This window comes from Seriola lalandi, unplaced genomic scaffold, assembly GCF_002814215.2.
Source record: "Seriola lalandi dorsalis isolate HSWRI2012SDOR001 ecotype SW California unplaced genomic scaffold, Sedor1 jcf7180002054425, whole genome shotgun sequence".
Classification (NCBI taxonomy): Eukaryota; Metazoa; Chordata; class Actinopteri; order Carangiformes; family Carangidae; genus Seriola; species Seriola lalandi.
In genome coordinates this window covers 2566262-2638350 of record NW_019524978.1, presented here as the reverse complement: position 1 = coordinate 2638350, position 72089 = coordinate 2566262, and the positions used below count along the sequence as shown (strand labels likewise).

Below are 72089 nucleotides of genomic sequence, written 5' to 3'. Positions count from 1 at the left end.
AAATGTAGTCAAATCAATGCCATAAAATCTAAATTGGAGTGTTTCACATTATCTTGAGGACTTAAAGATGGGAAGTACAAGTTGAAAAACACACAGGCCTCATATGGGAAGGTGAAGGAGGAAATCATGGCAAGGCATGCATTTTTCTTTTTTTTTTTTTACAGAGAGGGGGGATGGGTGGCTTTTTAGATTGTCCCTCCTCCCTCTGTCTTTTTTTCTCTTCCCTCTCATCTTTGTTCAAGGGCTGCCTGGCTGAAACAAGCCGCCCAGCACGCTGAACTAAAGTTGTGATACATGAGTCAAAAGTCAGTAAGACATTGTCCCTGACTGGGAGTTGGTGTGTTTACTGAAGATATTGTATACTATTACTGTTTGGTGGTGGAAGTGGTAGTGGTGGTGGTGTGTGTGTGTGTGTGTGTGTGAGAAAATGAAAGAGTAATTGTTTGTCTGTGTGTGTGTGTGTGTGTGTGTGTGTGTGTGTGTGTGTGTGTGTGTGTGTGTGCATGCGTGCGCGTGTTTTTGTGCACGTGTATGTGTGCATGGCAATGAGTGGGTGGGGTGTCAGGGGAGTGCAGTGGACATGAATGAATGAATGAACACACTTATTTCACCTATACACACATTTTGAATATCCACGCATTTGAATCAAACCTTTATCGCTGTTAAACAATACTTCACCATTTTTACTGTTTCTCCTCCTTTCTATGAAGAACACTGAATAAAAAACATTTATGACTTCATCATCATCACCCCCCCCCCCCCCCCCCCCCTTCGTCACCATATACTGCAAGTGGCTCTGCATGTATCGCCTGGTCTAATGATCACTGATGACGCACAAACACAATTTCCAGCTCCATCTATATGCTGTGGGCAGGCAGGGACACACAAAGCTCCTCACTGAAAGGTCCTCTCTCTCTCTCTCTCCTCTCTCTCTCTCTCTCTGTCTCTCTCTCTCTCTCTCTCTCTCTGTCTCGCTCACAAAGCCTGCATGCCTCTCATTTGTAAATCACTTAAAAGCATGACAAATGTGCATTGGAAGTTTTAGAGCGTCCCTCTTGAAAGCGTTTGCAAGTCTCTCATTCACTCCCCTTTCTCTGATACACAACCGCATTGTACTAACTAGGCATATAGCTTGGCTATAGACGCACGGTTATTGACGCTTAATTGCTATCAGCCTGAATATGTAGCAGAAATATTTACTGTAATGAAAAAGCAGTTTGTGGTGCACATTAAGCTTATCTTTTATCTTTTCTTTTTTTTGCTTTTAAGAGAATAATGAGATATGTTTAAAACAATACGCAGGTCGGTGTGATTGGGCTGATTACATTCGGGGTTTTTAGTGGCTGAACAGAAAGCAGTTGTGTAGTTGTGAAATGATTTGAGAGCAGAAAGAATGTTAGACTGAAATCCAAAACAAAGGAGTCTTGTCCACAACACTAATCCCACAGGAACGTTTCTGCCATAGACTGGGAATTACTGTGTATTTCAATCATGTGATGGGCCATCAAGCACAAGGGTTACAGCATTTTCTTGAGTGTTTGGGTTTGAATGTAGTTTAAGCTGATGGACAATGGATAGGAATTTCTATCTCCAAAAACAGTATTTTACGATGTAGGCTCTGAATGAAACATACTGTCTTTCAGCATGTTCACAGGTCGTCTCATGCAAACAAAAATGAGGGGAAAGGAAAATAGTATATTTAGCGCATTGTTTCCGAAAGACTGAAACCTGATCCACCAGTGAGAAGATTCTAAAAGGGTCACAAAGGGGTCACTAATAAAACATTTTCTTACATTAAGAGCAGTATTTCTAACTAAAGTCTGTCCTGTGGTTTTTCAAAAGCATACTCAAAATGAAATTTTCAATTTTTAATTGTAAGTCTGTAGTGAAAAAAAAAAAATCAAGGCAATCTCTAAATAACGAAGGTGCACTTAAAAGAACACAATACAAATATCAAACTCAAACTTTCGCCAAGTCCTCTAGCTGTTATGCATGCCAGGCTTTTTTTTTTTTTTTTTTTTAAAAGGTTTTTAACAGTCCCACACTTTTATCCATACTAAATAGCTCTCTGTCTGCTAGGTTTTTTAGAGAAGGTTATTTATTTAAAGTTGGTTTCTTTTAGCGGTAATCAGAAAATCTTTGATAGATTTGAATTGGGTTTCCGCTCACATATCTTGCAGGAGCCTGTTTGAATCGACACACTTTCTGTTTTATTGGATCACCTTGAGAAGTTGGTGGACATTAGGGATACTGCCATAGACTGCTTCAAATCTTATTTAGTAAACAGAACTGTTTTGGTTGTGGTGTGGCTGACCTGTGGTGTTCCCCAAGCCTCCATCCTTGCCCCCCTTCCTGCATGCTGCCACTGGGATATATCATTCATACACAAAATAATCAATAGATGATACTCAAATGCATTGACCAGTGAGGAAACCAACTTTCATAATACAATCTAGTCTGTCTGAAATAAAATGCTGGATGTCCCAAAACCTTCTCCGGCTAAAGAAAAAAAGAATCTGAAATCATTATTTATGGTCCTCCAAAGTCCAAACAGACTTTACAAAAACACAGTGGCCCCCCTGTCTACAAATGTAAAACCTGCACAAGAGACCTGGATGTAATATTTAACAGCGACCTGTCGTTTGAAAAACAAGTTATTCTTATATATAGTTGTGGTTTTATGAGAAGCATCTCAAAGATCAGGTCTTTTCTCTCTCAACCTGTTGTTGAACCATGCTTTCATATCATCTAGTTTTTTAAAATTCTAATTCAATGTATTACAGGGTAGAGCCAAAAAACGATCACACACTGTCTGCATGTACAAAACGCAGCTGTTTGGCTTTTAACTAATACTTGAGGACAAGATCATATCACCCACCCACGTCTTCATTGATTTTATGGATTACCTTTAAAGCACTTCTTGGTTTAGCCCCCAGTTATATTGCTGAGTTACTGCTCTTCTACAAGCCTCAGATCCTCGGGCTCTTCTGGCTGTTCCTAAGTAAGTCCCAGCCCAAGTGTGTTCAACAATTAGCAAGAAAAATATCAAGACAAATATTTGATTGCGATTGAATGCCAGCACTGACTTTTAGTTTCTTCATTACCTATCAAAACAAAATTTCAATTGTTACACTTACAGAAGGACATTAAATATCAACAATTCTAAGCTGTCAGATCAACATTTTTACTCCCTTACCCAGTGGTGGAAAGTACATTTAGTCAAGTACTGCAGTTATTTACAGTTTTGAGGTACTTTATTATTATTTTTTTTTTCATTTTTGCTGCTGTATACTTCAACCCAATGCATTTATCTGGAAGATGTGGTTACAAGTAACTTTACAAATTAAAAATTTACATAAAAAAACATATAATAAACATTAAGGTTTAATGATTAAACCAGTGATTTCCTGGTTTTCCATTTTTGGCTTGTGGCCCTTTGCATAAAAGAAGTGTCTAGTTGGGCTCTTGTCAAGTTTAAGTTGTTAACAGTTCCACCTAAAATAGCTTTTACCAACAAACTTGATTGTCTGAGGCCCAAAGAGTGAAGAAAAGTATCTAATGCTTCATAAAAACCCCCCCAAAAAACAAAGATTAGAGAAATGTCTGAAAAAATAAAACAAATCTGTGCAGCAGAATTTGTTTATATTGGGACCCTTTGGAGGGGCCTGACCCCAAGGTCTGGAGGGAGATAAACCAGCTCTGCCTCGAGCAGCTTCAATAGTACTTCCATACTGATGCAGCAGTGTTAGCACTCTAATAATATATCAGTTGTGTGACTGATATATTATTAGAGTGCTAACACTTTTACTGCAGAGCCAGTAGTAAGACTTTTCATACCTCAAGTACATTTTGCTGATAATACTATGTACTTTTACTCAAGTAGGATTTTGAATACAGGACTATGGAGACGAGGAGTATTTTTGCATTAATGTATTGGTACTTTTTATTTTGCATTAAGGACGTGAGTACTTCTTCCACTACTAAACAAACTAATTATGCTTGCTTATGGTGCATGTCTTGTAGGAAGAGAGATCTTGCATTGACAGTGCTTTTGTGCCTTTTACCAAATTTAATTATACGATTAAAAGTATGTAACCATCCACTTTCAGAACAATGCGAGCTGTCAACAATGACTAAATGTATGATTGTCTGTCTACAGATTAGACAGTTATTACAGAGACAGACGCAAAGATTAGATTTTGTCTTTCATCACATACAATGCGCTGACTGAAAAGGACAAAGCCCTAAAAAGCTGGACTTCCTCTTTAAGGTTTGTCATAGGAGTACATTTTGTCTACTATGGCATCAAAACACACAGAGCTGTGTGTTCAAGCCCTCAGTGTGTCTCTACAGTCGACTGTCAGAGGTCTTTAGAGTTGCTGCTCTCACAGGAAGTTATGGTTGACTGTCAGAAGTGCTGTTGTAAATACTTTCTGAGCTATTGTCTCTGTCACACTGAAAAGGTTCCCATGGTTTTTAGTGTTTGACACTGCAGAGAATAAAAGCTAAGAGGGAATTAATTAAAAATCTTACATTATGATTTATGTCTGCTATATGTTTCTAGTCTATTGTTTAAATATTTCTTCACTATCTCACCTATGACCATACTGACACAGTGAATATGGCTTTGAGTTCTAAATCGTGTGAAGAATAATAAAAACACTGGTTACCTGACAAACTGGCTGCCTGGCAATTGTTGCCAACCTAACATAGAAACCCTGACAAAACACAGTGCCTATAGAGGAATCATCTTGTAGTGACATTTACTACTGTATGGAATTCCCCAAGCACGCTCGTCGCTTATGAAGTGTGCTTTTTATTCTCATGAGCCATAAGACACAGTAAGGAAGTGTGTGCTCCTGCTTTCACTTCACCTTTTTAGCGTTCTCTCCGTCTTAATGAGACATTTAAACACCTAACGTTAATGGTTTGCGTTTAAAAAAAAAAAAAAAAAGTCACATTCTCCTTGAGATGAGCTTGCAAACCGAGACTGTGAGAGAATTCCGTCAGATCTATACACTGTTTGAAGAGGCGCGGTAGCTCCTGCGCCACACACCTGACAATTTAAACTGACATAGCTATCACATCTTCATGATTCACCCATAAATATGCTGTAATGAAAAATTAATGAGGTATTCTTTGTCAAAGAATAAATTATTTATCTCTGCTCAAGGTTTCAACACCTCCATTAAGCGTCTGGTCACTCCCTGCAGGACTGTGTAGGACCGTTATCTCCTCCACTTCACCGTAACACACACACACACACACACACACACACACACACACACACAGCGAAACGGATTTCACAACACATCAAAGTTTTTCAGCTTCCGTCATCAGCCTGCTTTGGAGTCTTTGTCCCCTCAAACGCGCTCACATAATACCACATATGCACACCTCTACACCCACCACCAACACCACCACCACCCTTGTGTCTTTGTATGAGACCCCTGCCTCGTCCCTATTGTCATGTTAATTACCTGTTTGCTCTGTTTTGCTGGAGCCCACCATCCATCAAAGCGTCTCCGAGCTTTTCATCTCGCACAGTGCATCTCTACCTGTAATTAGGTTTGGGCGAGGGAGAAGATGGATTTTGTTAGCACCATGCAGGGGGAAAAAGAAGACATTAGGAAGTCTCCATGGCTGTTCTGGGACCAGCCTTTAATGGTGTCTAATTGATCTGAGCTGTCATGGGGCCACGGCTTCATGTGGAAGCAAGCTGATTATCCTTATGTGTCATCCTCGGTGCATAAGCATTAGCTCAGCGCTCTGGCTTTTACAGTCTGATAAGGTGGGTGCATGCATGTGTGTGCATACAGGTGTGCACGCGTGTGAATGTATTATGTGTAGGCAAATATAACCACAAATTTTATAGCACTCTGGATGTGTGACTAAGAGGTGGGGGGATGGGAGTCTGTGCTTATGTCTAAATGTGCATTGCATTCGGGCAGTCACAGATGAGTATGCACTGTATCGCTGTGTGTACAAAGAATGTGCGTGGAGGGGGGTATTAGGGGAGGGTGTATGCGTGTTTGTATTTATAGTGACTGAGGAGAGGAGAGGCTGTGCCGCGGTCAGAATAATTTAACATCCAGATGTGCGGAAGCTGGGGGGGGAAATCGATACAGACGATGGCTCTCAAGCAGGTGATGAGCATAATGTCATAATGCAGCAAGGATGGAGAGGGATTAATATTTAACAGTAATCTGGACTGAACAGATGGGCAGTGATAAAAATGCTGAGGAGTGTGAGGATGAGGTCACAGTGAGTGGTAACATAGTAATCAAAAACAGTCATCAAAATAAGTTGAAACAATAATTAATTGGGGATGATAATAAGCTCTTCTGGTAACACAGCTCTCTCATTAATATCAATAAAATACTTATTGGCTACCAATAAAACAAAAGGTTAGGGAATAAGGGGTACGTAGAAATAAATTACACTGTAAGTATTTTTTAAAGTACTGAGTACTTACTTGGTACAGTTGTACCATATATTTTTACAAAACCGATTTTAGGGTATCGCAATGTGCAAAGGTTTTTAAACTTGGTTGAATTATTACCAATATAGTTTTAATGATTGGAATGTATTTACTTTAATGGGTTTTGTATGTGGAGTGCCTGTAAAGTAGTTTATAGTTTGGTAGGTTATGTTTATGTTTTTAAAATAATGAATAAATACTAGGCAATAAAATAAAGTGTTCTGTTGTTCACCTCCTTTTCACTGTAATAACTGTTACATGGTACATTAAAGCTTATCAGAAGGTTGTATTCTTTGTTTTCTTTTTTTAATTACGTTTAAATGTCACGTGTAGTTTGGCTCCTTTTCATGACCTAGCTGCTGTGAAAAGACATAAAGGCTAAGTATGAAAGGACCCTGTTTGTACCTAATTATTCTGTATTTAATGGCAGACTGAAAAAATTACTCACTGCGTCATTTACTTGTAGGTACCCCTCTCTTTAACCCCTCGTTTCCTGAGCTTGAAGTATTTCCTCAGTAACCTGTGTGTACAAAATATTTACTCTGTAACTTCTGGTCTGTAATCTAAGGCATGACCCATCTTTGCATCTTAAATTTGTTAGTGAAAAGTATTAGACTACATTAACGATCAGATTACATAACTATCTTGGAACAACCCTGATTACAGTACAAGCACTTCATCAGAAGACTCTCATGTATTAAAATTGTCCCTCCCTGACACTATATGAACACAAATCTATGAATAGAAGGAGCGAATGTAAAAACTATTTTCTGTACGTGTTCACTTCCTCGTATTATGTACTGTAGGGACGTCCATGGTGCTCTGCTGACCTTCAGCATGAAATGAAGAGTGTCTGATGCCTCTGGTGTGTTTGGAGGGGCTTTCTCTTTTCCGAAGATGGACAGCCATGCATTATTGATTACAAAACACTCCTGCAATGCTATTTCATCTTTCAAGCACAGCTGACTGTGAGTTGGGCTTTATTTTAGAGCAGCTCAGGTTTAGTTTGTATTAATGTGTGCACCTTTTTCCATTGGCTGTGTGGTTTTGTTTGTATAATGCTTTCTCCCCACACCAACCACCACCCTCCTCCTTCCCCTCTCCCCCTCTAACACCCCAGTGGGAGGCTAAATGGTAGATATGCAGAAACAACTCCCTTATCTCAACATCCCTCTGCACAGTACACTGACAGAGAATTGCACAAGACAAAAGACAAAGGTAGGCACAGACAAACCAATGTGGTGCAATGGGAGGGTGAAATGAAATCTAGTGGCTATCACACCGACTCAGTCACATCTAACAGCATTTATTTTACTTTCGCTTGAGGTCTGTGTGTGTGAAAAAATAAGTAGTTATAACAGCACACGCTCTGAGACACTTTGTGTACATATGAAGATCTAACACTAACGCTGAGAATGCCTGCATAATTCACATTTTGTCTTACTGCCTACATTTCATTTGCGGGTCTCATAACACACCTAATGTTTACTGATTTCTCTGACACTCTAAGCCTCGACTAGTGTTATTTTGAAAAAGGTGCATGCCCATAACAACATCTCATTGTAATTCTAATTGTGTGTTTCAATCACTGAGAGTGAAATTTTCCGTTTGCTGAATTCATAATAATATTCTATCTTAAGGGTTCATTGTGCTTTATATTATGTTTGACTTTTCAAAGTAAAACATAAAAATTCATTGCATGTTCAGGAAGCTTTTTCACTAAAGCAGAGAGCCAGCAGTCCAGAGAGTGTTGCTGAGCATGGCCTTACCTCCCTGGTCCCCCGTTGAGGATGGTCACAGGGGAGGACGCCCATGGCGACCGTGGCTGTCAGATGCTGTTTCCATGATGCCGAAGAATGATTGGTTTCATGGATCCGGACAGTGCTCTCTGACAGCGCAGGGGGAGACTCTGCCACACCTGGGAGAAGAAGCACTGGCAGGATGTGAAATGTTACTGAACAAGGTCATTCCAAGGGTCATCGTAAGACCTGTCAGCCCCCCCCCCCTACTGCCATCGAGGAATTTACAGCCCGGCCTCATGCTTCATATGGAGAATATTGGGTCTGAATTTCTCCTTTGTTTGAGATGGGAGTCTGACTTAGTCTTTGTCTGCCTCTGTGCGAGGTGGTTTGTGAAGCTGCAGACAACAATGTCCTGGTTTGAAAGGGGGAAACATACAAGTCAAAATCAGCAAAGACCCTTCAGTCAGTGGATGGTTCTGTTCTAACTGTGAATAGTCTGATGTCAATAAATTGCAACCGAAGCTTCTGACTGCTAAAACATCAAGGAATAAATCTTTAATTGCACAGGGGTTTTCACAAGGTTCCTCATCTGCAAAGGGATGCAAACAAGCACCACATTTTCAAGTCTGACTCATGTCTAGTCTAGTCTGAGGAAAAGCTCAGCCGGTATCGTTGATGCCAGTGTTGTTGTTGACGCTTGTTAGCATGAATGACAAGGCTAGAGATAGGAGTCAACAACAGCAGTTCTCTCACTCTCTTTCCCCTCTCAGCATGTTTTTCACAACATGACTTTAGCATGTCTCCTGGAGAGATGGGCTTCCTGACAACCCCACTCCCAGAGCCCATGACAATTTTAATGATTGATCACTCTCCTCTTGACTGCGGTGAGAGGAAAGAGAGCCGACCACAGTGCAAAATAAAAAAATAAAAAAAAAGGAGAGGGAGGAAAGAGGGGCGTGGACAATTCCACAAGGTCAGAGTGATGTCCAGTCTTTTGTTTTCAGTGGTGAGATCAGTGGCCTGCGCAGCCGCGAGGGGACAGGCAGAGTAACTGGCGGCGTGGCAGGAACAGATGTTCTTACACAATGAACATGCACTTGGTTGGTTGCTTATTCGCTAAAAGTCAAGGGGCTGACTTCCCCTTTTTGGAAACAAAGAAAAACACAGCAAAAGAGCCATGGCTTTCCACCTGTAGGCCTATATAGCGGGGGAAAATGTTGCTGAGGCAATCAGGCTCATATGCAGTATGATTTACGCCCTGCTAAAGATACACCCATACAACAGATGGGCATCTATTTATGGGGATAATAATATTTTACAGTTGCACATAATCTTGGTGTGTGTTTGTGTGTATATGGGATGTTTCAAGATTTTTAGAAGGTAAAACACTCTTTTTTTATTCCTCAATGAAAAACATCTAGTTTAGGTGGCACCTTATTTCTTTGTTCAGACAAGGTGACTATTCCTTGTGGTTCTTTTTTGTTTGTTTTTACTCCAAACTACACAGAAATGTTTTTTATTCTGTATCTATACTACTCACCATTGTTAACACTACATACACTTTCCAGGCAGCAAATACAGGGAACATGTACTATGTTTAGCATGTAGAATATGACTCAGTGCTCTGAATGGAGTACTTGAGGTCAATTATCTACTAGCTCATCAAACAGTTGTACCAGAAGTTTAAATTGTAGAATAATGTACAAGGGAAAATTATTTTTCCTGTACAGCTTCTCTGAACACTGATGGTAGCAGGAACAGTAACTTGTGGAACACACAGGTTTCTCACAATTGCATTTCAATTGTGAATGATAATACTACACTCAGCACATGCAGATACTGTAGCTCCTTCTGAAAAGCATAAAACCAAAAGTATACATATGTGGTGTCAAAATAAAATTCCATGACTTCTCCATTCTATTCTTATGTCAGACTTCCTCTGTTTGTACAGTAAATGTTTCTCTAATGAGATAAACATTCACACACATCCCATGACTTTAAACATTGACTTAAATTATGAGATTTATTGTTTTTGGTCACAAAGATAATCTAATCAATTAACCTACACAAATAAATTTAAATCATTCTTGTCATCCATAATAACTTGTTTTTCCTTTATTTTAATAATGAATTCGTAATTGAATTCACCAGTTTGCTGGGAGTCATTAAACTGATTCAGATCCAGAGGAGATCTGAGCGAAACACACATTCTTTGAGGCAGCTGAGATCAGTAGCACACTCCTGAACGGGACCAATCCCATTTCATCAGCAGAGTCAGCTTGTTGGCATCTACAGGATTATTGGCCCATAAATGGCAAAAGCCATTCATAACTCATTGCCTCCCTCTGCTGGAGACAGCAAAGACATTTTACAACGTGCCTCCTACCCTGTTGGAAAATCAATATGATATTGTCTAAGGCGCTCAGTTGTGAGTTCAAAAGTAACATATCACAGTTTACGATATCTTTATATCTGATATTCTTAAGGGACTTAAACTATGTCATGGAGGAGTTTATAGTCGCTTATCATTCACTACTTTATGGTATTTTTATATGGTATTGGTAATATTCCAGTGGTATATCTGCAGGTACTATATGTGTCACTGGCAATCGATACTGAGTTTCATATACTTTGTTGTGTTTTTTCTCCTATAGTACTAGAACTAGGATTTTTCTATTTTGAATTACAATTTAGTGTGTTTGTAACACTCAAAATAAGTGACTTTCTCTTAATAGAATCAATGTAATTATGACCTTAATATTCTTATATTTTCAACTGAAAATCTATAGTTTTGTTGTAACATTTATGACATCCCTGCATAGTTCTTTTTCATTAGGGTAAAAATGACAATGACTCTTTTGTAAACAGCTTGCTTGATGATTGCTATGTTTGGAAAATGCTTGAACTTGTGAATTAAACATTTCCTTTTAAATTCCTTTTTTTCATGTTCACTTTCAAAGTTTAAACAGTTTGTTTACTGTTGTATACATTGCCAAATTAAACTGCTTGGTGGCTGCGGGCCTCTATTAATTATATTTGAACAAAAATTAACTCAGGAATATACACAGTGTAAATTTAGCCTATGGTACTCAGAACAGGTAATGTAGCACCTTTACCTGTTGGGCCTTATCATTTCAGTGTGCAGTGTTCAATGTGTTTTAGTGGTATATATTGCCAAACAATTTGCTGTAAGTAATATTAGCACAAAACCGGCAGACTCATGGGGCGTTCAGGGCCCCTGAGGGTTTACAGTACAGCTAACAGCAAGGCTAAAGGTGCCTTAAAGGTTATTCTCATAAATAACTAAAAACTTAGAGTTGGTGATGGGAAAGTGGTCTGTGACCTTTGGACCCCAATGTATGCACATGTTTCTTACATATTTTCAAAGTAGGGCATTTACATTTGATTCAGCCACATTATTTGAGAACAACAGGAAGAACAAAATGACAGAAATAACCAGGTGTACACCATCAATGTGCACATACTATAAATATGACATTCATTAGTTATTCACAATTATAACTTATCCCACTCCCATTATCAGAAGAGCTACAACTTGTTGTTTTTGTGTGTACCTGTATGCATGTACAATGATACAAACGGTAGATGTCTCCCTACTCCGTGCAGCTGTGTGTCTTCATGGGTACGCCGCTGCCTACAGATGACCGAGAGTCGCCATTTTGAAAAGCAAATCGTTCACAGCACACCCGCCCTGAGTACTGGAACTATGCCGCGGGGCCGGCCTCGCAAACTGAGAGTTAAAAGCAACGACGAAACAGGTAACAAGTACCAAAATGCAACGAATAAAAAATACCGATTATGGGCTATCCAAATAACCTGTTATTGACTGGATAAACATCTCTGTAGCGTATATAATAACACTTCAATGTAGTGTATATAGTCCCCGGATATAGTATTGCGGGTGGGCTTTGCTTTGTGCGGCGAAGGAGTGATTGAGGCGGAATGATATTAATAACATTTCGGTGCCTCTTCTTATTGGCTTCCAGTCTAAATTGGTGTCCGTAAGGGGAAGAACCGCGATGTCGTATAACGTTAGTTGATGTACACTGTTTACACCTTATATTTGTTTGTTTGTAATTCGTCGTTAGCTTGTTGTTGCTAACTAGCTCGCTTTGCTATCGTTAGCTTCGCAGCTAACACGCTATAATATTGTCCATTGTTACTTTGATCTCGTGAAGCGCTGTAGCGAGGCTGTCCAGCTGCTGATGGACCAGTTGTGTATGGCCAGAACAAGTTGTCACTTTCACGAAGTAACATGACCTAAATAAGTGTTGAAATGTGTTATCGGAATGCATCCAGGTTGCTAGCATGTTGATGCAAGCATCGGAATACAATATTTAGCTTAGTATGTTAACCCGTTAGTCGGATAACTTATCTGTAACGTTACCATGTGATTCAGATGATGGGTGAACTAACTTGGCTGTCAACAAAATCAACACAACGTCACATCAAACACAAATTTCACATTGGATTCGTGTCCTATAAATCAAGCACACACTGAGTTGGTCTTGCCTGTAGCCGTGACAGCGAAGATGAGCTTGTGAGCCCAATCTGTTGAATACCCAACAACAGGTTCCCAGCCGAAACGTGAAATAATCTTGTCTTTTCCCGAGACTGTAAATGTACCGTGTACTTTAAGCTAATATAGTGAAATCAAAGTATAGAATAGTTTCTGTCATTGATTTCAACCCCCCTTTGAATTATAAAATCTTTATTTTCCTTCAAAACCTACATCAGACTAGACTAATGTAGACTAATGTATCACTAAGCTCTGATATTTTAGTGGGTATGATTGTCTGAAGTAGGAAGGATATCACATTAATCTAAATGAAAACAATCTAATTTAAAATACTGATTATAGGAGAAATATCTGCAAGCTCAGTTGAGTACTATTATTTTCATTATGAGCTTTGGTTATTAGCTTCCACTGCTATTCTATTCTACTTATTTCTGAAACTCATACTCATTCCTGCACTTCAAGGAACACCGAATTAATGCGGATGCCTGGTGATGCCAGGTCATGTCCATAGTATGCAGCCACTTCAGTATCTAGCACTACTTTGAAATTCTCCAGAGAGCATTGTCATATGATGTACTGTATAAAAAGCACTACTCAGATGCAAACAGTAAAGCCACCGAGCACAGCATCTGTGTAGTTGAAGATGCACTCTATCTTATACTTGAACTATTCCTGTCAGGAGAAAGCCTCTAAAACCAAATTAAGATATTGAAGTGTTCTCTGTTGTGCTTCTCATCAGATGCGGATCCCAGTGAAACTAAAGGGGAAAGTTTCAGTGATGGAGAGCTCAAGGACAAGACGTGCACGATATGCTGTCAGATCTTCACCACTGAGAGTCAGCTGCAGAAGCATCTCCGTGAACATGAGGTCAACGATAAGGCAAGTGCAGCACGGAGGTGACGGTCAGCCATGACAAAAAAGTAAATGTGTAACAGTTTTTAACCTTTAATTATCCAGAAAAAGTAAGCAGAGCATGCTTGGTCTATGGCATCTGCCCATGTATTTTGTATTTTTTACAACATTCAAACATTCAAATTTCTCTTAGTGGGACTGCATCCATTTGTTGTTGGTCAAACAGGTGCCCAGTAGAACCACACTGTTATTATTGGCCTGAAAACAGCTACCCTGGAGCAACTGAGATTTAAGTGCTTTGTATAAGGCCACCTTCAGGGTAGTTTTCATAGTGCTCTGAAATAGTAATTAAACATAAAATGTGATCTGCGAAGCAAAATATTTATTGGGTAATTGCATTTCCACTGCAGTTAACAGCACCAATGAATCACAGCTGTTTGACTTCCAATTGTGATGAAAAGGCTCATATTTGTTGTGCCTATCAATCAGAAAGTTCAGCAAGATGCTGTCATATAAAGCCAGGCACCACGAGGCAGCTGGACAAATGGGAGATGTGATGGAGGTAGGGGTGAAAGCATGCAAGCCTTACAGCAGCAGTAAGACTCATCCGTGAAGTTGTTAACCTGTTATGGATTACCTTCACAAAGTACAACAAAAAACTCAACACTTTGTGGGACTTGAGGAAACTCCTAATTGCACAATTTCACCTGAAGATGATAACTGACTAGGTGTAGTCGGATCCGAAATGGATGGCATATTGATGTCCCAGCTACAGGTTGGATTTGGTGCAAGCTAGCGGCTTATCGTCAAAGCTGGAGGTGTCCTGGATTTTTCAGCCCAGATGATTTTTCACAATCTAGAAATATTAAACTACCAGGTGCCATTGCTTGTTTGGCAGCCCCCAAATGTCTGGAACGTTCTGTAACCAGCACCACGGTGGACATTGTCCTGGATCTTTGTCATGCAGGACATATCTGGAGTCATTTACTCGCCCGTATGCACAATTACATTAGATCCACACAATTTTGTATTGCCACATGCTTTCACTTAACCAGAGTGTTTACTAATATTGAAGATGTAAATGAGCACAGCCTCAATTGAGCTGATTGAATAAACTGCTGCCAAATAAGACCTGATGCTGGGTTGTTCAAGATGTGTCTTGTTGTGCTTGTCAAAAGCAAAGCAGCACAAAAGCGCATGATCTTTGCTTCTGAAGTTTGAATAGTGGAAACTGTCATGGACCTGCAGTGACACAATCTCAAACCTGCTGGAATGGAAAATCAGTATGCAAGAGTTTTAGTAGTTGTTCAAATGTTTAAACTCACTTGATAAGAATATGTGAATGGCTGCTGACTGGATTTACTATGAGTTATTCAAGGGAAAAATGCATACATTTACTGCTGCTGCATTGCATTGTTGTTCTTTTTTTGTGTTTTGTTGCTATAGAGAATTTACAGCAGAACTGAAACTGAAATTTTGCTGAGAAGGGAAGAAGTTGTTTATCCAACCCCACCTCACCACCCCTGGCTGGGGTCTCACACTCTGTGTTGGTCAATAACTGTCTTGAATAGCACTGTCAATATTACTAGATGTTGACTCACAGCCACAGTCTGCTGCAGCGGTCACTTGCCAGTAATAGTAAATCTGATTCAGTGGCTATTTGAATCAATTTCCATTCCCTCCTACCACTTTATGTGCTCCTACATAGGGAAATCCTAAAATAAACATTGCAGTAACTCAGAGACATTAATAGCGCTTGAGTCATCAAATGAGTCAAAGGGTGCTGCTAATTTTTCATTCTTGGAGGCAGATCACGCTTTATAATGTATGATAATTATCATGTGTTGACATACTGCGTGAAGGATGTTACTGCCCATCAAGGCGCTACAGTGTGATGATGTGACTCTCTTGGAGTCGGCAGAGTGACTGGACTGATTTGTGTGGGAACTTATTCCTCTAAGGAGCAACAGATGTTTTTTTATTGGGGAAAATCATGTTTTCTAATTAATAATGCATGTTTTTAAAAGTACACAAGCAGAATAAATGTGCAGTAATTAAAGCTGAGTAATGCAAGTTTTTATCGTTGCTGAGTCTCTCCATTTAGCAGTTGCTTATAGCTCCAGCAACACTCACATCTTTTCAAATCTTTTGCCTTCTCCCCTTTTGAGATCCACGTACACTCACTTGCTGTCTCGCTGCATCTCTCTCTCTCTCTTTACTGAAACTAAGGGGCTTGGTTTTTCACTCCATGCTATTAACAAGAACGTTGAGTAAGGGAAACTCTCTGCTTTGGTCACTTCTCCTGACCGTCTCTTTTGGAATGAAAATATGACATCTCACTTCAGTTGCACCTCTACCAATAGTTGTGGGCCATTTCAATTTCAAGGCCACTGTCTTCACCTACACTGGCACTTTCTCTAGACTGAAGCGCGGTGCCCAAGGGGTCTGCCAGTCTGACTGAGACTCACCGGTGTCAGTGTGTTACTCTCCGCCATCACACGATTCAGAAAAAACTCTGAAATGAAGTCAGTCGGCTCCTCTTATAGAAATGGAATTTAATATTGGAGCTATTTGTGCCTCATTAGAAATATTTTTTTACGTTCTCTGGAGATATTCTGTACTTAAGTACTGCGGTTTTCTGTCTTTTCTGTCACAGCAAATGTAGTTGCTTCAGTCAGTTAAAGTTACAGACTGACTGTAATGCAATACGGACTCCATCTGGTTTGTCTGTCCACACTGTCTCCAGCGGGAGTAAGAGTTAGGACTGTATTGCAGAGAGAGGTGTGAGGTCTATTAGACTTGCATTATTCACTGTTTATTTGAGTTATTTAAGTCGTCTTCTTTTCCTTTGCAGCCCCATCGATGTGACCTGTGCCCACAGACATTTAACGTTGAGTTCAACCTCACCCTCCACAAGTCCACACACACCACCTCTGACTTCACCTGCCCCGTTTGCAATAAGAAGTTCTCCCGCATCGCCAGCCTCAAATCTCATATCATGCTGCACGAGAAGGAGGAGGTTAGTCCCCTCACCTATCAAACATAAAACCGTCATGATTTGCTTTCTGTATGTATAAAAAAAAACAACTTTTTTTTTTGTCTCCTTTCTTTACTTTGTGACAACCCCTGCAGAATCTGATCTGCGCAGAGTGTGGAGATGAGTTTGTTCTCCAGAGCCAGCTCTCTCTGCACTTGGAGGAGCACCGTAAGGAGCTGTCGGGCATCAAGGTCTATACCTGCAAGACCTGCGAAAAGGAGTTCAAGACATCTTCACACCTCAAGGAGCACACAAAGAGTCATGTCAAGATGAGGTCAGACAGGGATTCACACATTACTTTATTACATTTGATCGTGTCAGGTAGAAAACGGCTTGAGTCTAACAGCTATTAAAAGGAAGTATTAGGATCTTGTTCTAGGCAATTTACAATCTAAAGACATTCTTGTGAAAATCTTTTAGGTGGGCTAGTAGCAGATTTCATTACAAATTGTACAGAATGACACTACTGAAATTTTTTGTATAATCCTCCATGATGCAGGCATTATTTCCCTGAACATTTTGATGGAGAAAAATATTCACTAACTGTGGTCAGGGATAAACCTCCATCCCTCAACAATATCTGAGTTTCTAAAAGCGTGTGTTGACCGCCTGTAGACACGCACAGACGGTCTTGGCATTTAGTGGAATGAAATAACTGCACATTTGTACTTTCTTCTTCAACCTTGTGAACTGAATTCACTTTTTTTCACAAGCATCAATATGTAAATGTTCGAATAATCCTATAAAAGGGCAACTGTTCTCAGTGCTGTGTGCAAACCTTCTATAGGCCGTTACCAAGGTCAAAAACTGGACTTGCAACAGCAACAATAACAAGAAAAACTTGGAAGGATGTTATCAGTGCATCTTATTCTGTACATGTGATTGCATCTAAAACTAGCGACCAAAGAATGTCAGTACTGCAGACAAGTGAAGGCATCAGAAAATACCCAATCAACTGAGATGGTCAAACACCATAGATCCATAGTCTACGAATTTGGCATGTGACAGTATATTGTGGTACAATGCTCTGCAATATAAAAACACTACTAAGTGCACTGTGAAACTAAAAAAAATTGGTATAATAAAGTGAATCTAGTTGAAATTCCAGCCGATGTGCCTTCACTTCAGTTCAAATCCATCAGAAAGAGCAGTATAAAAAGCTAAGAGCAGGGGCTCTTGAAAGCAATGATTAGCACCTTATTTGTTTATATGAGACAGTGCACATTAATCGAGGCTAATGTTAACGGCATCAATGTAAACATGGCAGTGTTAGCTCAACAGCAAATTTGCACCTATAGTCCGGATGCATGTAAAAATGATAAAAAACAATTTCTATGTAATAAAGTTACAAAAATAAGAGAAACTGGAGGAAATGTCACACAACACTTTGTCCTATCAATCCTAAACCAACAATACAGTCAGACAGATATAAAACACCACAAGTTAATATATAAAAACATCAGATTATTGATGATTACACATCTGAGAAGAAATTAACTTTTCAGTCACATTTTGTTAAAGATGTCACACCAAAGTGTGAGTCTTTTGTGTTGCACAGTCTCATATTTTCAATCGACTTAAATCTGATTGGTGACTACAAACTGCTGCGCAAACATTATGCAAAGTGACCATGTGCTGTCACAGTTTCAGCTGCACCTTTTTGTTTCATGGTGCAGAAATTACTATAAACATGTAAAGGATTTGTGTATTATTGTGTATTGCTGTGATTTTGATAATTACCTGTGATCCTCTGTCAGTGCGTGTTATATAAAAGCATTTTGACATTTTTTGGTGTTTACTCATTCCTCAGGCCGCTCACCTCTAGCTCCAGAAACTACAAGAAAAACATTGATCGCAGTGGGTTCACAAACAGCTGCCATCACTGCGGAAAAGCATTCAAAAAGCCCAGCCAGCTCGTCAGACACATACGAATACACACAGGTGAGTGAAAAGCACTGAAGCGGGATGATATGTGTAGGTTATGGAGATATACAGTAATGCATATCCACTGAGTCAGGCTCAGAGGAATTACTGTAAAAGCTCCCAAGTGGACGATGCTGGTCTGCAGGTTCTACAAAACTTGAGGGGGATCTTTTCCAAGGTATGGGTGGGATGTGGCATCAGGCTCAACAATAACCTGCCGTCCCAAAGCCGTATGTTGTGGGCGCAGCAGGAGAGTTTGTGGGCGTGTGGGCAGTGCAGGCACAAAAATGAGAGTTGTGAGTTTTCTCTTTTGATTTCATTTTTTTAATGGCTCCTAAATTGGATTCTAGGCAGTATTGCATAACTGAAGACTCACATTTGTTTTTCTAAACTGAACTTTCTCTGATTAAGTTTTCTTCGATACTCTGACTCCAGACATAAGCCCACTGACTCCTGAGTGGTATGCTGTGTTCACACTCCATTTCTCTCCGTTTTAGCTCAATTTATCATTTAGCTGCCATGCAGAGATGTTGTGTGGGTTGAATTTCAATATGCTGCTTAAATTCTAATATTCTTGTGTTTCTCTGCGGTTGTTCAGCCGCCCGAGTTCAGGCAATGTAGCCAGTGGCTTCCACCCACATGTTGTTTACACATCATCCACATGTTAATTTGTTTGCTCTGCTGGTTGGCTGTATGAGTAATGGTGGATGGAGTTGATTCCTCTGTGCTTCGAATCTCAAACAGCCCTTAAGCTGATGAGGTCAAGAGTCACTTTGGGAAACTACAGAAACACACATAGACACAATATGCTCTCTCTCTCTCTCTTGCTTTCTCTCTCTCTCTCTCTCTCTCTCTCTCTCTCTCTCTCTCTCTCTCTCTCTCTCTCTCTCTCTCTCTGACTCACAGAGGAGTTGGTAAGACTGTATTTCAGTTATCTTTATTCAGGCGTAAAACAATAATACCAGAGATGTCCTTCTGTTGGTGCCATTGTGACAAATTTGCATAGTCAAACTGATATTGAAATTAGAGCTATTTTAATATGCATTACTATAAGAACAGACTCAATAGTGGATTTGTTCAGTATTATTAAGTTATTAAGTCCTAAAGATTGACACAACCATGGGGGTGACCGATGGAGGGGGGGTTAGGGGGGGTGTCATGTAGTTTTTTTTCTGGCTAAATTATTAAGTTAATTTAAAAAATGTCAAACTCTGTTGAAACGGTCAAGGAAACAACATAATTTTAGCAAAATTCAAACATTCAAGTAAGTTTTTTAAAGTCAATTCTGCTCAAAAGATGTCACAATCATTTAATGATCCACTGCTGTAACCTGCCTCAAACGCTGCTGTGAATAGTCCGAATTTAACAGGAGAGAGTGATATGTGAGGATATCTTAAAGAGGCTCCCAGCCATCACTATTTTCATTTTATTTTGAAGTTATTCATTTAGATTCTAGAAATTACAATTCCAGCCTCTCGAGAGCTCCTGTTTGACCTGACCTTGCCCTTCTCCTCAGGTGAGAGGCCCTACAAGTGCACACATTGCGGCAAGGCTTTCAACCAGAAGGTGGTGCTGCAGACTCACATGGTGAGACACACTGGAGAGAAACCTCACCTCTGCATGTTCTGCCCCGCTTCCTTCTCCCAGAAGGGGAACCTGCACTCCCACGTTCAGAGAGTTCATTCTGAGGTAAGAGCACAGTACTAGAGGTTCAAATACAGATTTCAATCTTCAAATTCTGTATTGGAAATATCTGTGTGTGATGTGATGCCATCTGTGTAGTTGGGTATCATAGCAATATCATTGGCTTCCAAAAACAAACAGCTGTTTTGTAACAGTGTAAAAAGATTTGTGTTTTGTTATAGTGCACTTTCATTTCACTTTCATGTATTCAGTTTCCGTCACTGAAGGAACGAGAAAGGCATGTGCAACAGATCCATCACTACTTGAATCCTCTGAGAACTGAGAAACAATTAGAAATAAAGTGTTGTGTAGAGTGTTGTGACAACTGAGAGATTATGTTCCGTCTCAGTTCTTTTGATTCCTGCAGCTTTTATTATCTGTGTAAGACAGAGGAAGCAGGAGGAACCTTTGCATATTTCTCACTGAAATCTTATTTATTTATTTATTTATTCGTTAAACAGACGAGCAGATGTTCCCCTGTCAGGTTCTTGAATGGATTGAATATGCTAAATGAATGAGAATTGATTTTGCCATTTATTTTGGGACTTTCTTTAAATACCTGTGAGAAACTTGAGATCAGGGCAACTGATTGCAGCTGTTGCTATCATTGCTACTATAATTGGAGAGAGATTTGTTAATGAGGCCTTTCAAATGACACCAGGTTTTTCTGGTTCAGTTGTTCCCTTCTTTTTTTCCTTGCACATCTCCTGTGTGATATACGGTAACGATACGGTTGTTGAGAAAATCAAAATACAGACAGATACCTTTATTTTAGTGGTTTGGTTTTTTAGTGTATTTACTTAGTAGTGTATTTACTTTACTTTTAGTGTATTAAACCAACTACTCCACCAACTACTTTTTACTCCAGCCAACTTAACTGAAAGCTATAGTTATGATTTACTTTTCACAGACTAAGATTTTACACGTGAAACTGTGAAATTATAATCTTATAAAATACGACTGTTTGGCTTGTGACTCTTTATAATGAATCAGTTCCTTGTAAAACTTGATTGATTTTAGATAATTACTAAAGTATCTTACCAGGCTTTGGTATTCCACGGTCATCTCTTTTTGGTTGTTTTGGTCATTGTGGTCTCTTTTTGTGCACCTCCCTCTCTCACGCACTAAATTGCCAACCCTCCTGCTCCCAGCTTGTTACACCGAATGCAGCAGGACACCGTGCCATATTGTTTGTCTGCTGGAAAAGGAATGGGGTGAAATTGCAGCTCTTTTTTCCTCATTTGGTTTTTCGTCTTTGTAAGCACTTCACAGCAGCCAATTTTATAGAGCCCTCCTCATTTATCCATCCTAATTTAGCCTGGACTTTGGTCTCTAATGGTGCTCTGTCACTGTGGTCACTTCCTCTTAGTCCCAAACCGTGGCTGAAAGGTCTAAAGAATTGTTCACATCAAAGTCCTCCCTAGGTACCCAAATGTTCATGTTGACAGATAATGAATTCTGCTGTGTGTGGATGTCCATTTGTAGCGTTTGTTAACAAAGCCCGTTAAAGGGTGGATTGATAGTGGTGGGAGTGGCGCCTGTTTTCCTAAATAACATTGATAATTGGTTTTCGACACCTGCAAAACTAATGACATTCCCATCAGCCTCAGCTATATTTTGTATTCAGTGCTAATTAGCTAATGTTACATGTGAACATGGTAAATAATGTGCTAGCTAAACATCGGCTTTTTAGCATTGTCAGTGTCCATCACAGGCAACACTGTGCCTAAGCACAGCCCAGGAGAGACGCTACTCCGGCTGTAGAGTCTTCTTAGTTAAGATCTGTGACTTCCCATAACACATTCTTCAGTGGCAAATGTTGTATCCCAGTCAGGCTACTCTATGGATCTGTCCCAGGTGATTTCAGATAATGTAATGAATACACTTAGCTAAAACTAATGCAGTCTAATAGAGATGTCCTGCCATAACTCACTTTAGAGGCTGGATTTTGTGATGCCATTGAACTGCATTGTGTTATACTGGTGTTTTAGGCGTTTCTGTTATTTTGTTCATGCCATTTATATCAGTGAGGAAGGCTAAATAACAGAAACCTCTGTTTTTTTTTGTTTTAGCCAGGTATACCTAATAAACTGGCAACAGAGTATACTTCTAGTGATTGTGTTTTTGTAGCATGAATTGAGGCTACATATAAGATTACATCCTTTTTTTAGAGAAACTATTTTTGTAAGTAGGCACTTTGGAAAAGTGGACCACACACATGCTAAACTGTCACATGTTTCAACGAGAAGGTAGAAATCTAAACTCCACATCCTGTAAAGTTAAAAACTTTAAGAGGTGTAGTATTTATTAAGATCATGTACAGGAAACATTAATAAGGCAGTGTGAATCACAGCAGATATATACATAATGAAACACAGTAATCTTTAACTGTAGACCATAAAAGAGTCAATGTCTCTCATAGGTTATAATCCCCAAATTTGGAATTACTTTATAAATATCTGTACTTATGTAATGAACAAAAATGACTTTCAAGCTGCTGACTTAGTTATACATCTGACAAAGAAAGACAGCAAATTTGTTGCGACCATACAAACACATGTGCACCTCATCGCACCAGTGTGGGAGTTTTTAATGGTCCTTCTTTTAGAATTGACTTGAATCTGAATAAAAAGCCTCACACTGAATTCACTGTGTTGAGCGGCCAGCTTGATTTCATACTTCAGTACATATTTGATTGATGGTTTTCCCTTGTGTTCCAGTACACAGAAAAAGTGTTTGTACATTTACACAAAACGTTACATGGTCATTTTCTTTGAGTGGTTCATTTGGTGAAACGGGCTGCTGAGTTCACTTTTTCTTACACTTTCTCTTTTTCTTTCTTTCTTTTTTTTTTTTTAACAAAATAGGTACGAACGAATTGAAGTATGAATGTATTTTTTTTTCTCGCTTGCCAACATGATTGTGTGTTCCCTGCTAAAAGCCTGTGATGGGGCCAGATGATTGAATTACCTCTGGAAAGCCAAACAGCAGAATAGTTTGAATAATGCATCTAATTTTCGCAAGTGTTCTTCAGCTTTCCTGTTCCAGATAGAGTTTGTCCTTTTGACGTTATGAATAAATCATGGTCAGGCATTATTTGCAATAGATTTTGTGAGCCAATGCATACTAAAGATCAATGGGAGTAAAAATGATCATGGTTAAATCCAATTAAGTGTTTGGTCATGTAGGGTGTAGGCATGTTGAGACACTGTCCGGATATGAACGGCATCTAAAATCTTTGCTCATCACAAATTCGGACAGAAAAAGTTGTTTTTCGATTAATCTGTGATCTGCTGAGGAATATGAGTCTACAAACATAAGTGGAAAGTTGACCTCTTTTTACTTTGTTTGTTTTTTCATTAAAGAATTGTATGTTTATTTATAAACTAACAATTCAGCAATCTCAATTTTATATGAAGCCCTACTCTGGTGAATTTTTGGCATTTGAATGTCATGTGAGTCATAAAGCATGAAGCTTCCTCAAAACACTGCAACTCAGAAAGTGATGTACAGATTTTAAAATTTGAGTCTGTAGTTGTCTGCCCTTTAATTGCTTTATGTATATAGATTGTAAGTAATTCATTAGCAGTTCCAAGAGTGTGGGTTTAGAGAAGCAGCCAGGAGCACCGACACAGAGGCAGAGCGCCGTGCTCCTGTGCACGGGGCCGGCCGCAACAATCCAATATCCAATTTAAAGGTGCATCTCATTTAGAATATTCTCAGTGCTTTATCTTCCCATCAAAGCAAAGTGAAGTTTAGCTCTTTCTGATTCGCTCAGCTGACCTGCAGCTGCGGCATAATACAGTGCGCGCTGTAGGTTCACTTGTGCGTAGGAAAACGGTAGTTCAGCGGTAGAGAAAAATATATATACTTGCAGGTAACACTCTGACTATGCATGACTACCTCACACAACCCCGCGTCAAATAACCCGAACTATCACTTTAAGCAGATCCGTGTCCGACCATTTCTGTAACTTTCTTAAGCCTATAATCTGACAGTCACATCCAGTCGATCCTTCAGCTGTGTGGATGTGAGAAAGAAGCCGGCCAGCTCTTCACACTTCAAACCCTTTCAGTGCTTCAAATTCACTGAACGCTTCAACTGCTTTCATCTGCTTTCACCTTGTACAACTGACACCTTAACTGATTTCAACCGCTCTCAGTTTTCAACACTTGAATTTCTTTAAGTGCTTGAACTTAAGATACAACTCTGATATATCTCTTATGCAAACAATTTACATTTTAAGACATTGTAACCTGTTTTTCTTTGTTCACATGGACTGGCTGCCATAAGCAAACACACTTGAATATTCTAGTTATTATTTAATGCCACGGAACAATAAAAATAATGCATCAACACAACCAAGACTCTGGGCTTGGGTTTTATTTTCTACAGTTTAAAAAAAAAAAATAGTTTATCCCCATCTTACCCTCCATTCTTCCTTAATGTGTGACTACACTAAACTTGCTGCCCTCAATTTCCTGAAAAAATAACAGTATACAATGATAAAACGATTTTAAATATCTCTTATTCCCAAATCTCCCTTGTTACATCAACCATCAAATATGTTTAAACCTCACGCACAGAATCACATCAGAACATGACTTATTAAAATCCTCTTCCTATCTATATTCATGAGTTCCGTCATCTCCCTCTTCTGTCTCCATAGACTGGGTTTCTGTGCTGACCTTTTCGTCATTGTTGCCATGTCTGCTTTCACTCTCCTCACTGCCACTTCATGAAATCTTTCACAGTCCTTTGCTCTCACATCATGATTACCACTACCATGAAAACACACCTCTAGGACCCATGAGAAATTACACTCCTCCTGTGTCCATCCATCTTTTCCCAAATGTTTGTTGTATGTTCACACTCATCCTGAAGCCAGCTGCCGAATAGAGCTCGTCATCATGGCGCTGAGAACACCTTGCTGGAGCTCTTTCTTATCCCCTCATGCTTTCACAAAAACACTCCAGATTCATCCCCTCTAGTGGCTCAGGCCTTCAACCATCTTCACGCTATCTTCACTTCCTGTAAACAGTCCCTGTCCACTGACGCTGATCCTCCTCTTCACCTGCGTTTTCTTCTGCATGGAAAAGCAATCAACTTCCCTCATACTTACACACTCAAGTCCCATTTGTTCTTGTAGATTTGTTTGACTGCTCTCACATTTCTAAAAGGTTTTGGACAATTTTTTTTTTTTAGCGTCATATAAAACTTTTTTGTCCCCCTTCCATTTACTGTCATTCAGTTATGGATATCTTCATGTTTCAGTTTTCAAACTATTTTTCAGCATCTTACTCACGCCTGCACAGTTTGCAGGATCCCTAGGGGGAAGGTTGAAACTCCAAAAATCTGCCAAACCCAATCAAATGTCCCTGTATCTTCTCTGGACATTTGCTTCCCCGAAGCTCCCCTCAGGCAAATTCAACAAACTCCACTGTTTTCCATCCAAACATCAACACCGCCTCATTCCCAATTCATATTCAGTGGTCGTCACAGGACTGACACTTATTACTAAGATTGACAGATATAAATATAAATATTATGTCTTAGGTCTTGAAGTAAATATAACTTATGGCATATATTAGTTCATGCCAATTTGAATTGTTTACATCGTAATAGAAGAAATAAGGAGCCACCAGGTGGGGTAATTCACAAGAGAACAGTTCATTATTCCTACATATATTATTACAGATAATAATAACTGACTCTAGAGGTGTGAGTACTCATTTATACGTGTAAATGAAAGTCCACACCTTTACCAGTACCAGGAAAAAAGCTAATATATCAACGTAACTTTAATTTCTTTATGAAACTGTGAATTTTGATGAAACCGCCTTTATGCCAACACCTCTAACAAGAGCAAAGAGTGAAGTGTATTTCTGGCATCCAGCAGTTACGATTTCCCATTATGTTTTGAGTTCATTTGGTGATCACTGGGTACTAATGATCACCCTACACCCTACAGAACTTTGACAATTTTTCTGACACTTTTTCCGACTACTGAGGACAGACCAAATGCAGTATGTTTATGTCTTTAAGGTAATATATGATAACTTCAACTAATTACTATATGAAGCTTGTTTTAATTGGCAGTATTCAGTGTCTTGTTTGTGTTTGTTTGTTTTTTTTTGTATGTACTCTTATAGACTAAAGGGGTTCCGCTGTTTCCGTGCATGGACTGCAGCTGTGTATTTAAGAAGCTGGGCAGTCTGAACGCCCACATCAGCAAAATGCACATCTCTGTGATTGAGGTCCCATCCAGCACTCCGGTAAGAGAGCACCATGTAGAAAACATGAACAAAGTGTTTGTTACCCTTTCTAACCACGGCATCAACTTTGAACACAATCAAGTAAATTCAGTCTCTTCACTCTGCTGGATAATGAGATATACTAAAATTCTCGCGACACAATTAGTTATGATTTATGTTAGTACTGAAGTCAGCTGCTCTGTTTCCCATCACGGAGAGAGAGATTGAGGTTCTCAAGTAATGTCAGTGGCTAACAGCCGTATTGAAACAATTACTTTGGCAGTTTTCTTTTACTTAGTTTAATACATTTTTCACTCCTGCTTAAAGTCAGACAATTTCACGATCTCATTTTACAGTTGTTTTTTTTCCTTCGTTAAGAAGTAAGTCACTATCACTCAGTTTTGACTGTGAATGAGATTTAGTACTTTTAATTTTCTTTTTTATGGAAACGTGACAGGTACAAACAAGGTAACAAGGGTATATGGTTGTTAAATACTTGATTCCTTGCTTTGGTTGCTTCAAACAAGTCTATTGTCATGATAGTTGGTAGCTTTCATCTCGCAGCCAAGGTATAATTCGTGCTTGTGTTTGTAAAAATTCAAGCTTTTATTTTCCCTGCACGCTGCTTTTTTGTTGCTTAGAGAAAACAGGTTTTCATTTTGCTCTTTACTGGTAGATAACAGTGCTGATTATTTTGTTTTATTGGCATTTCATTATGCTCCATTGCCAAAAACTCAAAAATCTTCAGCTTCATTTCCACTGAAAGAGCAGCACTCTCCTCTGCTGTTTAACAATTTCCCTTCTGCCATAAACCAATCAAGCAGATCTTCTGCCAAATTTGGGCTGGCATGGAGTCTAAAGTGCAGTGTAGAGCCTGCCAGTCTTCTCACTGATGGTCTCCTTTGTCTACAACAATGGTAATAATGTGTCAACATTATTTTGTAATTATTCTGTAATTAATTATAATTTATTATTATTTGCAGTTGAGTGATGTTTAAATGCTGCCTTTCACACACACTCACCAAGCACTTTATAAGGAACACCTGTACATCTTCATATTCATGCAGTTATCCAATTAGCCAATCATTTGGCAGCAGTGCAATGCATAAAATCATGCAGACACAAGTCAGGAGCTTCAGTCAATGTTCACATCAAACATCAGAATGGGGACAAATGTGCTCTCAGTGACTTTGACCATGGCAGGATTGTTGGTGCCAGATGGGCTGGTTTTAGTTTTTCTGAAACTGCTCATCTCCTGGAATTTTCAAACACTACGGTCGGAAAAAGCAAAAACATCCAGAGGGCAGCAGCTCTGTGGACAGAAGCACGTTGTTGATAAGAAAGGTCAGAGGAGAATGGGACGACTGGTTGGAGCTGACAGAAAGGCTACAGTACCTTTGATAAACTCTCTTCAGTATTGTTGTGCATCCCTTTATAGCCACAGTTTACCATCTTCTACTTGCTACTTCCAGCAGGATAATGCACAGATAAAAAAATAATCTCAAACATGACAATGAGTTCAGTGAACTTCAGTGGCCTCCTCAGTCAACAGATCTGAATCCAGTAGAAAACCCGTAGAACAAAAGAGTGGCAGCATGAATGTCGTCCACTAATTAGAACATCGGTGGTTCGATCCCCGTCTCCTCCAGGCCGCTTGTTGAAGTGTCCTTGGGCAAGATCCTGAACCCCATGTTGCCCCTGATAGCTACTCCATCAGTGTATGACTGTGATGTATGAATGTGTGAGTGAATGGGTGAATGTGGCAAGTATTGTAAAGCATTTTGAGTGGTCAGTAAGACTAGAAAAGCGCTATAAAAGTGCAAGTCTATGTAACACATTGTGGAATCCATGCCACAAAAACTCGAGGCTGTTTTGAGAGCAAAGGGAGGAACTACCCAGTATCAGTTTGCTGTTCCTTCTAATGTGCTCGGTGAGTGTATGCACACATAACCAAAAAGGCTCACACTGTATATGTAAACAAAACCACTGACAGTATGTATGTCATTGTCTTTGTTGGCGTGATGCATGATGTATCAATGAGTCAATGATTCAGACATAGGCAGACACTAATTAACGTTTGGTTCGATAATACCCAATGCTTTGCTTATTTTATGCTCCACAGAATTCCTAATAAAAATTAATCAGCTTACAGATTATGGTCTGTCCTGGCCCGTTGTCACATTGGTCCTCGACTTCTTTCTTCCTTCTTTCTCCTTCCATTCCCCCTCTTCTTCTCCCACAGGAGACAGAGACGACAGGTCAGGGTCCGGGGGGTTCAGAGGGCGGCGAGGGGGTGACAGATGTCATCCAGCAACTTCTAGAGCTGTCTGAACAGGTCAGCGGGGAGACAGCCCAGCCCCAACCTCCAGAGCCAGCAATTGTCATGGAAACTGCCATCAACCAGGACATCTTGCAGGTGAGCAAGGGACACACACACACACACAGACACACACACACACACACACACCGCAGACACACTAAATGTATTAGATGATCAGAAGAAAACCCAGAAGTTATGACGATGGACAAAAGCTCTGCATTTGGAAAATTCTCCTCGTCTTTATGTCCTAGCAGTTAGACAGAAGAGCACACAAACCTGAATGCACAGATCATTCACACACAAACATCAGCAAACTGTCAGTCTACAGCTGAAAAAGCCAGGATGGACCCATTTATACAGAAATTTAGATGACGATTGGAGGACTCTCAGTGGGAATGTATTCGGACACAGAGAAAGAAAAAAGAAAAGAAAAAAAAAATGTTGTCCATAATCTCACTAAAATGTCCCCTTAAATGACGTTTGTTTGAACCCAGATCATATGCACTCTAAAGCTGCTCTCTTTTGGTGACTGAATGGCAGGATTTGTCACAGTGGGCGGTCCATCCAGGTGAAAGAACACAGTATATTAATGCCTTTGTACCAGGAATCTTTATGAATGAGTACTGCGGGAGAGTTGAATAGAGCTTCTGCTCCACAACAAAATAGGGTTTGATTATAAAGGAGCTTTTGCTTCAGACCTGGCTGTATTGTCAGTATTTGCCAAGCCATACCTCATATATAATAATACCAATCCATAGCATGATTAGCTTTAATATTTTTTTTTTTTTCTTTCGAATTTATGTGTGGGGATTTGTTTTTATGATATCCGTAAATGCAGTTTATTGTACTTGAAAGCATATTTAAGCTTATGTTGTGGCCTGTGAGCAGATGTCTGTTGTTTCTGCAGCAAGCTCTGGAGAACAGTGGGCTGAGTGTGGTCCAGCCGCAGGGTGATGCCACATCCAGAGACTCACAGAGCCAGACCACCGAGGGCACCGTGGTAGAAAGCAAGAAAGTACAAGGTTCAGACAAACCCATCAGGGAGAAGAAAAGGAGCATTTTCAAGAAACCTATACAAATGCCAGGTAGGAGGTAAATTTTGTGAGTTGAGTTTTCGACTCCTTGTGAATTAGTTTTGAAGTTCAACGGGCTTCGTAATTACTGATTAACTTTACTTTATTCTTTGGAAAAATCCTCACAGAAAACCCGGTTACAGAAAAGATTACTCACTAAATCCATTAATGGATCAACAAAAACATCCAATTACAATCTTCCAATTACAATTCATATAACCATTTAATGAGTTTAGTATATTAACTTAGTAAATTACTGAACATTTGCAGATTGAAAATACATTAAAAAGTTTTGCTTCTCTGCATTCATATGATCATAGAATAATGCCTTTGTTTACCGGCTGCTGTTCAAATTAAATCAGCAAATTTATCATTTTTTAAATGTTATAAAAAAGAATAATCATTTATTTTCAAAGAAGACAAATGAAAACAGCTTTGAGCTGCAGCACCATTCAACTGACACAAGCAACGGACAGGTGCTTCACTTTTGTTTGTTGTTTTTCCTTCCAGGCTCCATTAGGGAAGAGAATGGTGTTCGCTGGCATGGCTGTCCATACTGCTCCAAGGAGTTCAAGAAACCGAGTGACCTTGTTCGCCACATCCGCATTCACACCCACGAGAAGCCTTTCAAGTGCAAACAGTGCTTCAGAGCTTTTGCTGTCAAGAGTACCCTCACTGCACATATGAAAACGCACACGGGTATCAAGGCCTTTGAGTGTCAGTGCTGTCTGAAGTGCTTCTCCACTTCTGGAAGCATGAAGGTACACATGCGACTGCATACAGGTGAGAAGCAGGTCCACTTTATGAAAGGGTTACACTTAAAGCCAAAATGAAATGAACATTTGAACGCACTTTTCACTTTACTGGCTTATTCCTTCTGTCACATCATACAACTGTTATGCCAACGTAATCCCTATTTGCATTAGTTAAATGAGACATACATGAGCCTTCAACATTATGTTTTCATTTTAATTGCAGCCTCTATCAGTTGGTATTTAGCTATATGTTATATGATAAATTATATAGCAGATTACAAAAGCTGGACCTGTGTAAATAAATCGGTGCTGCTTGTGATCATTCTGTATTTGCCTCTTTTTAGAGAACCTACCTTAAAGTATCTTCCCCTGGACATGAAATGTCAGCATTAGTGTGAATAAACAAAACTGTAACAGTTTGATTATCATGTGCATTTGTGCATTAGTTTTTGTCCCTCTAATTACTATGTAATAGCACTGTCTATGTTAGGTGTTTGATAATGTGTTCGCTCTAAGCGAAGGCTTTTGATAAGTATGATGTTAGGCTTTGTGCTTATGCAGTTTCATATCTTTGTCACATTTTCCTGTGCTGTAATCTGGTTCCATAGAAATATATATTGTCTCCTGGTAACTAAAAGGCTTTGTAACCTTTTGTAGCCAAAAATTTAATAAAATTATAAGAGCTAACATTTTTGGTTTATGTGTGAGTTTCATATTATTTGTTTAGATTGGCTTAGGGATAGTAACTCTTAGATTCTTATATATATCATATAATCTTTTGATGTGTGTATCAAAGTACACATTTCAGAATCAGTCTAATTCTCTAAATACTAATTCTCCAAAAGTGCTGTTTTTACCCGCTCTCCCCAGGTGTGCGTCCTTTCCCCTGCCCTCACTGTGACAAGATCTTTCGTACATCAGGCCACAGGAAGACACACATTGCTTCTCACTTCAAAAGCCTGCAGCAGAAGAAACACAAATTTCCACGGAAAACCAACAAAGCCAAAGTGTCAAAGAGTAATCTACCTCTGCCTGATATTCCCCTGCAGGAACCCATCCTCATCACTGACTTTGGTAAGAGCATGTGTGGGCAGGCACATAGGGTAGTGTTGTATCTATTTTTCCTCATAGTAAACATACACACTCTTTCTCTGGTGTTTTTGCATTGCATTGTTCAGTCACTTTCTTGCTTATGTTTCTTCAAGTGTGTTGTGTGTTTCTACACAACTTGAAATGTCTATTCTCACTAGTCCTTATTCACGTGTTCTCATGTTGTTTAACAGGCCTCATCCCATCGCAGAACCCTCGCCTGGCTTTCCAGCAGTACCTGGAGGTGGTGGGCAATGACCGGCCTTATAAGTGCCAGTTCTGTAGTAAGGCCTATAAGAAATCAAGCCATCTGAAACAGCATGTCAGGTAAGACTTCTTTATTATTCATTTCTTTATTCTTAGGGTATATTCATTCTCTACAGAGGGTGTATCCCATTCTAGACTCACCACTCAGTGTTTCATCATGCTCCATTCTCGGGTTGAGTTGTTATTATTGCACACCAGAGATCTGGTGCTGGATTGGAACAAAATGGAGATGGACTTTTGAGGACCAAGTATATTTATTTCTAATTTCTTTTCATTTAACTTGATAAAGGCTGGGAACATCCAACACGTGAATTGTGAGAGACATAATAGTATGTGATGGAGGCTGCTGTCTTTTTAAACATAATAGTAGTACTGAAAAATTTTTTACAAAAAGAAAACAAAATGTGGCAAAGGATGGAGCTAGTTAGTTGTTCCACCAAAGAGGAGGTATTACCAACCACCACCAATTCTGTTTAACAAGTATAAATAATGAATATAAAGTATAACGTATAAATGCCCTTATAAGGTAAACCCTGCTAATCATGGTGATGCCTTTCCTCCACTCTCAGGCCAAAATTCCTACTTAAGGTTTTGCCCAAAAGGAAGAAAGCTTATTGTTTTACCACTTTACAGAAAATTGATTTTTCTCCACAACTGGGAGATTGACGGAGTCTTCAGTAGGGCAGAGCAGCAAATCCCAGAAATCTCCTCAAAATGGTTCTTATAAACTTAGCCTCATGTCAGACAGCTACCGAGAATAGTGTTGAGCTTGGTAAATATACTTTAGCTTTAGACTTAAGCTCATCGACAGCCAGGAGAAGAAGAGGCTGAGAGGGAGAGACAGGAGAGGGTGAAGGGATAGTATATAGTCGTTAGCTGGTGGATAGAGGAGGAGCAACTAGGTCATATTTAAAGAAGACCCCCAATTTCCCATTCATATACTCTTATTCCCATTGAAGTGAATGCGAAAGTGGTCTCAGACTTTTGGACCCTACTGTAGATGAGCAGTACAAGGACTTTGTTAAATTAACTTTAAAACGTCCCTGTCAGCCCTGAAAAAAATACAGCATTAAACAGCATCTATGTATCTCTGTTGAACTGTCTACCATTTGCATTATGACAGCATTTATTTGTTTTCATTCAAATATTGAGAGGTTAACCCGTAAATGATGGCGCCGTTATCTGTGCAGATCCTTTAGATGGTTGGCGCCTCACCATTTGTCTTCGTTGTCGGCAGATTTAGATTAATGGCTTGTATATCAAATAGCAGATCCGGATAAGCGGGAGACGACGAGACGAGACGAAGATCTATATCTGCCACTAGTGATAGTTCCCTGGATTCGCTGATGAAACTGGAACGGCAACACCTAAAAAAAACAAAACACCGGAGCCATAAATTGTTATGACAGCTCACACCAAACCATCCCTCCTCCGCCTTTTCCATTTTTCTGAAGTGATAATGATGTATTCTGTTCATATTGTTTATTTTCAGGAATAAAATGCAGTCAGTTCGATTAAAAACTTCACTAGGCCTTAAAAAAATCATTAAAAAAAACAACAGTTTTATGCCTTTTATCTATCATCCTTTTTCATCCCAGGTCTCATACAGGAGAACGGCCCTACAAGTGTGTGCAGTGCAGTCGAGGTTTTGCCTCCTCTGGAGTGCTCAAAGCTCACATCAGGACACACTCAGGCCTAAAGGCATACAAGTGCCTGATGTGCGACACGACATTCACCACCAGTGGCAGCCTGCGACGCCACATGACCACCCACAGTGATCTACGACCTTACATGTGCCCGTACTGCCAGAAGACCTTCAAGTCATCGCCAAACTGCAGGAAGCACATGAAGACACACAGGTTTGTGCTTTGGCGGTGTGTTTGTTTTAATGTATTTTCTTTAGTGCATTTTTTAGCATTTACATTGGAGTGCCAGATATGCAGTGACAAGGAAGTCGTATACTATCCAGAAACTTCAAGTAAAAATACAGTAACACACTAAAATACAAAAAACACTAATGCATGATTATCATCAGGGCTTAAGTTGAAATGTTGGGCCTTTCTTGTTCTGCCAAACCAGGTATGAACTGGCGCAGCAGCTGCAGCCCCAGTCAACAGAAGATCCACTGGGGGCAGGCGCTGTTGCCCATGATATGCAGGTGGAAATAGAGGGTGACTCCCTCCAGCAGCCACCTGTCACCTCAGCAGAGCAGCAAAGCATGCTGGGACTGGGCCAGACAGAGGTTGTGAATGGAGGTCAACAAGTGACACTGGAGGCGCCCCTGAGCGATCAACCACTGGTACAAGGAGAAGGTAGGAATGGCATTTAAATTATTCATGTTAATGTTCAAAACTACAACTAGAGAACTTAATTTTTTTTTTAAATATCCTGTTATGACACAGTATATACAGTATGTCCGATTTGTAACAGTACAAATTTCAGTACAGTTTGCTTATTATAAAAAAGTAATTTCAGCTAAATGTGGGTAAACGTGCTACTTATGCTGGAGCTCTTCATGGATTACAGTCTAACCTATGATCAATGTGGGATAAGACCCCAGTCACTGAAAACATCCCTGTACTTCAGATACAGAATAGGTTAATTCAATGTAATAATTTTCTGTGAAACTGTTTCTTCTGAAAACTCTGTGTTCTTCATAATGAGCTTTTTGTTATTGGTACAGCAAACTGCCTCAGGATTAAAATGCATGTCTTGTCCTCAGGTTCAACAGTCTTGATCTCAGTTATCTATATTTGATGACATTTTCATGAGTGCATAGACTGAGGTACTGTGCATACGAAGGACGGGACGTGTTATTTTTTTAAAAGAGGAGACAAGTCAATAAGATCTCTTTCTCTCTCTTGACAGACTCATATGTGACTACCCAACATGCTTTGCCTCCGAATATCAGCCAGTTTGAGACACCAGCACTTCCTCAGCCTGCCTTTGACCAGCAAGCTCTAACGCAAGGTACAAAAACATGCATGTGCATAATTAACTAGGCAGGTAACATAAAACAAAAAACATTACAACTCACAAATGAAAAGAAGTAGAAAGTCTGTGTAGACTGTATCCTCTCTTGTTGTGCAAAACATATGTTTTCTTACATACAACGATTTATAGCAACACATTTATAGTTGCACTTATTGCCCTGCAGTGTTTTCTGCTCTAAGCGTTACTTGATTATGCGTTGTGCAATGGTTGGCCCCAAGCAAACACATAATTAACTCCCTTTAGATTAGCTTTAAGAAGAAATCAAACAAACAAAAATATTAGCGATGGAATAAACTTTCTATGTTCAGCTGCACCAGGGAGAGAGCACTTGTCGAGTTGTCGAGTGAAATTGGTGTGAAAAAAGCCAGATTCGGTACTTTTCCCACAACAAACTGAACATTTAATTTGGTCATATTACATGTGCTATCTGAGAGAGTGTCCTGGAGCTGTGTGTCTCCATTCTCCCCTCTCTGCTGTGTAACTCTTGAGCCAGTGTGCTGATGCTCTCAAACATATGGTTGCCTTTTTACTCCCAGCAACTCACTCACCATGTTTTCGACCGTGCAAAACTGAATGTTGTTGCCAGCCTGGATGCAGTGTTATCAGAACAGTGGACTTTGAGCATCTTCTTCAGGCAGTATAGCAAACTGACAGCAAACATCTGTGAGGCAAATCTCCCTCTTCCAACCCCTCAAGAGACACCGTATCGTTTTTATCTTACCAGAACAGACCTGGAGTTTCATTACTTTAGGGACGAGGCCATATGGCCTTGAGTGTCATCATATTTTCAAGGGTACAGACCCTCGGGAAAGAAGACTCCTCAGCATCTAATCATATTTAACCCCCAGTGTACTTCTATCATGGCTAAAGCATTATTATGTAGTTGTCCTAAAGTTTATGATTTTGATCCTTGGGGGCTTCTACGGGAAAGTCTGTTTTGTCTTGTTATTTGTAACATACTTTCCTCACAGCATCATCTCAGTTATCTCAGTCTCATTTAGTAAATTGCTGCAGCTCCAAGTTCACAGGTGCATGTGTCATGCTTTGTTTGAGGTTCACACATTGGGTCTACAGCAAATCTAGTGCCACAGAATGAATGAATATTGAGCGCCCACACTGCCCGACATTAAAAACCTTAAAATTAACAGAAAGAAGCTTTGGGCTGTTTTCCTTTTCAGCTTCAAACTGAAATGTGATTGTGAAATATGAAGAATTATGATTCTGTTCCTTTCCTCCAAAACTGTCTCTAATGAATCAAGCATCAACGCAATTATAAAAAAAAAAACAGCCTTTTTACTTATTTTGTGATCCTGTTCCTATCATTGGTGTTGATGCCATTCCCCCAACAGAAAACAGTGTAAAGCAAAATGCTGGACACAAAACTCTTAAAGAATACATTTAAAAGCTTCTTACTGCTGGGTTTTATATATATTTGCTGAGAAAAAAAACACCTGGACTGTGCCTAAAACACATTAACATTTTCTGACCACTTCCATTATCATATATCAGTTTATTAAAAACAGGTTAACATTTTTGCGTGCAGTTGAAATACACAACAAGAAAATAACTCTCTTTTCCTGTACTGGTGAAGGAGCAGATGAAAATAATAATTATCCAGATACTCATTCCAATTACTGTAAGCAACTGTTAAATGCAGCCCCAGCGTTAGCTTCTTTCACAGTCACACCAGCAAATGACTTACTAATACATTTGCTGGCCATAGACACACGCAGTGTTATGGTGCAGTAACACTAAAGCAGCAGTCAGTTGCTCTCTAACATTCCTACTTTGGTGTTTTTTTAGACAGTTTTCACACAAAAAAAACAGCAAAAACAGATTCAAGACTGTTGATCAAGCAATATATTTCTGCTGCAGAACATAATCCTAGTGCTTGTCAACAGTTTCGATGAATGATTTTGCTCAAAGTTCAATTATTTAAAATCAAGAGACGTCATCCTCCCTGCTCCCAGCGGGCCAAGTTCTGCCTGTTATTTTGCCGTGTTGTGTTGAAGCTGGATAATCAGTTTCCAATTATTATTTTTGCTGAGACAAGGATTTGTGTTTTATTTACTCATCAACTGCATTTGTGCTGAGTTGTGGATCGACTTTAGCTGTTGCGTACGATAATCATCTTCCTTATCTGCTGAGTGTTTATTCAGTTGAAAAGTAAATTTATATTTTGATTTTTAAAAAATTCTGTAATGACCAATGCTCATACTTTTAAATCTGATCAGTGACTCTGACTCATGAGTCTGATTTTTCTTATTCTATTGTTGCTTCCCTCCAGGCTTCACCATCACCGAGTCGAGCTACAATCAGTCCCAGTTCTCCACCGTCCAGCAGCTGCAGGATTCCAGCACCCTGGAGTCTCAGGCTTTGTCCTCCAGCTATCACCCACCCAATCTGCTCCATGTTCCCAGTGCTGAAGTGGTGAGTGACTGCTTAGTCCTTTCACCTCTCAGATTCTGATTTAATCTATTCACAGAATCATTCTTTGGGAAGGATATTTAAGAGGGATTTCAGTCCAGTCGATTGTTCATTTCAGAGACAATAATTGGATCAAATTTAAGAGTAATTGGCTACATAGATTTACATAATGATGTCATAAGAATTGATCCTCTTGAAATTACAATGAAGGTCCAAAGCAGTGGAATATTCTGCATATAGAATGAATTTGATAATTGATGCAAAGAATTGCATAATTAATGTATGACAGTGGGTAGCTTGGGGGGGTGGCCTAGCTTAACATAAACACTAGAAGCATTTTAAGATTAAAAAAGGGGACAAACTGTTGTTCTGTAGTCTTGACTTGTAAGCTCATGTAATACCACATATTGTCCTTTGTTGACATATCTGTCTGATTAAGGGTTAAAGGAGTTATTGAGCTTTAGAGGTGCTGGTAGGTGTATTTCTGAACATCTGGAAAGGCGGGCCAGCTGCTCCCCCTCCTTCCACATGTCTCCAGCTTCCTACGTGTTGAACAGACACGGGAGTGGCATCAGTCTTCTCTCAAAATGTCAAACTGTTCATGTAAAGAGTTTACCCGGATCAAACATTAAATAATTGAATTGTACATGTTTTTCTGTCTGTAGTGAGGTGTTGTTGCTTTGTCTTTGTTGATTTAGACGAACGGGCTTCTTCAGCAGAGCAGTCAGAATGAGCTTCAGCTGACTGAGACACAGGATTACCAGGACAGCAGTGAGGACAACACCAAGAGAGCCTACAGGTTTATTTCTGTGTTATTGTGTTTGCACGCATGTGTGTGTGTGTGCGTGTGCGTGCGTGCGTGTGTATATGTCCAGGCCTGCACTTGCTCCTCTTCTCCTTTTTAAATTCCTACCATCTGGAAAAGCACAAGTAGTGGAAATGACAGCTTTAAGTCCTCTGAGTCTGAGCTCTACCATCTGGACACACCTTTATTTCTCAAAGCCAATTTCTGCCTTTCTTCTTGAAAGATACTCTCAAAGCTCTGTCAGAATAGATGGAGGACATTAGTGAACTGTGATCTTTAGATCTCTTCACCAATTTTCAGCGGTTAACTCCAGCATTTTGCTCGGCTCTTCAAGGACATTCAGTGACTTTCCCAAAAACTTCCCCCCGTTGTCTTGGCTGAGCGATTCGAGTCGTACTGAAAAGTGAATCTTTGCCCATTTTGATAGTTTACTCTTTGTTCATTGCCGCCTCAATCCTCACCTCTTATCATGCCTCCTCCTATTGGGATCTTACCATAACCGTACTCCACTATATACGTATGTGTTATTTACCATGCTATGAGCAAAACTGGTTTTCACTTGGCATTCAGGCCAGAGAGTGCAATTTTTGCCCCATCAAACCAGAAATTCTGCTCTCAAAGTACTTTGAGAGCAGTTTGGCAAACTGCAGCTAACTCTGGCTGCTGTCTATATTCATTCCACCTTTTAGGCTTGATTGCACTGCAGCACTCAGGCCTGATGAGCTGTGGTGCTGAGGGGATGGTTTTCTGCCTAACACATTCTCCCATGTCGGGACAGGAACTTCTGTCAGTCTCCTTTTTTTGTCTTTTCTCATGTTCACCTTCTTGACTGATGCCCCCCTTTTTCCAAATTATTGGCATCGACTTATCATGAGAGTTACTTGGTTTTAATTGGTGAGGATAAAGTGCTGTGTCGTAGCAGGTCTAAACTGGTATGGACAGAGGTTTCGTGCCGGTGTTTTCATGTTGTTTTGATGACCTCTTTCTCTCTGCTCTGTTCTCTGAGTAATTTTAATCTTGTTTTTTCAGTTTGCTGGCTTTTAATTTTCCCACTATGCACTGTTTTCATTGTGTTTGTATGATCTATTATATCCCCCCAAAAAATCTTAAAAACAGATTAATGATACACACCATCATAAGCACTCAGCCAGGGGAAGATGAAGGCATTGTTTACAGCTTTCACACTGACTGCCTTTATTACTTCACCTGCCTTTGTTATCAGCATCTTTCATTTCAACCATTTCCCCGGATAATACAAAGCGTTAAGAGACTTGCCCCAGAGATGCGTTCATGTTTGCTCAGGTATCCCAGACCTGATTGTGTCGTAATCACTTCCCCATCTTTATATCAGACCAACCAAGAACCTTTCAGAAAATTGCTCACTTTTGTGAAAGGTAGAAATAGGATGTACAGAGCTGAGATAAGCCACATACCTCTTTTTTTATTGAATCTATTTAAATTATTTCAGGGGATTTGACTCAAATAAAAAAAAACAAAAAAACAAAACATCATCTGTAGTTTGATATTTCCCTTCTAGACTCGGAGCCGTAGAGAGAAACAGCAATTATTGTCACAAGTTTCCATCCCTGACACCAGTTTAATATTAATGCAGGTCTAGTGAGGATAGATGGTAAACATGGGGGTGCTTCTGCCTTGTGGAAACTTTTTCAATGAAAGTTCACTGCGGTAAGAAAAAGAAACACATATATACCAACCCTCAAAAGAAAAGAATAGAGCGCGTTTCTTTGATCAGCCTCAGCTTGTGAGATACAGATGATGGTTTCATGGCAGCAGCTGCATCAGTCAGATGGAGCAGTGCCCGTCCATCTCTGTTTAAAGACCGAGCTGCCATCATGGAAGAAAATACCGCATACCTAGCTATGATATTATTATTACTGTGAGCCAGTTGTGCAGTAAACAGATAAAAATCGATATTTGCCTTTAAAACAGCACCCGTGCAGGTTTTTCATGGTATTGACAGATAGGTTGTGCAACGCAGCTTGGAGAACAGCCACAGGTCTTCAGTGGATTTCGGCATCTATCTCTGTCTCTTCATGTAATCCCAGCCTGGGGGATAGTTTGACATTTTGGGAAATGTGTTTATTTTGCTTAATTGCCAAGAGTTAAATAAGAAGATTGATACCACTCCCAAGTCTGTGTTCTAAATGTGAGGCTACCCACCAGCAGCTGGTTGGCTTAGGACAAAGATTGGGAGCAAGGGGAAACAACTCACAAATTAACATGAGATATCTTGTTTTTTAACCCATACAAAAAATTAGCATAAAAATGACACATTTGTTCTTTTATGAGTGGTTTTATTCCAGTCTCCACATCCACACTGTAACCGCAGGACTCCAGGAAGTTACTGCGACCAGCCAACAAAAAGTGCAGCAAATAAAGCCAAATTGAACCTTTTTTTAAAGTTAAAAGTTGCAGCTATCTTCACCAACTGGCTATGACAAGACCGTGTTTTCAAGATGTTCCACATGGCATAATTAACAATTGCCCACACAGCATCTGCCCATGCAGCAAATAAACAAACAAAACCTTTATTTCACCTGCCAGCTGCTTCTGGGACAATGGACACTTGGCTGTCTGCTAAGGCTCATCATTTCTGCTGAATGGTGCTGAGGAAGTGGCAATAAGTTACTTCATTTGGGTTTTGATGGTGCTTATGATAAGTCCTGTTTGTTGTTGTGCACATTTGTGGAGTCATTTTATGCTCCCTCGAGTTGCGTTGACAAAGAGGCCATCAGATTCTGAAAGAGTTTGAGAGAAAAAGAGGTTTCAGTTTGACGCCTTTTGGTTTAGAAACTGCTGCATAATCCGTAGAGATTCCAGTTTTATTTGAATATTATGAAGGGAACACATACTCTGAGATTTGATAAACACTCAAGTATTCATGCCATGTAAATTTTTTGGGAGCTTGCAATATTCACTTTGTAGACTTCCTCTCTTTCCCATTAAAAACAAATAGTCCTTCATCAGCCCAGTTTGCTGAATTATATACAGTTCTGCATCAAATCAATTCTTTTGGCAATTCTTAGTAGCAAACATCAGCCACTGATTCACCATTTTCCCTCCTCAGGTGCAATTGGTGTAATAAAGGCTTCAAAAAGTCAAGCCATCTGAAGCAGCACGTGCGCTCCCACACTGGTGAGAAACCATATAGATGTCACCTCTGCGGGCGAGCGTTTGTGTCAGCCGGAGTCCTGAAGTCCCACCTCAACACGCATACAGGTGAGCTCGCCTCATAAAGGTGCTGAGAAAATCTCCAAATGTCTTCCTTCCTAAGTTAAATATATTGTCCACATTCAAAGCTTTTAAAGGTCATGAACACATTTAAATATATCATATTCCTTTGTATTTAAATTGGAATATGTGAAGAAATTCCAGCTGGCACATTGTGGGGAAAATAATTGATTACCTTATCTCCCCAAGCCTGGTCCTGCATTTCAATCACACCAAAGTTAAAATTTAAAAGGTTTTCATTAAAACGCGATGAATTGATTCCTAATCAACCTTTCCTGTGAGCTGTGCAATTAAAGATCTAGGAAGCAGTGGAAAAAAGAGAATACCATCAGTCTCTGTGTAGAAAAAAGAAGGTCATTATCAAAATTTAATTTTAACAAAATGTTTAAATGGTTCAACTACAGTTGTTAGAAGTCTTAGTTTTGTATTTTTTAAGTAGTTTCTTTAAGTTTTAAGTTTCTTTTTAAGGGACTGAATTAGCAACATGGCACATTAAAGTTCTCCAGTTTTATAATTTTTTTTTTAATATAACTTCCTGACACTTTCCTCTCTCATCTCTCACTAACAGGAGTGAAGCCCTTTAAGTGTAATGTTTGCGACGCCTCATTCACCACCAATGGCAGCCTGAACCGCCACATGATTATCCACATCAAATCTTTCAAATGCTCCATCTGTGACGAGAGCTTCAGGACCAGCCTGCTGTGTAAAAAGCATATGAAGAAGGAGCATGCTGTGGAGGAACAAAGTAAAGATGCCGAGATACCATTTGACTGTTTTGTTACATGACACTCAGTTATACACTGGCTCATTAAAATTCTATTGCGTCTCTGTAGTTAGAAAGAAATCTGAAAAGTTGGAAAGTATAAACAAAATATCTATGAGTATGAGAATGACACTGGGGACTTATGTGCAGTTGCTCAAAATGGAACAGATGAGTTAAGTTCTCAAGTAATGTGTGTGTGGAAATGATTTCCAACTTTTGAAATGAGCTGTATATTTTTCCTGAAGTTGAAAATGTTTCAGTTTGGATGCATCTTTGCCTCAGTTTGAGCTGACACATAATTTTAGGCAGCCACAAATAATAATAATCGACCCGTATTCTCACAGTTATAGGTCTGGAAAGTCAAGATGTTGACGAAGAGGAGGATGACGAGGACGGCGAGCAAAAGTTGTCTAAGAGGAGGGGCTTGGAAATCATCACTTTCACTGAGGAGCAGGCGGCCGAGCTGGCGAAGGATCCCGGCGAGGAGGCCTCAGTGTCGGAGCGGATCCTCGCCCAGTCGGCGGCTGAGAGGGATCGGATCAGCGAGATCAAAGACAAGGCTGTGGAGCTGGAGACAGAACCTAAGTTTGCAAACTGTTGCAGTTACTGCCCCAAGAGCTTCAAGAAGCCCAGTGACCTTGTCAGGTAATAATATCAATGTCATTTATAGTTATTTAGGAAAATCATGTCAGCTTGCCATGAGACTCTACACATCAAAAAAAAAAACATTTCTAATGATCTCTTTAAGGGAAGTTGTGGTATTTTCTCTCTTAATTGTGTAGACAAATGTGACAGCTGGTTTATGTGTTTTAGTCTCGAGTGCTCCTGCCATTACTTCACTGCCAGAGACAGAGTCAGTCGAAGACAATTATAATGACAGTGAGGGCAGAGATGTTTGGTTGTTCACAGTCAGCAGTCGCCCCCTCTGACAGATGAAGGTACGCTACGTGAATTATTCAGTCTCAAAGCACAAGTGTCAAATGAATTATGACTCAGACTTTTGGAAAAATGTATATTAAAGGACCATTTCTATCTGACATCCACATCGTGGCTGTGTAAATGCAGTGTGGAGTGATATTAGCTCTGGGGTAATAAATTAAAATTCAAAGAGGTCCAGTTAGACAGAATTTCTTCAAGCAATGCGCTCTAATAAGTAATAAGCACATCATAACAGAGCTTTTTAAAACTGTACATCTTAAAATGAAGTACTTCATTTTAGAAAAAATGAAATAACAATCAACTGCTTTAACACATTCCTTTTCTTTTTCTTTTCATCTTATATCCCACTCCCACACGTATTCTCTGTGTACCTGTGTGCATCTCACTCACTGACTTGACTCGCAGTGACTGAGTAGCATCACATGAGGTGATTTACAAGGCATGTAACTGAACTGCTGCTAAACCAGTGCTGTGAGGGTTAGAAAACGCAGCAGCTGATAACTGAGCAGAAAAGATATAAAACTCGGCAACATTTAATCGTCTTTTAGATTATAAGCTTTATTTTAATGACATTTGATGATTACACTGTCAGCATGTTCTATGGGATCTTTTGGATATGGATTTGTTGGCAAAAGCACTTAAGTAAAATCCTTTACATACATTACAGTGTTATAAGTAAGTACATCATTTGATGCGTCCAAACAATGGTAAACACAAATAGTATCCCCCTGGATTAGGCTCTAAGTCCCTCTCAATAAAGTAATAGGAAACAACAGGAGGTTTGTTCATGATATTGTCTTCAAAGGGAAATTCCAATATTTTTCAACCTGGGTCTAAGGCCGCATTCTTACATTAAAAAACATTGCATTAAACAGCATTCATAGGGGTGTGTAGTTTGATATAAGTATGATAAAGGAAGTCCAATTGGACTTTCATGTTTAAAATCTTATTAGAAGCCAAAACAGCACATTAGTTTGTAATGCTTGCAGACAGACATTTTATGACTCTGGAAAATTATCACTGCGGCAACTGTTTCATATTTTGTTGCGACACTCTAGAGATAAACAGCAGAAATACAGTGTCACAAAGAGTCGGTTTGAGCAGAGATGAAGCCATCTTTTCTATTTCTTCTACAAATTTTAAGTTGTTTTTTTTCCCCACATCAGCGTGGCAAGAGCTTTTACAATACTGTATCCATTTTAATAAAACACATTTACTGAAGGCAAATCATGGGTGGTAGGTCGTCAAATTTCCCCATGCAATTATGCAGAAGCAAGTACGTGTCAGACATCATAATTAAACATCAAAACTGTGGAAATGATAGAAGTTAGTAAATAATGCACAGGGTCACATTTTCCTGATTATCTCTTTATGACATTCAGAAAATAGCCTTGAAAGAGTGTGAGAACATCGATGTGAGAACATTGATGTGGGAGAATATTTATCTTAGTGGTAGAAATCAATATATATTTACATCTGTCTAGAAGCTGGTTCATGTTATTGGACCTGTAAAGTTCAAACTGCTTCATTTTTGGACCAGGTTTTGACCTACTGATGAACCATATTATTTAAGTTCTCATATTTTTTGGAAAGCTCATTTACCAACAGCACTGGGAACTAAAGGCATGAAATGGAAGAGTGCTTTTGGATGATAACCAGTAAACACTGGCGAGGTTGTATCTTGTGCTGTCTGTTTCTATTATTTCACTCATCGCTCTTTTAACAACAAATTTAAGTTATGCTGTCTTTTTTTTCTCAAATTTGTCTGCGTCGATCCACCTCAATGTGTAGGCACATCAGGATCCATACAGGAGAAAGACCTTACAAGTGCGAAGAATGTGGGAAGAGTTTTACAGTGAAATCTACCCTGGACTGCCATGTGAAGACACATACGGGTAAGTGTTTCATCACAACAATTCATTGCTTCATGAAGTTAAGAGGATCATGTTTTACTTACTTTTACTTACAGTGAACATTGTGGTATTTAGTCAGTTGTGTTTGAAACAAGTGAAAAGCTGAGAATACTGAGGAATCTGTTCTTTAAATTACTTAAAGGAATAGTTCAACATTTTGGGGAGAGTGATGCCATTCTCAGGCCTGTGTGGTAAATATCAAGCCAGTAGCCAGTTAATGTATTCCACTGGCTACCCAAGGCTGCCTCGAATCAAATTCAAGCTGCTAATGCTTGTCTTCACACTGACCTCTGTGTCTGCGCCCATCTACTTGAACTCAGTCATATAGCCTTATCCTCCTTCTTGGTACTGCCATCCCTGCTCACGAGGCAATCACAGTCCAGACTGTTCTCATCTGTGGTTTCTCCGATGGTGGAACAAGCTACCGAATGCTATCAGAGCAGGAGTGTCCCTCTCTATCTTCAAGAATCTCTTGAAGACTCATCTCTTCAGAGAGCACCTCCTCTCCTTTAACACCTTTAACACCCTAACATGCGTAACTAGCTCTTACTATCCACTTTTGGTGCACTTCTTTGCTTGATCTCCTTGCACTTATTAAATAAATAGATGTAGTACTTAGTACTTACACCAAGGTCACCTACTGCAATGAAGCTTTAGTGGTGTCTCACCTGTAAGTTGCTTTGGATAAAAGCATGTATCAAATGACTTATGTAATGTAGTCCATACCTAGTTTAAAAACGGCACCTTGTGGTTTTTTTGTCAAACCACATGACGCTACAAAGCCTGGCACATAACCACTCTTAGAATCACAATGTGTTGTTTTTAAATTTTATTTTATGTTTAAATATTTAAATAAATGAGATAGAAGATGTTAATCAACAGAGCCCGGCTAGCTGTTTCCCCCATGTTTCCATTGTTTCTGCTAAGCAAAGCTAGCAGGCTCCATCCTTATATAATCTAACTCTCAGCAAGAAAGCAAATAAGGATTTTTCTTTTTTAAATGTTGAACTCTTCCCTTTACAGGAGTTTATCGGTATGTGTTTTAACCGCTAACATGTATATGGCATTATATAACAGTTTTTAGCCCAGCCACATTGAGTCCTTGTGAACTACTTTAGAGGTATTGAAAGTGAAGTTAAATAAAAGCTTCCTCGCCTGATTGCAGACTCTTCAGGGCTGTCCTTGTCATTTCAAAGCTGTTTTATATTTGCAACAACCAGAACAGTTACATCAATTCTTACATAACCAATGAAACACGGAGAAAAGAGAGCTGCTATAGTCTGGAGTTGTGATAGAGCTATAAGTCATATTCAGTTGACTGCACCTGACATTCTTTCTTATTCTTACTTTGCAGGTCAGAAACTGTTCAGCTGTCACATGTGCAACACCTCCTTCTCTACAAAGGGCAGCTTGAAGGTGCACATGCGTCTCCACACAGGCTCCAAGCCCTTCAAATGTCCCTTCTGTGAACTCCGCTTCAGAACATCAGGCCATCGCAAAACACACATCCAGTGCCACTTCCGGCCAAATAGCGACAGCCGCAAGTCCAAGCGGTCTGCCTCATCTGCTGGTCAGACCAGTCAGGGTCAAGACCCAGGGGTGGGGCAGACTGTGGCCTCGGGCCAGGGGCAGCAGCCAGCTGGGTCAGAGGCTCTTCAATCTGTGGGTCTGCTACAAACGCCGAACTCTGACCCCAGCATTTACCTCCCGGCCAACCAAGTCCTGACAGGGCAGTTTGACCAGAATCTGCTGCAACCAGGACTGGTGGGACAGGCCATCCTGCCTGCCTCCATGTCAGGTAGGGATTATACATGGGTTTACACACGTACAAGAAACACACAGAGGAAAAAAATTTTTGTAATTTATCATGCAGAGCAGTAGAAGATGAGACAATTAGCATATTTTGCTTTATATAGAGCAACGTAGCAAGAAGAAACAGTCAGGAGTTTGTTTGTAACAGAGGTTTTATCAACTCGTAGTTACAATGTGACCAAAGCAGTAAAACTGAGGCACAAAATGTTTATTAACCCAAAGAGTCACTGTTGGGTGTTATTCATGACCCACCAACAACACATCAGGCTGATGATTAATTCACTGAAGTTTGTGGGTGTAACTGAAACTCTGGCGGGATCATCACTCCCTGTGCCAGTCAGTCGGTCGGTATTCAATTGCCGACATCAGCGCTGTTGCTCAGGGCAAGATGAATAACATCACAATCCCTGATGAGGCCTATGCCAGGAGAGAGGAAGGTTTTTCATTACCGCAAGACACCCTCTGTGTACTCCCTCTCCTCTGATCACAAAATACCACTTTGATCGTTTTTGAGGATAAATCTGCTTTAATGTTGAACCACATAAGATCTTCCAAACATTCACTTATGATGCCTGTACGCTGCTTAGCTGTGTTTCTTCCTTTCACTCTTCAACAGCTGAGCATTGAAGATTTCCCTGTGTGTGCTGATTAAATCTAAGTTCTTGAATTGTATAAAAAGGAAGAAGGAAATTCAATTTTAAGTTTTAAAATCTAGATTTTCTGGTTCCTCTTTATGACAATGTCATGTTCAGATCAGCTCATTTTCCTCAAGTTTGGGCTCATGAATTCAAATAACTACAGCCTGTAATAAGAAACAAACAGATCAATAAAAATGTAACATGCTTACTAAGGGAGTCACACAGCAGCACTTTGTTCATACTTTCTCTAAAACACTCCAATTCGTTCAAGGTTAATATGTTGACTCAACCCTAACTGCCCTTTGCAGCCATGAAATTACCACAGCGCTGCTGGAGCAGGACAGTTGACTAAAAATGTTTTCCAGTCATGGCTTTCTTCAGGCTTCAGACTCACCACTTACGTACACCTCACTCTCTCTGTTTGTGTATTTTTGAGTAAGGGGCTCAGTTCACTACGAGAAAAAAACTCTCCTTTCATCATCTGGGGAAAAACGGAATACATCGCCAGATTCTCTTTGTTGTTTTCTTTTTTTTTTTTTTGTTGGTTCTTATTCATGAGATGTTCAGTACTTCAGGGATTTTCTTGCTTGAACAGAAAGAAACCATCAGGGTGTAGATCTGGCCTTTCGGCATGAGATATATAATTTTGCATCTGCCTCCAGGGTCTCGTCTGATTTTTTCCTATTTTTAAATCAACAGTTTCAGGCAAAGCCCTTTGTTAATAAAAGCTTATATTTCTTAACCAGCAGTAATCCTCTTATCAAGCTCAGTAGTTTGGATTTCATCAATGCTTTTAAATGTCAGATGATGACGTAAAGATTTTCTGTCGTGAGCACTTAATTGAGCTGAGCACATTTTGATGCATGGAAGTCACTGCTTTCTGTCGCTGTGCTGCCTGGAAGGTTAATTAGTCAAACATTAGCACAAAATGTGAAATATTTAAAAAATATGTCCGTTTGTGTGTGTGTGTGTGTGTATGTGTGTGTGTGTGTGTGTGTGTGTGTTTGTGTGTGTGTATGTCTGTGTTTTGCAGCTGCAGGAGACCTGACTGTGTCTCTCCCAGATGGCCTGACCACATTGGATGGAATCCACCTGCAGTTGACGCCTGCCAACCTGGTTTGCCCCAATGTCCAGATCTCTGGCATCGATACCAGCAACATCAACAACATCACACTACAGGTTACACACACCTCCTACTGAGCCCTGTGTTACTGTCCATGTGTGTTGTCACCTTGATTTTGAATTGTCAGCCTACCTCTTGTCTATAGCTTCAGAATGATTTACGCTTATATACTTGTATATAATATTAATACGGATTATAAAGGACCACAGTAATTTATTGATCAAATATTTGGTTATAATTCTTTAATTTTATGTGGTCCTTTAATTACAAGGCTTCTAAGTCAATACCTGATTAAAAATAATGTTTTAATAATGTAAAGACTAGAGCCTCTTTATCCAATAGCACAACAAGGCTTTACCTCGTCTTTTCCTCTGTTTTATCATTTCATTCAGCAGAAGTCGGCTGAAGCAGTAGACGTTACAATTATTCTTTTGTAACATTTCATCCAAACCATTTCAATCAATTACTTAAACAAATTAGTTTGTGCAGAATGTTTTTTGGGTGTGTCGATGCATGATTAGCTTTTTAAAATCTCAATACAGGGCAGTGCATGTTTTATTTACACAACTATGAATACACAACAGCCCTCTCAACCTTGTCTTTTAACTAGATAGAGAGATAAAAGTTTTACGCTAATGAATTCACTAATGCACAGAAAATATGTACAAATATGAGCATTGAATTTCTATAGCCCCATAAGAGCACTAGAACAAGTATCAGCAGAGCTGCAGTATACAGAAGCCCATGATGAGTTTTCTTCAGTCGGCTGAAAAATAATAATAATAATAATGATAAATAAAAATGTAATTTTTGACATATCTGATCTGCACTTTGAGGTTGAAATCCACAGTTGGGGCAGGAGCTACTATATAACGTAACAATATATGCAGCTGTACTGCTGCACATTGTGTCAAAAAATGATAAATTGTGTTTGGCCACTGAGCTGAGCTTGGTCTCATGCACACCCAGGCACATAGTGAAGGCCGGTGAAGAGACAGACAGGTCCTTCAAAAACTTTATGGATTTTTGACGGTCCACTGGCCCACAGATGCGGCAGGATTTCTCCTACAGCTCCTGATGGCCAGTCTGACTATGACAGACGGGATCCCATTGTCAATGTGTTTGTGTGTGTGAGAGAGAGAGAGAGAGAGAGGACAGAGCAAGGCAAGGAGGGGCTGAGCAAATCAATATTCTGCACACAGCTCCACAATGAAAGTGTATAGTAAAAAAATATAACATCGATAAATGGCGGTCAGTGTCAATAAATCAAATAAATGAATGTATAGGGAACACTGACTAAAATACAGATTGATATAGAGTTCATATTAATGGCGCTCATCTTCAAGATAAATGTGATTTGATGTTCATTTCATCTCATGTCAGGAAATATATTTTCACACATGTAAGTTGTCAGAAGAGAATCAATGGGACTTTCCTGACTGATTCTCCCCACATTTTTCAAAAAGAAACCATCTAGCCTTAAGCTTTTGCTTTTTCCCCGACACATGTCCTGTGTCTCAACTTCAGCCTTCCTCTTTCATCTGAGGTAGAACTCTCTCTTCCAGATTGACCATGCCCTCCTCCAGCAGACCTTGCAGCAGGGCAGCCTCCTCTCTCATCCCCTGAGCGTTGACACTGGCCTGGTGTCCCACTCTGGCAGCCAGCTCATGTCCACCACTGACCCCTCGGTGTCCACCAATGTCGTCATCCACCCACTGACCAGCCTGGCCCTGCAGCCGTCCACCATCACACCTGCGCAGGTCACCATGGCCGGCCTATCTGAGCAGGATGCCGCAGGTATGTTTGCTGGGAGAAATTGAACAAGACACCTTCTGTCGTGAGCGGAATAACCGATGCATGCTATCCTGTTGGGTCCTGCAGGATCTCAGGACCTAAGCCATGTCATGAGCAGCTCTGGGCTGGTAGCCGGAGGCAGCAATGGTCAGGAGATCACGCTGACCATCAACAACTCCAGCCTGACACAAGCCCTAGCCCAGGTACAGGCCCAGGCCTCGGCTGCTGGTTCCAACACTGCAGCAGGAAACCCTCAAGAGATCACCCTCACCATATCAGGTATGGAGCATTTATACACCACAGGTTTATCAAAATAACGTGCAGTTACGTGGTTATATACTGTATAACTTGTAGAAAGAGTAGAAACAGACTATCAATAATAAACAAACAGATGAAATAAAAATTCTCTCAAGGATCAGTAACACATTCATTGATTTCCTCACAGGGCGAACAGGCCTGCAGCGAAAGAAAAAAACAAACCCAATAACAACTCACAGTTTTTTGTTTTTTTTTCATTTTGTAGCTTCTTCAAAATCCAGATTAAGCCTCAGTATTAGATGTTATGAGTGATACACCTTCCTCACAAGCCATTTTTCATGTACATCATCTTGTATCAGCTCAGGATCTAGGCTGTATCCACGGTGTAGATGAAAGTTGAGGCTGCTCGCCATAGATCATTCCTGCCCTGTCAGAGTGTTTCCCCTGGAAATGACTGGGTCTTTCTTTCATTCAGCATGCTGATATATTTATTGTATTGTGATTCAAATCCTTTGTGCTACCTTTGTGCAAAGGCAATAACAAACAATTCTTTTTTATAGCCTTATTTTTTGTTTTTCATATCTTGAAGCTGCACCAAGACCTTTTTTTTCATGAACTAGAGGAAGTGAAAAGAAATTAAGATAGTTTACAGTTCATGAGCCCAAGCAAAATACGTGAAGTCATTTTCAGTCTCTCAGTTTATCCAAATGTATGTATCCTTAAGCACAACTGGGAGATGCTCAGAACAACACCTTTCCTCTACATCTTATCCAAGCTTAATGGAAGTAAAAACAAAAGGAGCTTGAAATTTGAATCAGTGTGAAAACCATTACTTATTTTCTGGACTAAAAATGTCTTTATTTGCCATCCTGTTGCAGGTCAAGATCTGCTCCCCCAGCATAGCAACCCTAATGGTGCCGAGATGAACGGCAGCATGAGGCTGGCATCACCGCTCAGCAGCCACCCCACCAGTGCAACTTTGACCATCACCAATGACCACCTCCTACCTCAGAGCCCCGCCAACACTGGAATGGCAGGTGAGGACTGGAATACAAATGTCTGTTTGTATCTAAATGGGCAGAAGAATATCTTTGTGGAAAGTCAGTGAGTATATTCGAATCATCTTCAGTCCCCGAAGCAACTGTTATGTCTTGCAGAGCTGCTTTTGTTTCAAATATTTTTATTATGAAGCAGCTACTTGCATGGATAACCACAACTGGTGATTCCGTGCTTCTTATGTATAATCAAACAATAAATACGAACATGTAGGAGAAAAAAATAAAAAATAAAAATAAAATAAAATAATAAGATGAAGAAGAAAAAAGAAAAACAAACAAATAAATTAGACAAAACACTTGCAGAGCTGCTTTTGAGATAGACAGTGAAAGGCTGGTTCCTCTGCTCACTCTGTGCAGATCTCATCTTTGATGCGTTTAACTTGGGGTCATTAAGCCACAGCAAGATACATGCTGACAGTAGCACTCCACATGTTGAAAATGAAACAACTTTTTTCTTCATCTTTTATAAAACTTTTTATTACTTTGTTTCGGCTTATTGTATTCTGCTTTTTGGACTCTTTTAGCATGCATTTACATAAAAGCTTCCTGCAGGAGAGGTCAGTCTCACTTTGTTTTTCAAGTTTGCCAGACATCAGTGAGCCTTCACTTTCTTTCACTAACAGTGAAATATTGCACCACTAACTTAAGACCAGGTCTTTGTTGGTCAATCCAAGAATCGCTTTCCGCTGCCTCAGGATAGCAATGCACCAACAATGTGCCTGACCTCACCTCATTTTAAGACCAACACGCCCATGGGCGTTTTTGCTATTTGAACAACGTGGGCGCTAGATGGGAAATGACAACTGAGTTAATCTGAAACAAGCGAAGACACTTACGTTGTGCTTCGTGCCGCTCTGTGCCGGGTGTAACATAGGGCCCTACACAGGATCACTTTGTGACAGTAAGCAAATACATTTCACTCTTGAAATGTGCTTGCTTGTACCTGGAGAGTGCTTCCACACGCAGTTACCCCAGGAGACTATAAAATAATGTATCTAATGTAACTTAATTACCTTCTGCTGGCCTATTTAAAATAAAAAAATAAATAAAAAGATTTATCTCTTTAAGATAAAATTGATGTGAAGTCTCCTGGAAATTCATGGCTACAAATAAACCAATCCCTCTCTTCCAGTCAGCTTTTCTCACAATAACTAACATTAACACAAAAGCCATCTTTGACCTGTCAGCCTCTGTGACCTGCTCCACTCACTGATAACACCACTTAACTCAAGTCCAGCACCTAAAGCCAATAGTATGGCTGCAAAGTGGGAGATGCTCAGCTGGCTGTTGCGCAATTATCACCCTAACAACCCACTTGAGCAGCACTGATTAAATTGCCACCTATTTGATGGAATGAGCATGCATGATAAGTGGGAGGTCTTTGTCTTTGCTGCTGTAACCAGCGTAATCACTCCCAACATGTAGGGAATCAGTCAGCACGTAGGCCGAGTCTGACCTGTTGCTGCTTTAAACTACAAAGAATAGATCACATTAACAGAAGGAGTGAGCTCTCTCTCTGTATAGAAGTGACCAAACACAAAGCCTTTTCTGTTAGGTGGAGAGTAAAGAGTGGAGATCACCAAAACAGGTTCTTCATATACAGAGGATGCATGACAGGTGAATGGGTAGATTCTAGTTCACTCACATTTTTAGCCAGTACAAGAGTGAATGTGAATAATGGGAGTTGCTCAACTTTAGCTCATATTCCTTTAATGGTTGAAGAGGAGCTTTTTCCTTGCCTCTGGCACCAGTGATAGATCCCAGGGTAAAACTAAGGCATTGATGGAGAGGCTAAAACAGTCGCTCTCCATCAGTGCCCTTTTCATGAAATGGTATGCTAAGGTGTGTGCCCCCCACTACAGAGTCATCAAAGTATGGGGGGGGGGGGGGGGGTGAAGGTAAAATAGCTACAAAATAGACTTTCAAGGATGAATAAGGCCCTGGCCCAGCACATCACACAGAAATGCAAAAATGGCTGCATTGCAAAATTGACACCAAAAGATCAGATCAGTGAATCCTTCTCCGGCACTGCAGTCTGGCTGTTCACTGAGCCCCTCCCTGATTGCTGTGAAGCTTTCCATTCTCACAAGCTTTTTACAGTGATAATGAATGTTGGCAGATTTACCAGTCGAGTCATTTTTGAAACAGTTGGTGTTTCACACAGATGTAAACAAAAGCAGTGTTCTGAATTCCAGCCAGTGACCATCTTTCATTTATTTATTTCTGGAATGATTTTTTTTTGCAGATTAATGATAAGCTAGCACGCTAGTTAGCCAGGAATTCTAACCTTTGCAAACTTTAAAGAAGACAAACACAATTTTTCTGTTGCATTTTGGTAAATAATACAACCCTGTCATTTCTAGTGGGCTGAAATACATACTGCACTATGGACAAAGCTGAGCCTTGGAATATTAGTTGTTAGCTGAGGAACACATCTCTATTCTCTTTCTCTTTCATCTTTTAGTGTTATAGAAGACCTTGATTGCAGTGCAGATGTACAGTATACGGTGCACAGTGTGTATCACTAAAATGTTAGATATGTATAAATAAAAAAATAAAAAAAAACAGGTTAGACAGACTACATTGAAAATACAGGCCTCAAAGTGCAGCACCAGTGGAACCAAAGTGAGTCCACCTGAGACAGTGCAACAAAAGTTATTGCACCCATGATTTCCACTTAGGTCTAAATGCATGAACAAGGTTAGAAAATAACCTGTGAACATCACAGTTTTCTCAGTTTTGTCAGTCTGAGTTGTGTCTAATGCAACATGGCTCCACATGGTGAAGATATACCTGGACATATTGTGCGACGGCCCGGCCAGGACCACCACAGTGAATGGAGAGTTCCAACCGTTACACATGGAGGTGGGAGTGTGCATCAGTGCAAAGGGTGTAGGGGTGATGACATTAATAGATGACGCTATGAATGTAAGTTTGTTTACCCAAAGACTGAATGAAGAGATGACTCCCAGTCTCTGGAAGCTCGGCAGGAGAGGAATTTTCTAACATGACAATGATCCCAGACACACTGTAAAAATCACACAAGAGTTTGTGTAAAGAAACAAAGTGTAAACATTGATCGGTTGGAATCTTTGGAGTATTTTAAAGCAGATGATAGAGCAAGAAAACCCCTCCAGCAAAGCGCAGCTGAAAAGAATCATCTGTGAAGAATGACAAAACATCCCTGCACAGATTTGTGTTAGAAATAAAGGTGGACATACAGTTGGTTCTTTAATATGGACCTTTCATTAAAATTTGATAAGTGAAACATTTCTAAATTTGCTTCATCTTGCTTTGACACTTTTTAAAACAAATGAAATTGTATGAATTGGACAGGATTTCTAATTACTAAACATCTTAGAGATACTGTGCAAGGGTACTGTACATGCATCTATCAGGAGGGTGTACATTTGAGTTTGCAAACTCTATAAGTGAATCATTGTCATTTAATAATTGTGCTGACCAATCGGTGATAAGGAAGTGAAGGGAGTGAAGTGAGCAAATATGATTTGTTCTGTCTTCTTGATTGTTCTTTTGACAGCTGCACTTGTCACCTAGAAACTTAATCGAATTTCCAGTCTCATCTCTCTCTCTTCATTACCCGCCTCTCACAGCTCGAGAGGAAACATTCCCATTCCCCTTGCTTCACAGAGACGCAGAGAGCATCTCTGCTGTAGTTGATTAGACTGTCGCTCTGTATGCAAATACAGTTCAACCTGCACTTTGACTGATAAATTGTATGGGACCCATATTGGCCTTGTTATTAAGTTCAAATATTGGCCACTGTTGTTCACTCCTAATATAATGGAAGTCCCTCTCTGACTGAACCATGTGTGTTACTATTTTAGTCAGGGAGCAGTAAGCACTGAAAGGGCCTTTAGCCAGCTGGTCGCAGCAAGTATAAATTTTGTGGTCATTACGACAATCCCTGCACTGCAGCCACTGGTCCAAAGTTTAACTTGCATTGTAGCCTGTAACCAGATTGGCAGTTTCATACATAATATGGGCCAGTGGTCCGTCAAAAAATCCATTAAATTTGTACCGGTCCTATCCGTCTCTTTACTGCTCCTCTCCGTGTGCCTGTCATTCACACGTGTTAAAGGACTGTGCTCACTGACATATGTGATCAAAAAAATTTTTAAGGTTAAATTTACCACTTTTCATATCATCACAAATGTATTACCTAGCCCCATTTCCAGCAAATACACGGTCTGCATTCAAATTCTGCACAGAGCACACGGTCCCCACAGTCTATATACAAGATTGGCCACAGTGGAAATGTAGTCACTCCACACTTGAAGTGGAGTGTGGCAGTAAAAAGTCAAATCAATTTAACCCAGCTCTCTTTCTTCGACTTATCAGTGACCAGCCTGCCACCTAGCACCACCCTGTCACATACTGCTGCGTCCCAGAGCCTAGTGATGTCACCAGGAGGCGTGGCCAGCGATGGCAGTGTCACACTAACCCTTGCTGATGCACAGGGTATGCTGGATGGTGTCACTCTAAACCTCAATGCACAGGTAAAACATTAAAAATCCAGTGATTTAATTAAGAGTGTGTGAAGATCAAACTGAACCTCATGTCGTTTGTCAGCTGCCTTATGAGAGTTTCCTTTGATCCTCAGGGTCAGACATTTCCTGCTGTGCTGAATGACCCTGGTCTGCCGGGGCAGTCAGCCAGCTCAGGCCAGCAGGTCATCCTGGTCAGCCACCATTCCCAGTCTGCAAACGGAGCGTCTGACAATGGATATAATGTGAGTGTGTTTGTCCTGTGTGTTCATATCTAGGGGAGGAGCTGCCAAACAAAGGCGGAAGTAGGTTTTGCGTTGACAAATTGAGCAAATACTTAAGATGGCAACACAATAATTGACAGTGATGGATTATGTGTCTTGAGAAAATAAGTGTCTATCAGTATGAATGGGGGTGAGGGGACGGGGGGATGTAAGAACACATTCATCAACCAAAAACTTTGTATTTGTGTGGCAATATGCACCATGAGTTGTCAAGACTTTAGACTTTAGGTGTACTTTAATGCAAGACCAGACTCATGGAGCTACCATCATGCACCGGAAGCTTAAATAATCTGCGTCTTTTTGTGTTATTCAGATTTCTGACGATGGGCACAAGGGTGGGAAGGATACCCAAACGGAGGGCGACAATCGGAACCAGTGTTACTACTGTAATCAGGTGTGCCAGAACGCCAACACACTGCGACGCCACTGCAGGCAAGCTCACGGCAAGGACCGCTGTCACGTCTGCAGCCTCTGCAACAAGGCTTTCAAGCGAGCCACACACCTGAAGGTAACATCTCATGTAAACACATCAGACTCTCATGTTTAACAGCTTAAATTTAAGCTATTGGTGGCTTATATTTAATGCTGATACCCATTCAACTACTGCTTCCTCTCCCTAAGAACAAAGTGGCTGCTTATTTAAAGATGAATTTAGCATTGTATATGAATGAATACAAATTATGAATGAAACTCTGAGTCTTATGAAAACAATAAGTCAACTCTCACAACACAAATCTCTCTTTTTAGTATTCAGTGCCTCAATTTCATGCTGAAAAATTATAGATTCAAAGAGTCAGTGAGGAAAAGGACACCATTATCAAAGTGTATGAAGCAAAACTATGGGTAATTCATCAAGCGGATTTCAGATGGACCCTCAACAACAAAACAAAACACTTTAACTGAGAAGAGTTTTACAGCCAAATTAAGGAGAGGAGCATGTGTGCTTCTCTTTTCTCGCGATCCTCTTCATGCGGTTGAGACAATCAAGCACATAAATGTCGAGGCTCTCAGATGAGGAGGACGGAGGAGGAGGAGGATATGGCTTTATACACAGGCTCTTTCTCCACCACATGTCATGTTTCTGAGAAAAAGGCCATTGTGCCATTGGCTTTTACATTAGTAAATGTGCCTCGACATGGAGAGCAGTAATTGTCTCTTATAAAAGTAATGACAATGAGATTAGGTAGATGTCACGGTGAGAGTGGCCGAGCTCCATCCTCTCCAGGCCCCCGGGCTTCTCATTAGTCTGCAATGAGAACTCTGATGTTGATTTTCGATTTTTTAAAAAGGCCCAGTGGTGGGAAAGATAAATTGGTAGTGCTGTTATTTTTCATTTTGTTGGTCTGTGGATAATAATTTTGCTATTTAATTATAGCCAGACAGCCAAAACCTTGGCTTTAAAGTTTTGGAACACAGAAAAATAATTAATTGCAGGCCTTTCTGCTCGACAGGCAGTGCTACATAGGTTAGGGAACATTAATAGGCTCTCACAGGGAAAAGCTGAGTATTTTACATCAAATGAGCCTGACAGCCAGATAAATTAAGGACATGGTGCGTCGGCCCTCTGTGATGAATCGCATTGTCTCCAGCTTCAGACTCATTTTTGCAATTACCTGGCCACTTCAAATTATATCTATTTTTCATTGTTTTTATTATCTGCAAGAATATGCACATAAACATAACATGCATTTGTTGAATTTGTTTTAAATTTTTGTTGTATATTTTTGACATATATGAATTTTTTCAAAGGAATAGCTCAACATTTTTTGAAAAGAGAAGAGCTGACACATATTTTATTGTGGCCGTGGTGAGTAAAGCAGAAAGGGAAACCCATTTGAATGTTGTTGTGTTTTTTTAATCAAAGTTTTAATGTTTTCCCTAAACTTACCCAAGGCACTTTTAATAAACACTGGCTCCACAATGACCCCAACACCCTCCAGACTTTATTTCCTTATAAACTTGATGCAGTTACAGAATCTGCATTTTAGCCCTTTTCCCTATCAACAATCTTATTATGGTATTGTTGCCATTCACTTTTTTCTGCACTCATGCTTTGTGCTGCCCAGTATTGAGTGCAGTGCTGCTGCAGGTTAAGTTTTACCATTGTCGTCTTAGTACATTTCACTGATATTTCAGTCCCTACTGAATTTCATATCCCTGACACAATACATGAACCAAGATTGTTTTTGTCAGCATTGAAAAGGCTCTGTTTGTTCACTGTTACACCTTTGATGATTTGAAATACCAGAATGAGTAGTATGCGAGCCAGTGTAGTAGGCTGTGGCTAGATTCCCATTTTGAGAAATTGATGGGAAAGACAGCCACTCATAAAACATTAAAATTTCAAATATTGATCTTTACAAAGTTCAAGTCAATGCCACTTGACTGCTTGAATATAACAATCGATATATTTAAGATTTCAGACCATTCTGTTTTTCCAAGACCATTTTTGTAACCTGTGTTGTTAGATTTTACCATAGTACTAAAGCCAGTATTTCAGTATTAGCTTATCCAGCTGATTATTTTCTCAATTAAGCAAAAATCATGGGAATTTCTCAGTCTAAAATGGCATCTTGAAAATGGCTTGTTTGCAACAATAAGTCTGAAACCTAAAGAAATCAGGATTACTATCATACATGACAAAGATAAGTAAAAGTAAGAGTAAAAGATTTATGAATATAGTCTAAAATGTTTTTTTGTTGAACAACTAATCAGTTTATAGCAGTGAATAGCAGTTTTACCTGTTTGAAATTGATGATGTACAATTTGTAAAGTGACCATTCAGTGGACATAAAAGATATACATATAATATTTTGCCTGTCAAGCATAAGATATTTGATTGTAATAAAATATTCAAGTCAGTCATCAAAAAAACACATATAAATAGTCATTTAGGTTATGTAATGTCAGATCCAAAGGGACAAGCACAAAATTAAAGATTTAAACGAGCATTTTCTCAAAGTGACCCATTTCTATACATTTTCACGTTTTCATTTTTCAACATATCACACCAGCAATAGAACACATCATTAGCAACTTTAGAAACGGAAAAGAAATTAAAGAAACACAAGAGAAAAAGAAAAGACAAAGTGTCAAATTAAAGTTTCTTTATGAATGATCGGGGTGTCCAGACTCTCCAGAGTCGCTCAGTACAAACAATGTCAGTTCCACCAAGGGCAAAATGATGGAAATCTCTAGTCCTAGTCACATTGTAGGAGAGGGATTTTGTGTGCTTAACTGCAATGGTGAAATTTATTTTTTGGATCTGTCACAGGAACATGAACGGGTGCACCAGCCGGGCCCTTCGCCCAGCTCCCAGAAACCGAGAGTCTTCAACTGCTCCTCCTGCGTGAAGGCCTTCGCCAAGCGTAGCCAGCTGGAGAGACACAACCGAACACACACAGGTAAGAGGATTATGGTTTGCTCTGTAAATAAAATGCATAAAATCCACCATTTTATAATTATCTTTCACTACCTATGCAGCCCAGAAGTGTCTATTAAATAAAGTAATTACGAAATAAATAATCATATGAAGACATTCTGACTTTTTAGTTCACAATTTATTTATTATATTTTATATGTTTATACATTTTGACTATTTATTTGATAATGTCTTATTCATTTAATATTGAACACTTTGAATAATACAGGATAACATTTCATAATCTGGTTTCATACATCTGTGAGTGAATGAAGAGAAACGTTTCACCACAATGGAAACATGTAGGTCAGATATGTAGTATGTTTTATCATGGGTGTATCAACATGCTCATGATAAAATGTTGAACTGACAGGTCGCAAAAAAAAAAGAGTTTTGAAATCACTTCAGTGTTGTAAAATTCCTCATTTTACTCAGGGAAATTAAATGCCTTCCAATGCCCTCCCACCCAAAGTAATTATTCAGTCATAAAAACCAAGTTAAATGAGTCCAAATCAACAAAGAGTCCCGACACAGTCCTGAACTAAATGGTGAAAAAAAGAACTGGATGTAAAAGCAGGATCCTTCTCTCAATGTGATATTTAGCAGCTGTCAGCTTTCTCTTACACACTCATTAATTCATGCATTCATATAGACACAGCTACCAAGCAGCTAAATGCCTTGAATGTCTCATCTCTCTGTGAAATCCTAGGCAACCAGACACGCTTATCAGCCCTGTACGTAAAGAAACAATTCTGTTGGCCTGTTTACCATTTGAATAGACTCATTTAAATGCTGCTAAGGAAGATTCTGATTGGACCTTTTTTATTCTGGTTTATCTCACAACCTTGTGGTGTTTGTTTTTCAGTCTTTTCATTCTAACCAACACTGAAAAAGTTGCAAGGACAAAAAACATGTGCACCCCCCCCTTCCATCCTTAGCTTTAGCCTGATGTTTATAGCTGCTTGTTCACTCACATTTACAGCTCTAGATCTGGGGTGGGGGCTTTGTTTTTCACAAAGATCTGTTTTTGAAGTGCAAAGATTTGTGACTTAGGTGAGTTATCCCTGCAGTATGAGCTAAAAAGGGCTTGCTTCTGTTTGCAAGTGTGTCTGCTTTGGCATTTTTATGTCAGAGGATGTTACAGTGACATCCAGTAGCTAAAGTGTCCCTGCTGTGATGTTTGTCTCAGCAGGAAACAGAATTGCCTTATATACAGTATACTGTATGTTACTAATTTAAGAATGTAGCAACTGATTGGATAAAGTATAGAATTAGTGATACTGCAGTTTTGATATTTCTTCATAATAAAAACCAGAACAAAACCTTAGATAATATTGAATACTACAGATGAAACATGTAAGCAAAGGTTTAAAGACCATGTGGGACATTCGGAGTTCTGATAAGCACAATTAGGTGGACTGGCGGACAGTATGCCTTTATAATTTTAGAATAAAGACCAAAGAGAACACGACCTTCGGAGAAAAAAAGCAGCGTTCTATTTCCCACATCAAAGGCCATACATGTAATGTGCGGCTCATGTTTAGACCATCACCTAATAGCAAAATAGATCACAAGACGAGACGTGTAAACAACTTCTTGGGGGAAAGGAAGTTCAGGAACAACAACAATGGAAAGCAAATTAATTATATCAAAGTTCAGTACCATATGTCACAATTATTTTGAAGGTGGTTTCATAATGTGGTAAAATGCTAATTGCAGCAGATGAAAACTAACCGTTGGTCTGTGTATCTTGCAGGCGAGCGCCCCTTCAAATGCAGTCAGTGCGACAAGGCCTTCAACCAGAAGAGCGCTCTGCAGGTCCACATGGTCAAACACACTGGAAAGAAGCCCTTCAAGTGTGAGGTGTGCAGCATCAGGTTTACGCAGAAGAGCAACATGAAACACCACATGAAGAGATCCCATGGCTACGGTGAGCAGCTGACTGGCATCACACTAGTGCACACACACACACACACACACAAACACTTGGATGCACAGGCAGCTGTTTGTGCAGCTGTGCAACAAAAGAAAGTAATCATCTCTGTATTGTCTCTCTGTCAGCTTAGTTCACTTTCACTCAGGAACAGTATTTCCAAGAGTATCGGGGTGGATGAGCATTTTATAATGAAGTCCCCTTTTCCACCTCGTGACGTTTGTGTGTGTCTCCCACAGCCATCACACACGGTTTGCGTAATTCTGTATTTTGGACATAATACACACAACGCTGTCAGCACAGCTTCTTCCTTGATAACAGCAGATACATGTTGTGAATGTGAGGCCATTACTTCTTCCCGACAGCTTTGGTCAAGATTTAAGCTGTGGCTCCCGAGTGCGGCCAACACACACTCACATTGTTATTCATTTCATTCAAACATCCCACCTCAGAGCCTGGCAGGCTCCTATTGAAGATGACCTGAGGAGGAGAACAATGCCAACAGAGCTGTTCCTACTCCACAAAAGCTTCCTCTCAGGTCCCCACGCTGGCTGGGTGTAGATTATTTAAAAAGTCATGTCTGAAAGACTGGCTTCTGTTGTGTCGCTGGGAATAAGGTCCAGACTGAAGACTACACTTTTCACTTTTTCAAGGGTTCCTGTTGCCACTCAAATCCTGCAATACCTGTAGAAAGTAATACTTATGTTTCCAGGTCAGATAATGTTTCACAAATGTGTAAAAATATTGTTAAACCGCTGGAAAAGACACTCAGTTTTTTTATATACGACTTTGATGTGGCTACAAGGTTGCACAGACAGTATCCCAGCTGGGGCAACACACTTAAAAGTTGAACAGTAAATTACTTTTTTGATCAGAGATCAGACATATGGAGAGTACAGACTTCACAGTTAACGCTTCCTGATGTGACAGCATACTAAAGTGGGACTGAACAGACAGCTTGTCTTTGTTGTGGAAGTCAGGCTCCTCACTGATGTTGCCGTGCAAAATCTCTCATCAACATCTTTGAAGCAGTTTGAAGCCTCTGCGGGAGCAAGTGACTGAGGTAACACAAATTAGAATTTGTCTTTATTATAATTTTTTATGTCCTCACAGGTTTTTACCAGTTTTCAGCCACAGTAGCAGCATGGCTCTAGGAATCTAAAATATTTCAGCCACTATTTGCTCGATTGCAATGAAACTTTGTGCAGACATTCATGAGGATGAATCCAACGCACTTTGGTGATTGATCCTCAGACTTATTGGACTTCCATGATATTTGGTACAGAAAGCCATGTCACTTTGGTGATCCTCTGACTTTTCATCTAGTGCCAGCATAAGGTTCACATTGGTGATGAACGGGTTGCAGTTGTATCCACGGGCAGTGCAGTTAAACCGTGGATCATGCGGGCCACAAAAATTAACTTCTTGATAAACAGCATACATAATATATAATGTGTGAGGAAAATATTAATTACATTCTCTAAAATGTGAACATATTTTAAGATTAATTTTGTACAGGCACAAATTAGACTGTTTGGACTGCTGAACTTGTTATGATTTATTATTTATCTTGGCGGTGAGACATTATTATGAGCTTTTAAGTAGTTTGGGTTTTAGAAGTAGCAGTGACATTCAGAATTGAAGTTTGAATTGATTAAAAGTGTCAGTCTGTGTTCAGGCTATTGTGGAAATACCTGTTGCCACCAAATAAAAGGAGAACTTCTACTTTAAATAAATGTTAGTTTATTTAAAGCAGCCTACATCGGTTTAATATGTTACTATGTCATCACGAAATCCCACTGAGAAATAATAGTAATGTGTGATCAGGTTCAGATCTCTAAATCATTAACAATAATTTTGTTTATGTATGCATGTGAGTAACTAGCTCGTATTCTGGGTTTTTAGAGAAATGTGTCGGATGGATTTCCATGAAACATGGTACACACATTCATGTTCCCCGCATAACTATGCTGGTCCCTTAACATTTCTTCTAGCGCCATCATCATCGTCAAAATGTCAATTTGTCCAATACAATGATTTATGCCATGAGCATTTAGCTAATCTCAGCACAACTCGCCTCACAGAGTCATTAGCATCGTTTTAGCATTTTAGTCTTGTTTTTGTATGAATTGTTTAAAAAAGTAATTAGAATCTGTAGATACACACTAGGAATAATATGATAATGACTATTTACCATATCTATATTATTACTATCTACCATTATTTGCTGTATTTGTGATCATTAAAAAAAAAAAAAAGATTACATCCCTGGAATACACAGTCCAAAAGTCTGAGAGCACGTTCCCGTTCACTTGAATGAGAAAGTTGTTTCAGACGTTTGGACCACAATCTCTCACTATTTTCAAAGAAGTATGGTCAACTGTACACTGCCATTTAGCTTTGAACCATAGTTTGGCAAGAATTCCTTGGAAATAACAGGACCTCAGTCATTGTAGGCATGATCACTCAAGGACTAACTATTTCAAGCTCAAATTAATCATTGATATTTCTTTGTCTCCATTTGTGTTGCTGTTCATTTTGTTTGTCCTCATCAAAGAGAAAGATTTCTATTAAAGAAGGATTCAAAGCATCGTGCAACTTAATGAATACGTGTTTGAAGTATTTCAGATACAGCGAGGAAAAATAGAGGGAGATAATTAAATGACTCCCACTGTAAAACTCAATTCAGAGTGTGGCCTGCAGCAATAGAAAAAGCTGAACCTCTCAGCCACTGCCAAAGTGACTTATTATTGTTTTGTGCTCAAGTTATTTTAAGCTGAATGTACTGTGACACATAGCTCATGCCATATTTACAACTCACAATGAGCATCTTCCACATCTGTCAGGTCTCATTATACAGTTTGTGTAATAGACATGGTGGTTTCCGAAGAAAGAGCCAATAGGAAGGATGTGAGATATTAAAATGAGTGTTGGAGGAGTGAGGGAGGGAGGAGTGCTTTTTTGACAGATGGTCTCATTTGCATGACAGCCTCTGGCAAACTGAATACAGAATCAGAGCTGCTGGTTCTGCTCTGTAAATGCGTGTTAACAGGCTTTTCTTCTGGTTTACAAAGCACTGTTTTTACCCATCACAGGGAGTATTTGAGTTCATGACAGTCATTCTTCACTTTTCTCTCTTTCTCCCTCCAGGTCAGATCCAGGAAGTGTCCCTGGGCCAAGAAGAAACGGCACCTCAGGTGGAGGTCACCCCTGAACTCGACCTGGAGGTTGTTCCTGAATCATCCGGAGATTGGCAAAATGTCTTCCCCTGACCACAAACCAGGAGTCCCAGGAGTCAGAAAGCACTGTACAGTGTACTAAGCACTGATTTTTGTTCAACAACTAAACAACAAAGCTTTGCCAAACATATTCCTCCTCTAAAAAGGGTTAGTAAACATTTTCCATATGCTCCACTGTATATTGAGGGCTTTTTCTCTAGTTGCTGTCCCTTTCTGTTTGTCCAAATTAGCAGTGAAGTAAGGGGAGCCTGGTTCCCTCTGATTGGCTTAATGACTTGTATCTGTTTTGCTACTGTCTGATTGTTATCAACATGATAACCTCCGGAGAGGTTTGGCACAATAAACGCAGGCATCCCAGAGGATTCTCCAACCAGGAGACGCAGGTCCCTCTAGCGCTGAACCTGTCGGAAAGAGAGGAAACTGAACTGTGTGAAAAAGCTCCCCAAAAACAAGGTGTCTTGTGTCTCGTGTCTTCATTATTGCTCCGCTCACAGGGACGTACGCGTAGCTGCAAACTACTCTACTGCTGTCATCACTTCAAAAGCAACTGTGGAACAGCACATAACACAGAAATCATTTTTCACTGGTTTATGAGAAATCTGTCTTTTTTTAATTATGTTGTTTTTTTTACTTATTTATACTGTACATATTTCATCTTGAAATGAAACGTCACTTGCAGTTTGTTACATATGTTTTAGCGAGAAAGCAGCGCCACACATGTCTGTAAAGATTGCCAGTGAGCTGTGAGGACACTGTTCTGGGTTTGATGCTGTTGCAGCTTTTTGACTGAACATGTCAACATTGCATTTCCTGTTGTTGTATCATTTAAAACCGCAACACAGACATTGTCTGTACAGTAGTTCATTTTGTAAAAAGTGTAGTTAGATTGTGTATATTTTCTGATGAACTGCCACAACATGGGGTTGTTGGAAATATGTAATTTGGACATAATGTTGAAGTTGTTACGAAGCAAATCCGATGTACAGATAATAAGCTGTTTTTTCCCTCTTTTTTGCAGTTGTATTTTCTATTGTCCATAATAAATTAAGAAGATTAAAGTAATTTTTCTACTAACTTAAGCTCTTTTCTTTTTATTGCTTAGTGCCTTAATTATTACAATAGAAATGATGTTTAATTTCCTTATTTCGAACATGCACTTATTCACTGTCTCACTGAAAGTGAGATGAGACGATACATCTGTGTGTTAAAGGTCCCCTGTGGAGTTCCTGACAACCAGTAGGAACAATGTGGGTCCCTGTTCGGTTTGTATTGCGGGTACGCTGGTGTTCAAGTGGTTTCATGCTATTTTGCTAGTTGACAGCTGGCAATGATAGTGTGCAAAGAGGGATAGCAACGGGGAAGAAGGAGACTGCAAGCTAGCAAACGTGAATGTAAAACTATGCACAATTTAAAAATCGCCTCTGTAATCATTTTGTTATGTGTATTCGGCACATTTTCTAAGACCTCAAGGACACGCTCTCGTATGTTTTGAAGGGTAAATGTAAAGACAAGAAAACTTCACCAGACCATGACGTTTTGCGAGGTAGGGAGCTTTTCTCTTGAAGGTTTGAGGCGTGGGTGCAGGAAATTCACACAGTGAGGCGTTGTGTTTTAATTCAGTGTATTCAGTCTTCTCAAATCAGGCCAACTTAATTCACTTAAGCCAGAGGATCAACAAAACCAAAGAACACACTTATGCAGATCTCTTTCTCTTTATAACAAAACATCTGATCCCCCCTCCTTATTGCCTCAGTCTTTTCTCTGCCTCTCCTCTACTGTTTCTCTTCACTTGTCTCTCTCCTCATCAGCTCATATGCTTCAGCTGGGCAGCAACCGTTGTCCTGGCTGCCCTGCTGACGATGGGATTTGTAGTCTTGCTGAAAGCCATGATGGGTTGTAGTCCTTGCTGCAGCCACTGGGAGGGAATGTATCACCCCTCTATGACACTACCTCTCATGACATCACCGGGCACTTAGAGTAAGGAGGCGATTAGATTAGCTTAGCATAAAAACTGGAGGCAAGGGGAAACAGCTAGCCTGGCTCTGCTCCACATGAAATAACTCCCCGTGAAATCACATTTTCTTTTGTGCAGTCCAACTTTAGCCGTGCATGTTAAAAACCTCTTTATTTATTTATCCGTTAGTCCGCTACGCTCAGCTGGGCTGCCAGGGCTCCCGTCGTCTGGCAAAATGCAGCATCTTCTTTCAAGTCATTACGCTGGCCAATCTAATACATGAAAGCACACACTCTTGGTAAATTATTTGGTAATTCAAGCACAATATTTCTATTTACCACCTATCATTACAACAGAAGATAAAATAATTACTGCCGTGATATCTTTTAAGAGCTGTGAAATCCTGTCACATAGAATTATGAACACCTGTTTGGTGTTTTGGTGTTTAATAAGGCTTCAAACATCGTTCCTCAAACCAGCCTCGAATCAGATTTCATGTCTCACTAATACCTTGAACAACGCCCCCATTAACACAATAACTGCTGCTTTATTCTAACACAGGGCTGTTTTCAGTTTAACACTTTAGAATTGGTGATATGAGGATTTTTATTTCTTTCAACTCTGGACAGTCTGGTTAGCTGTTTCCCTCTGCTTCTGGTCTTTATGCTAACCTAAGCTAATTTGAATCAATCTCATCTAACTTTCTTAAAATGTCAAACAATTTCATTGAGAAAATTTCTTTCTGAAATACTTTTTCACTCTCGCTAACAACACTCACCACACACCACACGCAATTTAGTCTGCCTACTACAGACTGTTAATCTAATTATTTCTTCTACTGCGTGTATTTAACCATGATATGTCTGTATACTTTTGTCCAGCTTCAAAGTAGAATCATACAGTTGGATCGATGAATCAATAGAAAGATGTTGAGTGGGAAAACATGACCTGGTTATTTAAAGGGATTTAAATATGTTGTTATGAAACATGAGGTAAAAATAATTTCCAGCGTGTTTTCTTGGGGATATATGAATTGAAAGTTGCCCCCCAGTGGGTTTCGTTCACATTTTCTGTGCCACATCCAGCCTTTGTGTGCTTTCATCATTTGAACATGACATGAAAATGCATATACTCTGTGTGATTATACTTGAGTCTGAATGGTGCTCCAGTCATGAGTAGTTTGGAAAGCTTGGCATGAATAATGATTAGCCAGTGAGTCATGAATTTTGGCTTCATGAAAGAAACCGTCATAGCTTTGTTTGCACCCAGTGAAACAACTTTTACCTTTGCTTCAGTCTCTTTTTTTTTTTTGAATGGTGCGTCATTTGCTGTTGCATCAGGCCAAGGTAGACAAAGCACACACTTCACTAGGCAGAAAGTAGAGCTGGTTTTATAATTTTTTATTTTTTATTCTCAGTTAAGTGGCTGGTCATGTTTTATTACACATACAATAATGAGGAGGATCTTTACATTCATTCACAGGATCCATTCAGAAAAAAAAAAAAACAAAAACCACTACACAGCACTCAAGAGGCTCAAGCACACAAACAGTAGGAGAGATGGACGCTACGCATCACGCATGCCGGCTTTTTGAAAGATGGATGTTGGGAACAGCACAAGTGGTAGTGCTGAGCTTTTCTTTGACTGACTTGGTGCCAGAAAACTTTTGCACATTCTCAAGTAACAACTTATAATTTGTAAATACATAGTTAGTTACAGAGCACCTTTTTGAAATTGTGTTGTTTTTTTTTTTTTTTATTATTCACAAAATGGAAACACAGCACATTGTTTTTTTGGTAGTCAGGAGGAAAGGCATTTACAGAATCTGTGCTGTGCATACAAAGACAAAGAAGAGACTACACTAAAGCATAGATGAATGGTCTGAATCTGGCTTTATGTTTCAGATTCAGGGTCTGAAGGCTTTAAAAGTGGAAAATAGTGCACTACGAAATAATTTAGTTACAGATGCATTAGAAACTCCTCTGCTTCTTTCAGTGACTATTGCAGAAAATTGATTTAGAAAGTTTAGAAATTTAACTTTTACCACAAAATCCACAGACAGCCTTAATGACAAACATAGATCAACATCACATTCAGGACAGGACACTTAACTACAGCTAAGACACAAGAGTTGAATGAAAACACACAAAGACCAAAATGGCTCTCATAATAATGTAAAATCTGTTAAATCTATTACAAAACAAAACTCAAACACAGGTTTATGTTCAGGTGCAGGGGGAGAAAGTTCGAGGGAACGACAAAAGACAGTGTGACGAGACAGAAAATCGCTCTTTACTAAAACAGAAACAGCCCGGCCTTTTCATCCAATCAGCAAACGGCAATGACGGTCGAGTCAGTCGGACTCGCACCGGCCTTAGCTTTCGAGAACTCCAGGTCTGCTTCAGTTCAGCCACCTTTTGTTAGAGAAACTATGAGAGACGTCCACAGAAACTTAAGCACAAGTATATATGAAGAGAGAGAGAGAGATAGAGAGAGAGAGAGAGCCATGGCAGGGGTCAGGGGGTCATTCAGGCTGCACATGTGAGCGGCTTCAGGATCAACTTCAGCAAACAGTTCACACCAATGATGATGACTGCACAGACTCAGCACAACGCATGCAAGGGTGGGTGAGGATGGGGAAGGGGGAGGGGGGGGCAACAGATTGTGTCGCTATCTACCAGCCAAAGGGATGGGACGGGAACAGGAGAGATGAGGGATTTAGCGAACATTAGAGTGTTATTAGAGGCGGAGGGGAAGGTGAGTGTAAGGGGTGATAAGATTTCCTCCTTTTCTTCCTCTTTTTTTTCCCCCACTTTAGTCCCGTGTTCTTGAACATCTGCCCTCGTGCTGTTGGAAGGGGGTGTGGAGAGGGACCTCAGCGTTTGGCTGGAGAAGCACTCCTGCTTCCCTGTGTAACAGACAAGACATATGTGATGAATGTGTGGAGGTGGCAGCCCTGCAGGTCTGCCTCAGCATTAAAGGACTACTCTGATGTTTCTGGAGTCCGGCCCATCAGTCATTTCACTCAGTCTGTGATGAGAGGATTCACCTCTGTCTCGGGGCCCTTGCCAACACTTGGCAAACTCACAAAAACTATATTAAGTAATAGGTAATTGTAGCCAATAAATTTCTTCACCACTGATGACGACCATTATGAGTCATCACCCATTTAAAAAGAGTAGCTCTCTGCCAAACCTGTCACTTTCTGTGTGAGAAAAGTTGTATTTGAAGAAGAGAGAAAGTATTTCATCAGGCTTTGCCAACTCTTTCATCAGCCCTGAGAGTTGTAGTCACACACCACTAAATTAACTAACTTTAACTTTAGCTGTAATAGGTTCTGCTCCGGAATAATGAGAGAAGGGCTTAAGACTGAAATGTCAGAGTAGTCCTGTAAAGTGAGAAATGAGCAGGTTAGTAAGCCATCCTTGTGGGCATTTTTCCGGCTTGTAATGATGCATGAGTGTAGAAGATGATTTCTACCAGGAGAACAAAACATAAAAGAAATGTTGGGAATTGTAAAAATAAAACAATGAGACTAAATCTAGACTTGTAAGACACAAAGTGAAAATGTGGAGAATTCTGGGACAATAGTCAAAAACTATGAGATACTATGTCAAAATTGTGACATTTGAAGTCAAAATTATGCACAAATAAGCCTAATTATAGAATATTAAGTCAAATTTAGTCAAAGGTCAAAAGACAGTAAGTGAAAAGTGTGCAGTCGAGGTCAAAATGTTGAGAAATAAAGTCACATTTATCAGAGAGTAAAACAACGTTATGAGAAAATAGGTGAAAATGTGATAAACTAAGTCAATCTTATGACGTGTAGAAAAAAAGGAGAAAATTCTGACTCAAAAAAATCAAATTTTGACTCAGTAGGCTATTCCTCAGTATTTCAAAAAATTTGATTTAAAAAGTCTGATTCACTTTTTTCTTTCTACTTATGTATTTGTTTTGTTTGAGAGTTGGAATTAAGGTTGCATCTTATCCCCTGACCACAGGTTATTACATATTGCTTCACAGATCCCGTTAATGTGTTTCCTTGAGGTTTTAGGCATTTCATTCATTCAGAGGAAAACCTCCCAGTTTCCCATTTGTTTTTTGTTCCCAAAGTTCCAGATCACATATTCTGTGTTAATTACAAAGCCGTCTCTGAAACTATATTATTCTTTTTCCTTCCCACTCTCTCATTCAGTTGAAAACGTAAGAAGAGTAGAGCACTCTGAAAGGGGGAAAGATTATACAAATGAGACAAATCTTTATGGATTGCTTAAGAAGATAATCCATATTGTGAGAAGCTTTTTACTCCTCCTGATAAAATGAAGGCTGAGGACTGAGCTTTTGTTCTAAGCTATTCTTATAGCCATCCCAGCTGAAATTCATTATCTGTCATGAAAGAGAAAAAGTCAATATACAGCAGCCGCACTTAGATTTAAATCTTAAACTCAAAGCAGACTCTGAATAAAAACAAAGTGTGAAACATTAATTAAAAGTGACTATGGCATTATGCTCATTTCCATTTGCACTGTGCCATCTATGTGCAGAAGAAATGGAAGTGGTGGTGTGATGGCACTGAGTCAGTGCTAATTAGTCGTATCAGGGAGATTTGAAATGAGCATCCCAGAAGTTCTTCATCTCCAGAGCTGTTTACTCTCTTTTAGCTTCGTGACAACAATTTAGCCACTACAGCTGAGGATGCAGCCCCAGGGAAATTTGAATTTCTCATCACCTTTAGTAACTGTTATACCAACTAATCTAGGATAGGCCTACAGTGAGAGTGGTTGGCTAATTAAAACCTGAAAAACTGGCAGAGCATGAAAGCCACCGCTGCCTTTCATGACATATGAAAAATAAATCAACTAATAAGGAGCTTCTCTGTAAATTGGAAAATCAAGCAGTTATGAATATGGCAGTCTAAACTAAGTGCTAATAAATATGTACCAAGGCTGAAAAGCTGG

At 39.7% G+C, this 72089-nt stretch overlaps 2 protein-coding genes across 7 annotated transcripts in view; one reads left to right on the top strand and one right to left on the bottom strand.

The window, feature by feature from the left end:
- Positions 1 to 11884: 11884 nt before the first annotated feature.
- LOC111658142 (zinc finger protein 236) lies at positions 11885 to 66251 on the top strand. Its single transcript, XM_023410559.2, has 32 exons — positions 11885 to 12002; positions 13503 to 13642; positions 16470 to 16634; positions 16748 to 16926; positions 18463 to 18593; positions 20092 to 20264; positions 26411 to 26533; positions 28755 to 28928; positions 29740 to 29917; positions 30416 to 30688; positions 31531 to 31734; positions 31944 to 32076; positions 33615 to 33875; positions 34096 to 34328; positions 34885 to 34986; positions 37298 to 37440; positions 38136 to 38236; positions 41331 to 41482; positions 42063 to 42239; positions 42602 to 42902; positions 44988 to 45091; positions 46464 to 46907; positions 48593 to 48738; positions 50248 to 50479; positions 50564 to 50755; positions 51613 to 51771; positions 56155 to 56312; positions 56417 to 56545; positions 56898 to 57092; positions 59859 to 59988; positions 61762 to 61935; positions 65089 to 66251. Exons 1-32 carry the CDS (start codon positions 11885 to 11887, stop codon positions 65208 to 65210), a joined length of 5646 nt encoding a protein of 1881 aa, XP_023266327.2. The 3' UTR covers positions 65211 to 66251.
- Positions 66252 to 68516: 2265 nt separating this feature from the next.
- Positions 68517 to 72089, bottom strand: part of mbpb (myelin basic protein b) — a 16340-nt gene continuing 12767 nt past the window's right edge. For all 6 annotated transcript variants that reach the window (XM_023410567.2, XM_023410565.2, XM_023410566.2 and 3 more), the window contains one exon: positions 68517 to 70039. Coding sequence is in view for 4 of the 6 variants with exons in the window: in XM_023410565.2 (XP_023266333.1) it covers positions 70007 to 70039 (33 nt within the window). In the remaining 2 variants the exon portion in view is untranslated. The remainder of the gene's footprint in view (positions 70040 to 72089) is intronic.

Coding starts and splice junctions, on each gene's coding strand:
- LOC111658142 (XM_023410559.2), top strand. CDS start 11,885: ATGACCGAGAGTCGCCATTTTGAAAAGCAAATCGTTCACAGCACACCC. Junction 20,265..26,410: donor TTCAGAGAGTTCATTCTGAG/GTAAGAGCACAG, acceptor GTACTCTTATAG/ACTAAAGGGGTTCCGCTGTT. Junction 59,989..61,761: donor ACACAACCGAACACACACAG/GTAAGAGGATTA, acceptor TGTATCTTGCAG/GCGAGCGCCCCTTCAAATGC.